This window comes from Abrus precatorius, unplaced genomic scaffold (assembly GCF_003935025.1).
Source record: "Abrus precatorius isolate BTA unplaced genomic scaffold, Abrus_2018 Scaffold10, whole genome shotgun sequence".
NCBI lineage: Eukaryota > Viridiplantae > Streptophyta > Magnoliopsida > Fabales > Fabaceae > Abrus > Abrus precatorius.
In genome coordinates, this window is record NW_020874292.1 from 22,732,459 (window position 1) to 22,788,595 (window position 56,137).

The 56,137-nt window shown below is 31.8% G+C and overlaps 5 protein-coding genes across 11 annotated transcripts; 1 reads left to right on the plus strand and 4 right to left on the minus strand.

Annotated features, from left to right (window-relative positions):
• Positions 1-2,134: 2,134 nt before the first annotated feature.
• Positions 2,135-13,529, minus strand: LOC113852842 (katanin p80 WD40 repeat-containing subunit B1 homolog). 7 transcript variants are annotated; one of them, XM_027483227.1, is made up of 19 exons: positions 13,280-13,528; positions 13,156-13,214; positions 12,397-12,527; positions 11,699-11,816; positions 11,183-11,409; positions 10,969-11,071; positions 9,467-9,537; positions 8,825-8,899; positions 8,588-8,731; positions 8,009-8,183; positions 6,902-7,423; positions 6,196-6,252; positions 5,848-6,107; positions 4,346-4,471; positions 4,035-4,109; positions 3,786-3,898; positions 3,476-3,592; positions 3,318-3,386; positions 2,137-2,811 (listed from the first exon to the last, which is right to left on the minus strand). In XM_027483227.1, exons 2-19 carry the CDS (start codon positions 13,178-13,180, stop codon positions 2,751-2,753), a joined length of 2,469 nt encoding a protein of 822 aa, XP_027339028.1. In that variant the 5' UTR covers positions 13,181-13,214; positions 13,280-13,528; the 3' UTR covers positions 2,137-2,750. The 7 variants fall into 7 exon arrangements, 4 of the variants coding, with proteins under 4 accessions (XP_027339026.1, XP_027339028.1, XP_027339027.1 ...); XM_027483226.1 differs by having other exon boundaries at positions 13,156-13,231; XM_027483225.1 differs by having other exon boundaries at positions 2,135-2,811; positions 13,156-13,528.
• A 4,574-nt stretch (positions 13,530-18,103) lies between these two features.
• On the minus strand, positions 18,104-24,378 carry LOC113852390 (protein STRUBBELIG-RECEPTOR FAMILY 3-like). Its single transcript, XM_027482612.1, has 14 exons — positions 24,279-24,378; positions 23,813-23,942; positions 23,549-23,617; positions 23,161-23,226; positions 22,964-23,035; positions 22,615-22,686; positions 22,460-22,525; positions 22,292-22,357; positions 21,202-21,946; positions 20,100-20,371; positions 19,708-19,846; positions 18,972-19,108; positions 18,685-18,841; positions 18,104-18,216 (listed from the first exon to the last, which is right to left on the minus strand). The coding sequence occupies exons 1-14, from the start codon at positions 24,376-24,378 to the stop codon at positions 18,154-18,156; spliced, it is 2,154 nt and encodes a 717-aa protein (XP_027338413.1). The 3' UTR covers positions 18,104-18,153.
• A 7,033-nt stretch (positions 24,379-31,411) lies between these two features.
• On the plus strand, positions 31,412-32,709 carry LOC113852064. Its single transcript, XM_027482321.1, has one exon. The coding sequence runs from the start codon at positions 31,412-31,414 to the stop codon at positions 32,219-32,221; it is 810 nt and encodes a 269-aa protein (XP_027338122.1). The 3' UTR covers positions 32,222-32,709.
• A 6,262-nt stretch (positions 32,710-38,971) lies between these two features.
• On the minus strand, positions 38,972-43,237 carry LOC113853048. The gene is made up of 2 exons (XM_027483493.1): positions 42,734-43,237; positions 38,972-39,223 (listed from the first exon to the last, which is right to left on the minus strand). The coding sequence occupies exons 1-2, from the start codon at positions 43,022-43,024 to the stop codon at positions 39,044-39,046; spliced, it is 471 nt and encodes a 156-aa protein (XP_027339294.1). The 5' UTR covers positions 43,025-43,237; the 3' UTR covers positions 38,972-39,043.
• A 7,593-nt stretch (positions 43,238-50,830) lies between these two features.
• LOC113853274 (influenza virus NS1A-binding protein homolog A-like) lies at positions 50,831-51,949 on the minus strand. Its single transcript, XM_027483825.1, has one exon. It carries the CDS (start codon positions 51,947-51,949, stop codon positions 50,831-50,833), a length of 1,119 nt encoding a protein of 372 aa, XP_027339626.1.
• Positions 51,950-56,137: the final 4,188 nt, after the last annotated feature.

The following is a 56,137-nucleotide window of genomic DNA, read 5'->3' on the forward strand; positions in this document are numbered from 1 at the left end:
TGAAATATATATATATATATATATATATATATATATAGTTTTACTTGTCGCATAAATATAATTTTTTAAAAGTTATTTGGAGAGAGAGATTTTAAAGTGAAAGAATAAAAAAAATAAATTTTATATTTCAAATATATTTAAAATTAATATTTATTAAATAAATTATATAAATTAATATATTAACATAAATTTAATATTTTAATCATATATTTACTATTATAAGTAATATATAATTATTTTAATTAAAAATTAAAAATATTTTTTTTCTTTCAAAACTATTGTTCTAAGACATTTTTAAAATCTCTAACACATCCATAATTTTTGTGAGTTTCGTACAAAAATTATTAAAATATTTTAAAAAATAAGGTACACCCTTATAACATGCAAAATTCTTTGCCCCATTCAAAAAAGTTATTTAAAAATATTATTATTTTAATAATTAATTTTTTAAAAATATTATAAAAACCTAAAAGTATAGTTAAAAATATATAATGTAAAATATAATTAGTAATAGAAAAAATATAATTAGTTATTTTTATCTTTATATTAATGTTACATATAATTTTTTAATTTTGTGAGTAATAACATTATTTATTTTTTATTTTTTATTTTGCTATTACAACATTTTTAATTTTTATCTTGTAGTTTAATCCCTTCTTTATAATGTTCCATGGTCATTTTTAAAATCAAACAATAAACAATAATTTTTGTTGCATCTTTCAATAAAATCTATTTCTTTTTCATACATTGTAAAAAATTGAATCCTTTATAATACATTGAAAGAATTCAGTTATCTGCCAACTACATCAGGGTTTAGTTGGTCATATTTGTTCGTGATTTTATTAGTTTCAGCTTGACCTTAACGCGATCTACTAGCTTGGAATACATCTGGCTAACAAAAAAAAAATTGCAATTGTTTTAAAACACAAAATTTGTCAAAAAAATTAATTAAAAACATATAGGAATTATATTCACTCGTGGTAATGATTTTACTTTTTATTTACATATTTATTAATTTTATTCTAAATTTTAAACATTAAAATTATTATTAATTTTTTTATTAATATTAAATTTTTCATAAATTTATTTTTACTTTTATAAAAATATTTTAATTTTTTCTACCTTTTTAAATTTAAAATTTACTTTAAGAATCTGATCTCCTAAACTTATGATTATTAATATATATTGATCATTGACATTATTTATTTTTTACACTACATAATAAAATATTTTTTTAAATAAATTATATTTTAAATTATTTAATTGTATAAAATATTTATCATTTTAATATATATTATTTATAATTATAGAGTTAAGTCAAAATAATTTTTTAAAATGATTATTGTTTAAAATAAGTTGATTATATATATAATCATTTAGAAAATATAAAATTTAATTTTTAATTATTAAATGATATATTTACTCTAGAATAAAATAGCATCACGTTTCACGAACTACTAAGCTAATAATAATAATAAATTAATTAATTAAACATGACTAAACAGTGGACACATTAAACACATTGCGGCATTGAAAATGTTAGGAGTTCTAGTTATTCCACGTGGCACCTCCCATGCCACACGTCACATGTATGTGACCCCACAAATTAAGCTGTCCACATTCTGAGTTCACCCTAAATACCTGGTTCATTTTTCTAGTGACCACAACCTTATAAGTTATCTTGAGCAAGATATAAAATAAAATTAATTGCAAATCGCTATCAGGTGTAAAATGAGGCTCATTTGTTTACTCTTGCACCATCCACAATAACATAGGGAACTGCATGGTCATACTTATCCACGAAGTTGCATGCAATAGGTACAAAATATATGATCATAGCAAAATATACAAGACCCACTGTAGTAACGTGAGACCCATGTTTGATCCGTCGTAGGAGTGCCCTTAATTAACATTGGGACTTTCACCATCGTCAAAAAATGGAAGTAATTGGTTAGAGGTGTGTAGTTTTAGTGAATTCAGTTAACAAAATAATAGCAAGTGATCTTCTGAATTTTGAACTGCGGTGTAAAAGACATAATACACTAACATACTGTGTATATTCGTTTAATATGCACAGTGGACATGAAATGTGTATCATTTGACAGCCAACTCCAGTTTTAACATGATAATGCTTGAGGAGGAACAGATAGTAGCCATTATTAGCAATATAATTTGGAGCAGTTTGAACAAAAAATTGAAGATCCATTTCATTGAACATAGAATATGAGATATACAGAGAAATATGCATGACGACTATAACTACGACTACTACTACTACATACATCTTACTTATACTTTTGCTGATAGGCACTCCAAGCAGTGGCCAAGGTGCACCAAACCCCACTTTGGGTCAGTAACACTACCAGTAAAAACCAGAAGGAACAAATTTAAAAAAAGCAAAAATTACATACAAGCAATAGCCAAGATCAGTGAACTGAAGTTATGAACACAAGCCTTCAGAAATGTTGAAGACAAGATCCTCACATGGTTGCTTCCACCTTCAAGTGTCTAAGCATGAGGTAAAAGAACTCATTCAACTTTCTCACACATCTCACAAGCTATAATGCTCTTCCATCAACAAAGCCGATGATGACAGCTAATAGAGCATATCATCAAGACAAAATTGTAGGCTATGATCACAATAATCCAACATGAAAAACCTTCATGTTTTGAGCACATTCCTGCCTACGAGCATATCAAGCCAAGTTACTCATTCACAGTTTGGCTTAAAGTTCGTACAACATCTTCTTTTAGGACTGTTGAAGAACAAGGTTTAACTCTAAGGCAGACTTGGCCAATAAACCACCTCTCCTGCAGCAAAATAAATAAATAAATAACTGTGATTCTCGACATTCACAGTGGGGGTTGTATGGTATTTAAAGAATTACTGAGCATAGCATCATTTTAGTACATTCAATAAAACCCTCCCCATTTCCCTCACCAGTGAAAAAGGCCAAAATATAATGAGAGATCCTTGCTGGAAAATAAAGTGTTCATAAGTTAACAACACTTATGCAAACTGAGAGATTGGTACTTGATGAAAATCATAGGGAAATTATACCAGAAACATGAATAATCAGCCAAAAAGGGAAACACATTAACACATTCTTAATATATCTTTTACTATTTTAGCATATAGTTGCATACACTACTTGCCGTTGCCCAATACAAGAATGCTATTTTCAAAGTCAGTTGAATGCTCAAAATTAAGAAATAGAAACTGGCAAAAGACTTTCCTTATTTCTATACTAAAAGCAAGTCTAAAATTTTTTCCTTTTCAAATTATGTATTTGTCAGCAACTTTGAAGACTGCTTACCGTATTAGTATTGGAAGATTCATTTGGATCTTTTGCAGCTCCATAAAGCACTGGTTACAGCATTCCCTCCTGTCCTCAAGATTTCATACAATTTAGCTTCATTCACGTGTAAACTACATGAGATAGTGAAAGAAATATTAAGTGAAAATGGAGTGTACCTTTCCTCTTGATGTAGATCAACACCAACAGAGGGAGGTGCTGAAACAGTTGCACGTATTGTTGGACCAAAAACTGCTACAAGCTTCAACAGCATATCCAGTGATACCTTTACATGTCTGCATAGTAAGAACAGAGTAAATGTCTCTCACAAGTCACTCTTTCACAGAGGATGCCAATAATGGAAACAAAATTATATTTAAAGCTCCTGTTGTGAGATAATGACCAACGTTAATAGACCAGGTAAAAGAAATTGGTAATCATTAAAATCCCATCACAATTTGTCGAGCCAATATATTAATAAATAATTACCTTTCTATCTTGCTATCTAGCAAGCCTGTGAGCACAGGAAGTAAGCAAGAAAATAAATCTAAGTTCAGAATCTCCATCTTTTCCAAAAGGACACTGATAACATCTGCTTGAACCTAAAACAGGATGAAACTATTTTAAGGACAATACATTCAACAAGAAAACCATAAATTTCTAGTTAGAAAACATTTAAGTGCAGAACCAAAAATCAAGCCAATAAGGTGGCATACAACCACTTCCAAAGATACGCACAGATTGATCTGGCAGCTTTCTCACAGCATTAATAGCACCTTTAATATCATTGCGCTCCCAAAAATGTCGCACCACCTACAAAAATACACAATACCACTGACCAGTCAGTGACATATATTTCAACGTGTCCAGTATTACATCAATTTCTTTTTTTAGCCCTGTTCAGCATAAAAAATAAAGTTAACATGCCAACATATAGCCAAAACTGTTTTAAGTTCCATGGCTAAGAATAGCACGTACTTGAAATGAGTAAAGTAATTAATAAAAACCAATCGTACAAACAAATAATATTAATAACTAGTAAAAATTACCTGTAGCTTTGTCAAGCGTGAGCGAAGATTACTTAATGTTACATCATGAGTTTGCATCAGACCTTCAATAATTTCCTCTTCATTTGCAGTGTTCAAATCCCCTTTAGAAATTTGAGGCTCAATTTTCTGACAGAATTATATAACAAAATAAACACAACTTAGTTGAACTACCCGAAAGCAACAAATGTGAAAATGATACAGCACGATTAAGTTAGAACTTTCACATTCTTTCAGGGCATATGATATTTCATTTATTTTGTACATTATAGAAAAAAAGAGACTGAAATTTAGAGACATGAAAACAGAAAGAAGAGCAAAAGTACTGAAGCAATGATCCAAATTCAGACAAGGACATGTTCATTTAGAGGATCAAGAGAAAATGATCAGAGAAGCTAATTCCTAAACCCAAGATACCATGTACTATTTTAGAGCCTGTTTAATAGGTATTAATTTTTTTATAAGATATTTATTTCCTCTAGACCAACTTAAGCAATTACATTGAATCTAGCTATTTCTGATCAATAATTATGGAATGCTCCAAGTAGATACAGGCGACACGTTGCATTTATACTGCAGTTCAATCTGGATGGTAAAAAGAGCTTGTTTGCTGCCAAAGCTAATGTGTTTGATGGGTCTAGTTTTGTATTCTTTTTATTTTGTTGGGTTTGGGTTTCCTATCATAACAAGCTTAAAGCATGGTATTTTTCCAGCTTGAGAAAAGTATATAGTATATACTATATAGTACTGAGGAAAGTCTCCAGTGATACAAGGTGACTCTGTGTAGCATACTCTAAAAACAAAAGACATTGTATATATGCTTGAAATACTAGTACACATAAAGGTTTTGAGATCGTATATTTAATCCAATTATTTTGAGTAAAGAGAGTTTATTTATTCTTTTTTAACATTCGCTTCACTTTGATTTTAACCATCCCATGCTTCTTACCTTCCCAACATAGTATCGGAGCAGTACTACCATCCACCTAAAACCTTAGGCTCCAACCCAACAGGAAAATAATTGGGAAAAAAAACCTATCAACCTTAGAGGAGGCTAATCTCACCATTCCATTCTTCTCTCTCCTTTTTTTACACCTAAGATAACATCGATCATAGTTCTGTTATGTTGTTACAAGAAACTACCCTCTTAAACATTAAGAATTTCCCAAGTACTTTGTACTCCTTAACAGAACTAAGCAAGAAGAGAAATCTGATAACATATTCACAAGAAAAAATGAGAAACCAAGACCTAGAAGAATATAAGCAGATTTTCCTGATATCATGTTCAATTACAGATTTTAAAAAATCTGACAAGAAACCGCACAAATATGTTATATCAAATTATAAAGCCTAGCAAAATCTCAATCTGATAGATGCAGATGCTGGCTTATAAGCTATAAACTGGGACCAACAACCAACCAAAATTTTCATTAAAAATATTGGAAGCTGAAGCAGAGATGCTATGCTAGTATCAAAATTTCTCTAAAATTAAGCTAGAATTTTACCAGAATGTTGGGAGATTTATCTGTCTCAGATATTGTCTTGGGAATGGAGGGCATACTGTTTTGATCTTCATGGCGGGGAAGTCTTTCCTTCCTCTCAAATACCATGGGACACGGATTAATTTGATCTTCATTGTGAACTTTTGATCTCATTTCGTTTATTGTGGGCAGGTACACATTGGTTTGATCTTCCTTGATTTGAATTCTTTCCCTTCTCTCAAACCTCTCAACTAATGACCGGGTCCTTCCTCGTACAACAGCAACTGCCAGAATAGAACATAAAAATATTAAATTTTCAGAGGCTTTTAGATTATATAAATCTGCATATATATGGGATAGCCGATAGCAGACCTCCATTGATATATTTAACTGGACTAATCTCTTCATTGCAAGGTGAAGGCTCATCACCTGAAATATAATGAGAAAAACATTTGTAAATTCAAAAGCCTCTAACTTTAATTATAAATAATAATCCAAAGTATGCATAACACCTCTGCTTGAACAACCTTATACATGGCAGTTCAGCTCTTTTACTAAAGCAGAACCCAAATCTCAAAATGCTACTTGTCAGAATATTTGCTTGTTCACATCACTAAAAAGAGCTTATCTGTCAAGAGTCTAGGAAAATAGTTTATTCACTATTTTTCAAAAGGAAATATAAGTTGGAAATCAGAGCTAAACTTAATTGCAGAGAATTTCACAACATCTTGACAGATTTAACAAGGACCAAATGTAAATATTTGTGATTATGATGAATGAGCAAGAAACAAAGTATGATTATAAATTAGCTTTTCTTAAGAGGGCAAAAGGTAGCATGTGGTCATCTACTAAAAATATAGGCTGGGATCAAAGGGGAAAACAGTAATTCAACTGATGTGTAGTCAAATAATCAAGGATCATGAAGCTAACAATCTAACAATGCTATAACTGAGAGAGAACACGTTTAATAGAAGTGGAAACATAAACTAGATAAAGGAGATTATGAAAATAGGATAGAAAAATATAATCAGTAATAACTAGCATTTGATCTACTGAGTAGTAACTACAAAAAACTTACGTTTTGCTTGGTCAGAAAATCTGCTTGGAGATACAGTCCTGTCAAATTTGTCTGTAACACTCTTGATAGGATGTTTATCTTCACAAGATTCTTTGACTTCATTCTGAGGTCCTAGATTCATTTGGAACATAGGATCTTTTGTGCTGTCTAATTTACTTGCACTATCGCAATAATTTCCAGAATTCACATTTTCTGAAAACCTATCAACATCAAATCTGCCAGTGGATGCTCTCCGTACATGAGCTGGTTTAAGTAACATTCCAGGCTTTGTCTTTGAAAAGGTGATGGTCTCTTTTTCAGATTTTGCTGAGACCTTACTGTCAGGAGTGTCCCGAGGTACAATATTTGGCACAACAAAAGATTTTCTAATTGCTTGTTCATTTGATTTTACATGAACTCCTGCTGCAGGATTCTGCTTCAGCATTCCCAAGTTACAAATTTCCTTGGATTCCTCTCGGAGATCCACTTTTGAGGAACTCAAAGACCCTGATCTTTGTAAAGTAACAGGCTTCCCACCAGAAGCTTTATATAAAAGAAAATAATATTTTATTAGATATACAATTGGCAAGTGATCAGAATTATAATACATTGACACCAGAATAATTCAGTATGTAAATGAATCCTATTGGTTTGCATCCATCATATCAAAAACTTCACAAGATGCTTGCATGTAAAATTAAATTTCCAAATTGAGTTACTTCAAGAAAATTGTCAACCCATTTTTTGCCAAAACAACCAATTGATACAAATGGTAGCATACTAAATCACCTAGGTGCACTATATGACCCAGACTCTAATTTGCAAGCTCAATTGTTGCAGAGCTTTGACACATCCAAACATAAACCAAACTTAAATCAACATTATCAAGAGTGCTGATACATACAGCTTCCAGCTAGACCGGTCAAAGATCAGCACAAGTTGGGTTTATCAAGTTAACCAATGCCAATTGAGAGAATCACTTGACACTTTACAAAAGCTAGACTTATGAATGCTAGCAAAACAATAAATGCAGCAAAACTTTGCCATTAAATGTGGCAATAAAAGTAAAACTTATAATACAGAATTTTAAATTTCAGAGTAACTAATGAATATATAGCACTGGCTTACAATCAATGTAAATATTCTTTATCTCTTTTGACTCATCAGGAGACACGCTGCGAAACCCAGATGTTGGTCCTACATTAACCTCTACTTTCTCCAGTTTACTTCCCTTAAGACTAAGTTTCTGCTCAGTGCCTTCTTTTTTCTTAGGATCCAAGCCATCACCATATGGCTCAATAAGCTGACATGTTAAAATTACCAGTCAGAATAATGATTAACAGAGAATAAAGAACATTCATCTCAAAATATACTTTATTCACAGAGTAATATGGATGCCAAGTCTTGTTGAAGCTAACAACCATTTAACAACCATTTTATTTTGAATATTATATCACATCTATTTACTATAAAAAATGAGTATATATATGCGGAGTATTATCCCACTATATAAGTAATTATATATGCTGAAATTCTTTTCTCAATCCTATTATTTTTCCCCAACTTCAGTATTAGCAATTTGGCATGTGCAGGGTAGAAGTGATGGCATCACACTGAGCTAAATCTATAATTATAACAGATAAATCACATTTTATATTAAGAATAAAAACAACAATTAATCTCTTAATAAATAATAGCAGATTCTACCGATATATCTGCTACCCAGACTCCAACAGAATTTCGGTAGAATGAGCACCCCAAAAGTTTCCCATCATGAATACAGAGATCACCAAGTGTTGTCCATCCCATATCAACAGTATCATGACATATAACAGGTTCCCATGAATACACCTGCAATATATCAGCAAAGCATATGACATCTTTCACCTGTTCCAGATGCTGCATTATTAAGTTATATAATCTAAAAATTGCATTAAAGTTTACCTTCAAACCATCTTCATGTCCAGTAAATAGGGTCCTTCCATCAGGATGAAAAGCTATTGAGCGTACCCCAGTAGCCTTATAAAAGTAATATGACGCAATTCAGATAATTAATATAAAGTAAAAGTAACACAATTTATATTTATCATAAAATTTTGTTTTATATAAATTTTAGTGTGCCATACACATGCTTGTATTTGGCAGAATAATGTATAAGTTTCCATTAGAAGAAAGGCCAAATAAGGCAGTTCATGCACAACATAATTTTTTTGGACAGTTGGCATGCTTCAAAGGCAATAACTTTGGTACATCTATGGTAAAAATATAAAACAAATCATTTTTGGCATCTATTAGCTTTAAGACAAGATACGCTAGTATTAGCAGGTTAAAACAACTTTCAACCCTGGCAAATGCAAAAAAGGACAGATGTTCTTGTCCATAACTACATCAATAAATTTTCACCAAAAACTCATCCACAATTAAAAACAATGTGATGACAAACTGGAAAGAAGTGTCAAGCACAGTTATTTGGAGATGTTGGGAGAGAAAGAGAGAAACAGACAGATGCAAGCACAAATTATGGCATAAATGAAAACAATTGTTTCCTTTGTATCAGAAGAAGAAAGATTCAACAAGTTTAGATACCTCACGTCTGGCAGATCCAATAAGTTCAAAGGTTTCTAAATCCCAAAATTTCACTGTTCTATCTGCAGAACCTGCAAAACAGTTTGCAAATTTCAATAACTTATATGTTAAAAAAGAATTGAGCTTGTCTCAACCCCAAAAGTTAGCCCAAAGGAGGAAGATTGTCCAATTCTTATAAAGATTACTTTGACTATATTTTTTACTAACGTGAGATATCTTGACATTGTATTTTTACCAAAAAGAAATTTGTAGAAACTTTGGTTATTGTAGAGAAGATACAACTATAAAACAAAATGTGATTGAAAATAGCAAAACCACACGACACATTTCACAGCCCCAAAACAAAAGTGCGATGATATCTGAATAATGCATATTTCTCATATATAAATAGGCTTTATTACATATAAGTTAAATTTGCCTATTTCATGGATATTTTTCATTATTAGATAAGAGAAACTAATCATTAAATATCCATGATAATTAAAGCATTTGATGATATCGACTTATATATAAACAACTTGGACGTAGAAGTTTCATAGTTTGTAATATTATGAGACTTCTATTATTGACATTAATTCCAAGTCTTATTAAAGAAGGAAACAAATATATTTTCCTTGTTCTCTATCTCTAAAGATTGCACATTAAAAGGGATTATAAATAAATAAAAAATACTAGAAGAAAAGCCCATTACCTGATTTTGGACAATAAAATTAGTATAAACATGAAGAATCAGTATAAACTCCAAGCTGGACAGACTGATGTAGATCCATGCACTTGCAAGTTATTTTAAAGCTTATAAAAGTGGCACGACATTTTGCAGCCACTACCAGAGACTAAGTTAAAAGTTTTAGGTTTGGTTAGATTGCGATTTTGGGAATCCACACTCCATGCCATATGTTTCACAGTCCAACAAGTACATATTCAGCAACTTCATTTACCAAAGACTCACATAGCAGCATGTTAAATTGTTATATAAATTCCAACGCTAACCTCAATCTATATTAGAAGACATAAGAATCTACTAAAGAACAAGAAAAAATTTCCCCATGAGTGGATATTTAACAATAATGGTTTTGTTATTATCAGCCTTAACCCCTAAGGGCTTGACAAAACCATTAATATTTTAGTCTCTAAGTTGAGTTTCTTTGATCATCTAAAAATTATTGAGTTTCACAATTTGCGTCTACTGCTCATAACAACCCTAAGCTGAAGATTGGAATAAAAAATGTCCATCCATATCCTCAATTGCGATGTTTTCATCTTCTTAATCCACAGAGCACATCAAGTTTTCCATAAAATTTGACCAATTATACAACCTACTAAACTTTCATTTAGTGCACAAGAAATTATATTAATATTAGAAGATTTTTTTTCTATGTATCAACCCAATAAATGCAGTAGGTATAATGAAACAAAGAATCTTTCTATAGATATTGCCAATACATAAGCATCTACCACTTTCAAGCGCTCCAACTGTTCAAGTTCAAAAGTCATTAAATCACCTGTAGCTAAAAGAAACTCAAGCGGATGGAAATCTAATGACCTAATGTGGCCTTCATGGAACTTGAAGTCATGCAAGAGCTTCCCAGCTGTTAGATCCCACACCTGTACATTGGTAGTAAGGCAGATCCATGGTTTATTAATACAAAAATTGTGTAAGTTAAAATCTATTACAAGTTACAACCACAATGGATCCAAGAATGTCCATATTGTTACCTTCACAACATTATCAAATCCACCAGAAACAACCCATCGGCCATCTGGAGTGAATTTGATAGTACTGATACCCTGGCTATGACCCTTGTATGTATGAATGCATCCCTTTTTTCTGATGTCCCAAATCTTTAGATTAGTGTCCATGGAGCCGGATGCAAAAAATTCACCAAAGGGATGAAACTCAACAGCAGTACAATTGGATCTGTGTCCAGCAACAGTGCGAACCACTATACTTCAAGAACAACACATATATTAGAAGCATAATAATAAATTTTACAAGGAAGGATCCTATATGATAATATGGCAACCAAAGATTGAAAATCTTTTAAAATTTGGAAGTCATAACTAGTAGCAGTACTTATAGATTCCCTTAATTCTTTAATCAAGTATTAATTTGTGAACAGCCAGCCAGTTTTCATTTCTCTAGCTTACAGTCTAATGCTCCATAAATAAACACCAGTTTATGTTGTAATAATAGCCTAAGTTCATCAAAGTGTCGTTGACTAATTGACTTACTCTTTGCTTCTTCTAAATCCCAAAGCTTTATCACACCTGACGATGATCCAGCAAGAACCAACACTTCTCCTGAGTCAAATGCGACAGATTCAACTGGACTAGTATGACCAGAAAGGCTCTGCATATATATTCACATTAAGCCAGCATTAGTAGGTCACAGTTATATACATGCCACCTGGCACTGCAACCATCAAAAGAAAGTTGCATTTGCACGCGAGTCATAATGGGGGATCCAATCAGGAAAAAAAAATTATAGATGATAATCTAACTACGGTAGAAAATCCCAGTTTTGTAGTACTTTCCTGTAGCACCAAGTGCAAAAAGTGTGATGCAGTGAGGAAAACAAAATAAAACTTATCATTTAACAGTTTTTCTATTGTGTACCCTTGGGCACACAATAAAAAAATCATTAAAAATAGTAAGTTTACATTAGAAATTGTAGCATTTAATGATATCAATGCATTAGATCCTGTAACATCATGTAATTTCCAATATAAACTTACCATATAAAGGTTCTTATTGTGTAATTGATCATTTAATATGAACTAGCCAATCCTTCAGTCAAATAGAATATCAATTGAAAAGCAAGAAGGGCTCGTCAGAAATAGACCCTTCATTAAAATGGCCTAGCCAATGATCTAGCAATAACCATATCCTAACCAAAATCCTAGAAAAGCAAATGTAGCAATGGCACTGACCATTAAAGAAGTTGGTTTGCCAATCGTCCATAGATTGACTTTGTGATCGTCCCCGCCTGTAATGAAAAGACGGCACGCCTTCTTTCCAATATTTAAACAATTGACGGTTGCTGAATGAGCGACAAATTCCTCTAAGTTGATTGGCTCAGGAATTCACATTATCAAACACAGTCAACAACACAGAAAATCAGATTGAAGAGAAGAACTAAACAAATAAATCAAGACCACGCAAATTAAAAATCACACTTTTAAGCTAAACCAGCAAAATCGTTATCTCTTCTTCTGATTTCCAAAGATCAGTGAAAAAAATGTTGAATGCTTCCAATAATAGAAAAATATAAAGTAAAACAGAAATAAAAAAAAAAAACTAGACCTTGAAAGCTCCCAATAACTTCTGCAACAAATTCCGGGCAACCCAAAGTAACAAAGATGTAAAAAAATAAAACGTTTTACCATAACTTCCAAAACTTGTATCACTCTTTTACCCAGAAAACAAACAGATTAGACTAAATCCCACCTTGCCCTCTCCCAAAACATAAAACCCAAAAGGGGAAGAAAAGACAACGCACACACACACCACAAAAAAACAAAAATAAAAAGACTTTTGAAGCTGTAGAGAAACACCTGCCTAGATTTCAATAGAAAATCAACTACAATAACCAAATTTATTCTAAAAACAACAACAAGAAGAAGAAAGCAGGTCCAAACAAGCATTTTCTCTAGCAAAACACATTCGTTTAATTTTTTTAAAAAGGATACGAAATTTGTATCCACGCTTTGCCATTTTTTGTGGGCAGCTCCGAAACGAGCTTGTGAAGCTGAAAAAATGAAATCCCTTTCTTAGAGGAAGAAGCAATTGAGGAGTTGGGTTGGGTCTACTAACTCCCAAGATGGCACGCGCTGCTGCTACTGCTGCTACTCCACCACCACGATTCAGAATAAGAAGGAAAAAAGGTTCTTTGGTAGAAACTGGATTAGATGTGTCAGATGAGAAGAAAAGGGAATTGGTCTCAAAACAATAATAAAAGAAGGAGAAGAATTCAGATTCAACACTCAGAACAATGAGAATGAAAATACTTTCCCTTCTTTTCTTATTTATTTTTCCAACAGAAAAATTAAATGAGAAGGGATTTCCGTGTCTTAATAAATACTTTATTTAAATATTTAATTATTTATTTTCTAACTTTTATTTATTATGTGTGGAGCAACCAACAAGGACGCGTTTGCCTTGCAGTGGAAAAATAAGAAAAAAAGAAACTTAAAAACACTTCAATTCTTCATCAGACCTAAATGCCCTCCTATTCTGGCTGTTATCCATGTGAAATTACCTAAAAAACCTGTCAATTTGTTGCTGACGTGTAATCTCTGATGGCATAGTTTTTTTATGAAATGGATTATTCTTTTTCATTATATTTTATTATTCGATGTGAGGTAAGAATTGCTCCGTTGATTGTGGTTGTATTCTATTTTGCTGGGTCTAGACAAAATAATTTTAAAAAGTGCTTGAATGGGTGCATAATAAATGTTCAAATTATATTTATTGTATAAAATTACCCACAAGCCTTAAATATATTTGCAGATACTTTTCATTCTATATCTACCTAATCTATTGAGTGATTTAACTAACAATTGAAGAAGAAGCAATTTGAAGAGAATCAAAGGCACGAAAGTGACTTCTATCGAACGACGAGAGATTCCTTATACCATAATCTTCCTTTCTTCATCTTTAATTTTTCATTATTTGGGAGAAAACTTAGAATGGGAAATCTATGTTTCTTTGTCATTCAATAATATGGATGGCCATATATCAACTGCATTTGAAACAGGTAGAGGACAAACGCTGTAGCTATAATCCATTTTTATAAAATAATATTCGTTTAAAAAAAATGGTTTTTATTATTTTTAAAAACCAAAATGTTCGATGTCTGGGAATCCATGTAATTAATATTTGTGATTTTCAATAACTAGTAAGATTTTTACGTTATCTGAAATTAATGTGCATTGTGCCACCGTTGAACTTTTTGAAAACAAATTTGTCAATTTACTATGACACTTACTTCAAAAGAGCTGTTAACTATTTCATCTATTGTACAAACATTTTTGTTGTTTCGGCCAATTAATTAAATTAAGATACAAAGAGATTGATTAATATATTAAGGCATTGTTTGGATATAAAGTGAAATAGAGAGAGAAAATATAAAATAAGAAATAAATAAAAATATTTTATGTTCAATTGAGTTGAAATAAAAAAATATATGCCAAGACGAGTAAAAGAAAATATAAAAAATAAAATTAATAAAAAATTAGTTTTCATTATGATATTTTTAATAAAAAGTAAGTTTTAATTTTTATAATTTTTTATTATTTTAATATTAAAAAAAAAAAAATACTTCCTTACGTTAACCTCCCTCTTTCCTTCTCTTCATTACTCATTTCTCACTAAAATAGAGTTTTGTTTTTCCTTATAATAAAAAATTCTCCCCCTCCCTAACTTCATTCAAAGCCAAAAAAATATTAAAGTTTCTTTCACTTCTTTTCCTTTTCCTTAATTCTATTTCATCTAAACAGAGTATAAATGAGTCAAAAATTCAATAGAATGTTTAAATAAATATAGATCGATAATTATTTTAATGTTATTAACTACAATTTTTGTAATTAAAACTATTAAACGAATATTTATATTAACTTACTTTTTGAACATTTTCCTAAAAAAAACATTTGATACTTGGATAAACTCACAATACCTAATTTTTATACTTATTTTCCTAAAAATTATACTTATATTCAAACACAATGTCTTGATGCACTATTAAATGAATATTTATATTAACTTATTTTTTTGAACTTTTTTTAACATTTTCCTAAAAAAACATTTGATACTTGGATAAACTCACAATACATAATTTTCAAAAACCAAGTTCAAATTGTTGGGGTCAACTACTGTTGTCCAATTGTAGCAGCTCCCCACCCCACCCTATGGCGTGTGTCAAGAAAATAAAGTAAAAGACTGTCTATGTATGATGCCATCAACTGACAGTTCATAGACTTCGGTCAGATCCTCCTCTCAATAATGGATAGTGTATCCGCCATTGGCACCAATGTTGGTCCTCAAATGCTCATAATTAAGATAACATTAATAGATTTTTCTATACCCTACTCTTAAAAATAGTAATATGCAATCAAAAGCATCTTCACAATAATGCGTGTATTTAGATAGATATTACAATTTTGATTTGAGGTAATATTTGAATTTGTAGAAATCATTTTAGTTAAAAGTGAATTTCTAACATAATTAGTTAGATGTGAAATTACCAAAATATCAATTAAGTACAATATTAAAGCAATATAGTATAAAATCTCAGAAGTAATTTTGTTAATACATATAATCAAGTTTTTCCCATTAAAATCATGATGTTGGAAACAAAGTCAAGTCTCTACAAAATTGTTAAAAATAGTGTTCACAGTCTATTCACATTCATTAGACCTGATCCATCTTGCTTAAATGAATTTCCAAAAACTAACTTGTGTCTTGTTCATTATTGGTATCACTACTTTTTGAACCTGCCGAAAATATTACTTGAAGTTTTAGAGTTAATTATAAAAAGAAGCACCACCCAAAGACAATAAAAGGGTACCACATGACTAATAACTTATGAGATGGTGGGGTTGAATTGGTGATGTGTTTTTCATGTGCAAAACCAAAAAGAATGTTTTGGCAAATACCACATTCACTGAAACATGAATGTCCCTGCATCATGAGAGTCATAGCTGTAACCTATTATATATGTATATGTAAAGAAAAAGGAAATCATTGACTAAGCACTGGCATGGCAATCCAATGTCTGCTGCAATACATGAAAACATTGCTTAGCCACTCCTTTTTCCCCCCATCCAGGCAATGTGGCTTTCATTTTCCCCTGGGCTTTTTGTTTTACAAATTTTAATTTCCTTAAGCTTATAATTCTTATACATCTTATCAAATGTTTTAAAATTGAGAAAAATTAAGCTTAAAAATGTGGTAAAAAACTATATAATTTTGAGTAGACTTTTGGTTTTAAAAATTTATTGATCTCAACATGATTCAATTTATGTTAAATACTTATAAATTTAAATTTATTTTAATATTACTAGTTATAATTTATGCATATCATCAATTGACAAAAAATTAGTTCAATTTAACGTGGGTTCTTGTCTCAGTGTATGCTTTTAAAAGACTATTTTGAACTTGTTTCATGATTCTTGTCATGTGCACCCCGTCAACCCCGCTGTATTAATAAATGAAATGAAATAAAAATCCAAAATTTGAAACCTATTTTCTATTTTGAACATTTGTATTATTTTGTTTTCTTAGAATCCAATCCCAAAAATAAAAATCGAAGGAAGATTTCGTAAAATATGACCCACTTATTATGAGACACAGATTCTTGTAAGTTGAAAATCGGACAGGCAGAACGAATTTCATTTTTTTATTTTTATTTTTTACTTATTCTTGATGTTTTAAATTAGTGAAATTTAATAACATAAGTATTTGACTGACAGTTGGGAGAAACTTGTCGGCCACACGTGGCACCGTCACGGCAAGACAACGTTTGTCGTTTGATTGCTTTTTTAACATTTGTTTGTCGTCGTTTTCGATGTCATCAACTTTCACCTCCACTGTACTCGGCTTTTACTTTACTTTTTCTCTTTTAAACAAGAGCACAAAACGACAAGGAAAATAATGCATCGAGGGGGTTAGAATGTGACACCGACACTGTTTACGACATGACCATCACCATGTGCGCCTGTAGAACACTGATAGATACGTCAAACCAAGGCTCTCACCCTAGGCAAGGTTTTGCACATATTTTTGGCCCATTGGGCTACAGAAGTAGGCTCATTAATGGGGCATGAGCTAGAGTCCAGCATTCAATTTTTGCATTAGTACGGGCCTGGTTATTGATTATTACAGAAATAATAATCAGTGTTTTTTATACTTATTAGAATTGCAAAAACAAAAAACGAGTTTGAGAGAACTGGTTTATTATTTGAATATTAAAATTTTAAAATGTTTGTAATTTTCTATATATTTTTTTACTACAAGTTCAGTCTTTTAGTTTCTAATAAGCAATTATAATTATTATCATTATCTGAAGTACATTTTGTATTTTAGATAAACTAAATTGCTATTTATTATATGCATCTTGTTAATGACATTTACTTAACAATCTGCTACGTATCTAAGTAGAATTTTAAGCCTGTTTATTTTACACAATAAGTTGTTTTTTTAAAATTAAAATGCACTTAAAAGGTATAATAATTAGTTAAGTTAATAAAAAAACATTTAAGTGGGTTTCCAGTGTTACTTAATAAACAAGTAAAAGATCAATAAAAGCTCGGCAGTACATGAGCAAGAGTACTTTTAAAACAATATTTTACAAAAAGTTATCAAAAAAGGGTGTGAAAAGAAAATAAAAAGTTGAAAAAAGTAACCCCCAACGAATGCCGACAAGGATGGATGACATTCTCGAGAATCAAAGTAATAACATATTATCACTAATAAATTTTAAAAAATGAGAAACCGAACAATGAAATATGAACTATGGCACAACATTCCTGCTGATTCATAATTACATGAGTAAGAAGATTCTTCATATAAATAAGGAAATAATCTTTGGCTCAGAAAATTTCATAAAGAAAAAATTAATAAGGAGCCAAAGATACTTTGGCTCCATTTCCTGGTTGAGTTCATCTTCTCACAGATAGTTACATGTCCTTTTACATCATTCGCATGAGATCTTGAACAATTTCAGACATTGCTGGCCGGAATTCGGGTTCACGCTGGAAGAAAAATAATAAAAAAGAAAATAAACTATAGGCAACAAGGTGTTATCATGTATACAGCTTAAATAAAAATGTTATATAGTAAGTAACCTTATAATCCTTATTTTTCTTTATATTTTTTATGGGAGTGTTTGAAAAAGGGAAAAAAATGCACATGGTAACATCAATGACATTGTCTACTATATTTGCCAAGAAGTTACTTATTATGGATTGGCAGCAATGGCTATGTTTTGCAGTCACGGCAATATTCCTTAAAATGTACTGGCAACAATTCACGTCATACTTGCACATTTCCAATTATACTATCTAGCGACAAAGCAATGCATGTCTTGAAGTTATGATCATTAAAGAGTACGTTTGTGCAATGCAACCATAACTTGTAGGAAATTGTAAGTATCTATTATTTAATTACTTTATTGTTTGTTTTTAGGTAACTCATAACTGTGTTGATGCAATTTAGATTACCTGTACACAAGAAGAAACAATATCAGCAAAACGTGACAATGACTTCATAGGATAGGCTCCATTTAAGCAGGGGTCAACCATTTTTGACAATGCATCAATGTCATGTAGTTGAGGAACTGCCCATCTGACCAAAATTTGCTCTCCGCGTGGCCGTGACCTGAAACATGCAGCCTTGCCTTAGCCAAATCCAATATTTAAAACATGGATTCTATTAAGCTGGTATCATTGCTGGAAAAGATAACAAACACAAGTATCTAAGATTCTAAATTAATACTGGAATTGCTCACTTGTCAAAGGATTTTCGTCCAGTGAGGAGTTCTAGCATTACGACACCAAAACTGAAGACATCGCTTTGCTGCGTATAACTTCCAGACTCAAATTCTGGAGCACTGTAACCATAAGCTGTAAGGAGGCGTCCTGATAACTGAGATTAGATGCACCAATGTTAGTCAGAAATGTAACAAAAATAGAAATGCTACACTTAATTCTTAGGTCTAACGGTTCTTTTCACCAATGTTGTACAAGATGTTAACGCAAAATATGGAGTACAATTTTTAGAAATTCTGAATATTGGGAGAAACGGAATCTAATTAAGTTATATAACCTTCAGATAGTTTACAGAACCAGACCAATCACCCATTTGAGTTCTTGGCATTAGCTAGGAACTTTTATAATCAAAATTGCAAAGAAGCCATCATGGTTGTGCTGCATAGTGCAGTAACCTGTAACTTCTTTGATACTAAATGAAATTCCATACCTTATCTTTATTGGTTCTGAAGAGTAAAAAACTAACTTCCTGGTCTAACAAAAAAATAAAAATGAAAATCTGATCATATTGCACTCACTACTTACATATGAATATAATGTTTTCTAGGCCATTTATTACATAACGTTCAGTAGCACTACAAAAATGTCCAAAACATAGTTAAGAAGTCTAAACGCACCAGATGTTTTCTTATAATAAACCCAAACTAAGTATCAACTGAAAATTTATAGCTGAAGAAATTAAAACTCGAGAGGTACCTGACCGGTAGAGCCAGAAGATAGTAAAGGCCCTAATCCACAATCAGAAATGCACACTTCCAAATTGTCATTCAGAAGAACATTTGCAGACCTAAAATTCCGGTGTACAATTGGTGGCTGAAAGTCCTCATGCATATATCTTATCCATGAAAAGAAAAGGTATGAGTGAAGGTTGTGAAGAAAACAATCCATAACTTAGCCTATAGCTGATAGTCTAGAACATAATTGTTTATACTGACAGAGACTCAATTTTGTGGCACATGCTAGGATAATAGTGACTGATACACGAAAGCTATGTTCCCAACCACCAAAAGTAATTACATACTGACCAAGATTTAGTTTATCTAGCTAGACAAAATGGAATTGGATTTTGAGTTGGTCACTAGACTCACTCTAAAGCTCTTGCAGCTCCAAGTGCCACTTGAACGCGTGCATTCCATGGAAGTTTGATACAGTGATCATAATCTGCATGCAGTGCATCATGTAGGGTCCCATTACTGCAATACTCATATACAAGTAGTCGTTGGCTATACTCAGCACAGTAGCCCACAAGCCTTGCAATATTTGTGTGCTGAATTTTCGAGATGCTGGACACCAACTGAAGAAATTGTTCATGATTCTGCCCCATGGAAGCAGTAGCATCCAGTTTCCTGACTGCCAATAGCTACAAGGAACATTCAAAAGATATAAGCATGCAATCCACCGGTTAACTGAAGTAAAATCAGGAACATTAGATAATAACAGGTCATCTCAAGCAAGAAAAACAAAAAGGTTATGCAGAGAGCTTCAAAAATCACAAAGCAATATATTTTAATAATGTATGAATCAACGCAAAGTCTATGGTGCATCTGCCCGGGTTGGGAACATCAATGCAACACTCAATATTAATTGTTGGATTAGAACTAAAATGGATAGCCAGGAATGCATAACTGCGTGTTGTAGTGATTGACTGACTAGTAAGTGTTGATTCTTCCTTTGAAGTATTAAGCTCTTCTATTTTCTGGTTTATTAAAATTTCCCATTTAGCCAATATAAAAACTTGTTTTAAGAGATATTAATGATCAAATCAGCGTACATGAATTGCATTTCTGCTGACGAAGGTGGCTGGACCACAATGGCTTTGAGGACCAAACCACCTAATCAGAACTTGTGCTTAGATAGGTTGGAAGAGTAGTTTTGGAGAGCATTGGTTGGTTCCACATAGAAACAGAATAAAATTGGTCTTGGAAATTATTCAATATCAGAGACACAAAAAAAACTGACACAGAGAAAAAAATCCCAGGAAAGACAAAAGGGCAAGGCGTAAGTAATCCCATAGCTAGAAGAACAAGATTATATACAAACAACAAGCACATTGATAAGGAGCGGTATAATCACATTGCAGACGCAATGAATACAAAAGAAAGTCAAAACACCATCAGATAAGCTGATATATTATTAAACTACAAGAATCCTTTATGTATAAATAAAAACATACAAGGTGGAAAAATTTACCTTTCCATCAGGGAGCTCAGCTCGATAAACAGGCCCGAGTGTGCCTTCCCCAATACAGTTTTCTTGGGAAAAGCTATTCGTATATTGCTGAAGGGATGCAATAGTATACACTTTGATGGAATTTGTCATATCTTGTCTTTCAGTTACTTTGATAGTTATAGCTGGATTAACGATGACCTTTTCACCAGGAATGGTTGGGAGAGAGTGTTGTGGTGGTGGCTGCAGGGATGGAAGTTTGGAACCCCCTCCAGTGTTAATTGATTCACGACCATCGTTGTATTCTGAAGTTGTTGCAGATACTGCTTTCATGTGTATGTCTTGTGCATCCTGAACTTTAGGAATCAAATTTGTTTTTCTATTTGGTACTTCATATTTACCTTTCTCCCCTTGATTAGTTGCTTCATAAACAGAGTCACTGCATGTAGGTTTATTCAGAGGCCCCGCAAACACACCCGCAGCAAGTTTCTTAGTATTTCTCTTCTTCGGCCTTCGCTTAAAGCACCACAACATTAACAGACAAAGCCCCAATGCAATAAATATTAGAAAACCTGCACCAGCAATCAAAATGACCCTCTTAGCTATAAAAGACTTCCTAGTGCTTGCAGGCATTGGCGCTGTCAGGGCAAAAGGACCATTTGCCACTTTCCAAGGTGATTCTTTGGGGGGTGGAGGCATAGCTACAGGTGCAGGGGCAGCAGCAGGAGGTGAAGGAATAATAGTAGTATTAAATGGATTCCCATCTTTTCTGCACAGGACATGCTACTATGTTAACTAGAATAAAAGATCTGGAAATAAGGTAACAAATTGATTTATTCTATAATCATATGCAAAGCAACTATACCAAGAAAAATATGCTTAACACATCCACAATATAAGAATCCTAGTGCAACATTTCAAAATTTATCATTATTACTCCTATTTTAATAAAATGCAGCAGCAAATTTTTCCATGACTTCTGCTGGAAGATCAAAAATATCACACTTGAACCAAGGTTTTGACTTTTGAAAAACACGGAATTTGGATAAATAAGACTACAAAACAATAAGACTACAAAACAGAAAAAAAAATTGAAATTTAAACCATGGCTCACCTGAAATTAGGGATAGTCAATAATTTTGGAGGAATTGGCCCAGAGAATAAATTGTTCTCTATATTCCTACATAATAATAAAATCAAAAGTTTAAGTAAAAAGAAACTACTTCTATACATTTATTTGCAGGATATACATGAAAAAGCATTTGGGTAGTAAGAATTGTACAGGTCTTGAAGAGGCAGGTCCTGCAAAACATAAAGGGTCCCAGAAAGTTGATTGTCTTGCAAGTGTCTGCAAATGAATGAATAAATAAATAATAAATACACCCCGTTGAAGAAACAGGAAAATAGGATCCAATCATAGCAAGAAACTTTACTCACAATGTGGTAAGAGATGATAAACTCCCAGTTGAAGAAGGCAGCTGACCACTCAAGTTGTTATTTGACAAGTCCCTGAAACATAGCACAAGATCTCTGTTATTGTATGGAAATGGAATCAAGATTCAAGAGAATCAAGACATAGAAATGCTGATATGATTTAACACCATTTTCTTACATACTAATCAGACCAGTAAGCTAATGAAATACATCTAGGATTTAACCATTGAATAGGTTATTTGTTAATGATCTTCACAGGCGGCAATTTCTCTTTCAAAATGGAGAAACATATGATGGAAAATAATAACAAGTCAATATGGTATCAAGAGTTGCAGATATCTTATGAACTCACAAGTTTGATAATTGAGTTAGTAAGGACAAGGCATCTGGTATGCTTCCAGTTAATTTGTTTCCTGAGAGAGACCTAAATTAAATATTAAAAAGAAACAAAAAATGGTTAATTATACTTGTATATATGGATTTGTCCACAGACAATTTCCTAAATACAACTACAAAAACATGAATTTAGAGATGATAATGGTAACATACAAGCTCCTCAGAGTAGGGGGCAAAGTAAATGGAATGGACCCTTCAATGTGGTTGTTGCTAAGATCACTGTGCAATGGTGAAACAAAAGCTTCATGAGGCTTCTAGTACAAATACAAATAATTACACAGTTATTGGCCAAAAGCTAAACTTTTCCAATCAAACTAAACAAAACTGACCCCTCTTATCACCAGTGTCCTAGCAAATAGGTGCCTAGTATACATATTCTCAGTATTTCAGTGGTAACTAAGGAAGCAAATGCAATAAAGGTGGTTAACCCAATTTTAAATCACAGTGGACCTATATACAGCTAAATTTAGTGATTCTGAAAGACAAGAAATGCTTGCATTTGTAATCAACATGTACCATAATCCTGAATAATAACACTTACATTTCTATAATGGATGGGAAATTCAAATTGCTGCCCAGCTGCCCACTCAAATTCATGCCTCCAAGTCGTCTGTCAAATATAAACTCCACTGAGCCTTATCCCAGGTGTAAACACATTAAGCTCTATCAATCAAACAACTTAGGCAACACTAAATATATAACAACACTATCCTTTGAAAATTGAAACCAAATATGTAGAATATGAATTGAAAACTAAAACACAATTGTAACAAACAATAATATAAGACAGGGAGGATGGATATACATGGCAGTTATGTTGGAGAAGACACAAGCCACACCTTGCCACAGTTCCAAACATGGATCTCCACCCACGGCTTTCCACCCTTGAAGAGGTGGTGAGCCCAGAGAAACATATAGACTATTGATTGCTGCAACTGTGATCATAACACATCACAAAACAGAATAGTTTACATAACTTGTTTACTTGCAAACAAAACATGCAAGATACTTAACAAGGTGAATTAACCATCAACTTTTGAAAGAAGACAAGCATGGCTAAACATAGAATGCATTCTGTAATTCACTTTGTCGATGTAAAAATCCAAATATTATATAATAATTTAAAAAAAAAAAAAACATCTTTTTTGCTTTTTATTTTGTTTGCTTTCTCACACCTTGCCTAAGAAGGAAACGGAGCATGATATTTATAAAAATGGAAAATGGAAAAAAAAAAAAAAAAGTAGGAAATGAAAAGCGTCAAATGGAAATACCATCAACCATGTCGGTATCTCCAACACAGAAAGTCCCCGTGAGAATCACGAAGGAGGTGACAAAGATTCGCACATGCAACTCCAAATTCGCACTACCCATTTACTCAAAGGGGTCAGTTTCCAACACTGAAGCAAGTGTAGCTCAAAAGTTGAAAACTGAAGAGTGAAAGTCACAGTACAGAACGAGACAAAGATAGAAACTTTCAGTTCACAAGAATCCGAGGTAGTAGTTCTGAGAAAGGAAACAAACCCTCTGCAAACCAAAGGAAAATGAGAATGGCTACCAAAAAAGGCTTTGATATGACTATAGTAAAGAAAGAAAATGGGAGAGAAGTTGAAAAGCCCTAAGGATTGTTGTTCTAGAAAAGCACATTTGTATTAGTACTGTGTGTAGAGATAAATATATATACAGAGTACAAACAGAAGCACAAACACAAGCATTGGATTGTGTCTTTCTTCTGAAAAGCAGAGACAAACAGGGCGTTTTTTGAGCCATAATTCAAAAATATAATATTTGTTTAAATGGAATAGTGTATTAAGGGGTCCACCAGCACCCACGTAGGAAGAGAGACAGAAGATGAAAACGAAAGATGATGAATTGATGATGATGATGTATTTCTGCTTCAGCTGCACACTCAGCCCCTGCTTTACACCCTCAACGGGTCTCTCCTAATGCAACATATTATTATATTATAATGATAAAAATTAAGTGTTTTTTTTTATAAGTACTTTTAGGACTGTATATTAATTAAAATTTAATTTTTATAATTTAATAAAATATTTGTGTTTAATACTATTACAAATTATAATAATAAAATTTTAATTTTAATTAATAAATAATATTAATAACACAAATAATTATACATAAATTTTATCTTATATTTTTTTGTGTCATTTAATTCTCCTGCGTTATTTTTTTAGTATAATTTTTTGAAGCATAATGTAATTCTAACGGAGCGCTATTTTTTTTTTTCGTTATAAAAAGAAATAAAAGACAAACATTAGATACATAAAAACTCTAAACTATCAGCTACAATCACAAGTTGCAGTAGTTAAAAAACTCATATTTGAATAACATTTTGTCGAGCTGATAGAATTGTAAGGCGTAATCAAGTGATTAATACAAAATCTATATAATTTGAATCTCACTGATACATTGTACCTGTGAATTTATAGCTATGATTTTGTACAAGTAGGGATTATTTTCATATTGTAACGGTGAGATAATGCTTTGTGAAAGGAAAGAGTAACATACTAATCCCTTGATTTTATTTTATTATTACATTTTTTTAATCATCTACAATATGTACATAATACACTAAAATGCTGAGAACCCTTCAACCATCGTTTAATTGGAAGATACATTCCTGTGGATTAAAACGTATCAACTCAAATTATTGAATTATAGACATTGATTTCTTTGCAAGGGTTAATCTACATCTCTTTTTAAAATTCAAACAATAGAGTGGTTTTCAATCGTAAGAGTTTCTTACGATTGACATATAACCGGAAGATATTCCATGCATGTTAGCCTATTTCATTTATGGTAATATGTGAAACTATTATCTTGTAATTTTATAATTAGGAAGTGTATTCGTAGCCTTAAAGTGCCCTCATAGGAGCACTATAGGGCACCATTTGTTTTCTCATTGCTTAGAGAAAGGGTTTCATAGCTGTGACATGTGACACGGAATAAGCAACTTTAGTAAGAATTAGGCAATAATTTAGATGGTTGGTGCATGGCTGATTAGCCAAACGAAGATGAAAACAATTTCTCCAATATTTGATAATGTATATGGCGGGTCCATTGTCTTAAGTGGTGCAAAGTACAATTCAAATTTGCTTGAAGATCACATTTCGAACTTGGAGCTACCAGTTATATACTTATATTTATGTAGTCTATCAATGCCGTAAACGAAACCATGTAGTTAACTATGGGAAGCGCCAGAGAGTTCTGATTCTTAACTGCTTGATTTTGAGTTTTCAACAAACGTTTATAACTTTTACTTGGATCAAATGAGAGGATCCTCTTAATCTTGATTCCTTGAGATGCTATAATTAGCTGCACTCTCTTCTAATATAATGAATTGCTTTTGGGTCTCCACGAACCATAAATTATTGATCATCCACTCAGATTCCATCAATTTCATTGTGTTTTTAGGACATTTAAGTTTTTTTTTTCTTTTTTATTTATATTTCTTCTCCTGTGAACTTGGTGAAGTGAACACTAGTGCTGGCCATTTTTTTGTTCAAAAATAGGAGATGTGACACAAGTTTGTATGGACAGCCAAATTTCTCGTGGTTATATTCAACGGAATATTTTTTTTTTCAAATTTGCATTAAGTGTATATGATAGTTGTTTAAGGTACGTGCTTATCAGCAGTTATGATCACTCAGCATTTGTGTTTCTTTCTTGAATTTTTTTCTCCAAAAAAAATAAAAGCCTAAATAATTAAGTCCGGAGGTTCTAAATTACATCCGGATTCCTATAGAAACATATGTTTGGTCGATGTTGCTTAATCAAGACTTATTAAAGTCGTGAATAATATCTTTATATTTATAGATATATGTGTGTTATTTTTTGTAATTGTCATCAATTTAAATTTTTATTATACTATTTGTTTGTTGATAATCATACAAAGATTCAGATTTCTTTCTGTTGTGGTGGAAAATATACATTCAGTTTTATTTTCTTAAATGAAAATAGATTCGCTTAAACGATAAAATAACAAAAAAAAAATTTACACAAAATTTACTTAAGCAAATTTTACTTTTTTTTTTCAATCTTCTTCTCTCATTCTCTTCAATACTTAATATTTTCTTCTCAACATCAGTATTCAACTTTTTTTCTCCTCTCGTACACAATTCTTTTCTTCTCTCCACCCTATACCCAAATCATCTCTCCATCTTCTCACCTTCACCTCACTCCACCCTCATACCTACCTTTTCTTCTCTTTTTTCATACACAACTACTACACTTTTCTTTCTTTTTACCATTACTTTTATAACGCTTACTCTTCCCATCCTTATCTCATCTCTAGTCCCCTCTTCCCCCACACTTAATCTCTATCTTCTCAAGTGCATAAAATTTGCTTAAGTTAACAAAATTCATCTACAAAATTAGCTTAAATTCATTTAAGTTAATTTTGCAGTAATTTTTTTTTATTTTTTTTATTTTTACTTAAGCTAGTGTTCACTTATTGGATGCTCAGTTCCCACGTAACAGGAGAGAATTTGGATCCATCACACAATGGTAGCGCATCTTTTGATAAAATATCTATTTTAGAGTTTTTTACTCTAACATGTTTTACTTTGAAATAATGCAAATCTTTAATTAGGATGTGTTTTTTATTTTCTCAACTTACTCCTTTCAACTAAGCATCTCTTCATGTTAATATAACAATATTGAATAAAATTTCTTTTATAAGTTAAAATTTTAGAAAAGTTAAAGAAAGCATTAAAAAATAAATTAATTTTAATTTATGAGAAAAATTTAATTTATTTTACTACTTAATTTTTTTACTCTTATAAATACTTGTTGAAAAGTTTGGATGAGCTTGTGAATAAGTTAAAATAATACAAAAAATAAATAAGATCATGTTTATGTGAGTTTATAGATAAGTCATTGTAAGAAAAGAAAAATAATATAAAAATAAATAAAAAATTTATAAATTAAAATTAACTTGTATTTCTCTGTTTTTTAGAAGTTACTGTAATTTAACTTCTTTAAAACTTGAAGAAATAATTTATTTTTAATTTATAGAAAAATATTTATTTATTTTTTATATTACTTTTTTTCTTTACGATGACTTATTTATAAATTTACCTAAACATGATCTAAAAATTCTCTTTATCAGTTAAAATAACTTATTTGTTTAAATTTTAAAAAATTTTAAAAATTAATCTAAAAAAATAAAAATATTAATTAATTTCAATTTATAAGGAAACTTTAACTCATTTTACTACTTAATTTTTTAATTTTTATTTGGGTCTATCTCCTTTACGAGCGTTTTCTATTTCTTAATCATGACTAACATCAACCTCACTTATCTATTGAACCATTAATCATGACTATCATGATTTTCTTTAGTTTTCTATTTCATGAATTTTTCTTCAGATAAAAAAAATAAGACTTCTCTGGTAAAATTCAATGTCGAAATTTGGATCTGGGAAGGTCTAAGGTCCAGTGGATGGTGGACCAAAGGTTGGGGCAACTTGTTATGGATCAAGGGTCGTTTTGATTGGATCTGTTTTGTCGTCTTAAATATCACCCAACCCGATCGAGAAGCCCAGTGGTTTTTCAGTTATTTTTCTATTTGTCTGAAATTTTATTGAGTAAATAGTTTAATGTAGTTCCCAAAAAGTATATAACATTGATCATATTAGCGTCTAATCATAAAATGATTCTTAATGTCCCTAAATATGCACTTCGTTGAATTGCATACTCAATAATTTGATTTATTGAATGCATACTCAGGGACAACATTTATAGTTTCATTCATTCATAAACTAATATCTCCCAGGTTGTACTTTTTAACGACCAATCACTCTAATTTTATTCCTCTCTTGATAGTTACACTTTAGTGTATGCACTCAATTTTCATTAGCTCCAAAAATCCTGTATCTATTTTTAGGGGGGAAAGTTTACTGCTAGATCAGCCCGAAGCTTTTAACAAACGTCTAATTTCATCTTAATTTTGGATTGCTGTAGAGAAATTTTGGATTTTTAATAGTACTTCGATTAAATTAGTGCACCTTGCAACCAATTTTGAATTAAAATGTCGCTTTCACCGTTGTCTGAATCTCATAATCGCGTAAAATGGTTGCTTTTGCCAAATTGAGTTAAGAATTGTCTTTGGAATTTATCAAGCTTATGGCTTGTGTTCAATAAAAATATGAAATCAAACTTCTTCTCAAGTCTTCAAGACTTACTCTTTCGTCCTTTTCTTCCCCATCAATGAACAAGTGGAGAAAATTGATCTTAAAATGAAATATCTACACTCTACAACCTGCTTCCTGAAATTTCTGGTTCAACCACTGCTACTGATAGCAACATTCTAACATTCACAACATGATGATTGCTTTTTTATACAATATGTAGATTTCTATATTTTAAGAGAATGAGAGGGGGTGAAGGGGTTTATCCTTGTTCAGACTTCAACTGGATTATAACCATAAAATGTTTTAAATGAATTATGAATCCTTACATTTGTGTTTATAACACTCAATTGGTGAAATAAGGTAGCACTACTGGCAGCTAATCATGTTTCTTCGTATTCTTTAATTTGAATTAATAAACAATACAAACAACAAGACAAGTTATTGGGGTAAATTGCAATAATTTATCTTTGTCAGTATCGTGGGGTTCATAATTCACAAGGCAGTGTGCTGTCACGCTGCTTATACATGAACGTAGGGTGGACCAACAAAGGCGTGTTGTTACATACAAGTGACAAGACCCATATCCGCCTTATTTCCCGTTCATTTTACCTTGATTACCAATCCAATTAAGCTTTGAAGAGTCATGCATGCACCTTCTTTTTGTTCTCTTTAACTCATATTTTATGGTAATTTCTCTTGCCATCTTCACGGGCTAGCAAATTATTAATTTTTCCAAGACTAGTTAATTTGTTTCTTCGTGTGGCTTATCATACCAAGTCATGGACTAATGGTCCAACTGTCGAACTCATTATGATGATGAGGCACCCTTGTAACAATTGTCATATCTTACGTAATTTAATGTATTGAAACTGGTAAGTGCCCATGAGGCTGTGGGATCCACCAAGTGTTTTTATCTAGGGACATGCAGCATCAGAGTTTACACAACCTAGTTATTACACCTTCCATTTGCAGTATACCCCATCGTCCTCATTTCCCTAATTACATATTTGTCCACTCTAGCCACGTTGTGCCATTCGACATCAGTTGACCCCCTTAGAATATTCATAGGTTTCAAATCTCTACCACAGGGCTTACGTATCTAAAGATAAAAATTTTATGCTCTCTTTTTCACTCAAAATAACGAGAGTAGGAATGGTAAATGATTTTTAGCTTCTTTAGTTTTGCATTATAACCATATAAATATGTGTTTACTTTAAATGTTACTCATGATAATTTCTGCATTATATTTACGTTTATAGCTCTTCTAATGTAAATCTAAACACATACTCTGCATCAAATACTTATCCATATCTTAAACTCTACAAGGGCAATGATGCTGTTTTCTAGGTAAATTCATAACAATGATTGATTGTTCATTTTATCATTAAATATTTGAAAAATCATTGAACACAAATTAAAAATAAAACAATTGACAACTCACTTGAAATAATTGTACTTGTAAAAAAACAGAAATCTTGGAACACAATGGATTGAATGAGGAATGAGTATACGAGCGTGAGAGGCCCTCGTGTTGGACGTTGTTAAATTTGGTAGCCCATACAATTTGACTGGATTAGGCAAGGTCACGAAATGGTGGGCCATACCAATCTCCCCTATTAGATCCTACACTGCCCCACTTAACCAATGATTACTGTGCCTCTCCCATTCTCATTGGACATCTCTTATGTTTATTGTTAACTCACGTGGGTCGGTTTCTGTGATTAGTATCTCCCAGCTTAGCATCCGCCGCAGTTATGATAAAAACTCTCACATACCACATTTCATTATACTCTATAGATTCTTTTTCAACTTTACTTATATCTTATATACTACTACTATTGTTATTTTATAAAATAAAATGTAAATTAAAATATTTAATAAATGATAAAAAAGATTTATAAACATAATACTCATAGTACTAATTATTAACATGTTTTAGAAAGAAAAAAAAAAACTCCCTCAATATTAGTCTACACGTTCACGCGGCAAAGCTAAATGCCATGCACAATAAATGCCTCACATTGACCTCTGCAATTTCACTCTTTCCTTTCCAACTACCATTGGCTCTTTCATGCCTCTTCTCTTGTGTGTTCTGCTAGTTCGAGTAGTAGTTATTATGACAACTAGAGTGTAACCTTTGTAATGGAAACCTACCTCTTTTGTGACAACCCAGCAACACATTAGCAACGATTCGTGTTTGTATCTTTGTTGGAAGAATTATAGTTTCTATCACAGGAAAGAAACTAACCACAATGGGTTGTTGCGTGAGTAGTAACAGATCTTCACTCTCAACATCGTCACCAACGAGAAGCAAAGCATGTCAAGCACCAAGATCTAGCACGAAAGGCTTAGAAAACAGAGCACCCCCTCTTGAGGAAGAGACAGTGAAGGAGGTGTTGTTGGAAACACCCAAATGGCAACCGAGCGTGGCGAAATTTGAAGCAGAGAAGCCAAAGAGTTTTGAAAAATTCGAAGGAGGAGATAGCAAATTGGTTGAGAAGTCATTGAACAAAGCCGATGAGATCTCTGAAGTCTCAGAAGTTTGCAGCTTGAGCGAGAGCGTGTCCACAACTACATTCACTGAGGAAGAAACGCGCCACCAAAGGGTCAGTAGATCTCCGGCGAAGGTGCGAAATAACCGCTCTCTCTCCGGTGACTTCGGCGCCCGGAGAGATAGGACGGCTGGGAAATCTCCGGCGAGGAGGTCGGAGCAATCCCCGGGGAAAAGGAATGTTGGGTCTGTCAGAATTGTTCAGAGCAGAGATCAAATGGGCAATGGGGGAATCGGTAACCAGCATCGCCGGCGAGACGCCGGCGAGAATTCCGGTCGCCGATCCAGGTCGCCGGCTACCCGCACCGACAATGGAGCAACTAGATCCGTGGTGGGTCGGAGTCCTTCTGCGAGGAGAACGAATCAATCCCCGGGTCGGGTCAGAACCGCCGCGCCGGGAAGTGTTGGCCGGAAAATGGAGAATTCGAGCATGGAGGGTAAATGGCCATCATCATCTAACGAGTCTCTAGAAAATCCTCTTGTGTCATTGGAATGCTTCATATTTCTCTAGGCAAAGCAATTATGGCGGTGGTGGCGGCACCATAGAGTAGGTGAGATTGGTGCTAGAGTCCTAGTTATTTAGTCATTATTAGTAACTCATTAATTTGTGTACTTTCTTTAATTAATATCGGAAGGTAAGCAATTTGGGTGTAAATATTTGAAGTCAATGGTCAAATTAGGGACTTTATGGGAGGGAAAGAGAGACAGTGGATGATTTGTCCCAAGTCCCAACATGACCTTTTGGATAGTTGAATACGTAAATTCTAATGCTAGTGGTAAAAAATTGACCTCTGTTTTACTTCTATTGCACCACTGCTCTGTTCATTTTTCTCCTCTGGCAAGTTAGGAAAGATTGCGTTTCTGCCATATTGATTTAGTCTGCACCAAAATATTCACCTACGCTTCTGTGACAACGAAAGATTCAACCTTACGGTGAACTACAGAGTTGAATGAGAAGACAAATCATAAAATGTATTCAACTTTTTTTACTATAAAATTAAAATTTGTATAAAATCGGTTGTGTGTGAGTAATTTGCAAGGGTTATTTTAAGTTCCATTAGCTATTTTATGATATTGGTAGAGCTGCAGGACATTCCACTAAATCAAAAACCACTGCATAAATGCGGTAATCATGAAGCGAGGACTCCAACATAGTCCCGACAATAGAATTCTTTCTATTTGGTTGGCCTTAGCATCATGATCCCCAAAATAGGATTCTTTTTTAACCTTGATAGAAAGCATGCCATGGTTTTTATTTGCAGGGAGCAATACAAGAGAACCAAACATCATTATAATTTATTTTATATATATGTTTTCACTTGTATTGTTGAAAAATATGCTAGTAGATGTGAATATTATGTTATGCTTCAACTTAAACTTTTAAGCCTTAAGGTCATAAGTCATCAAACTTTATAAATGGTGCCTTTTTTCTTGCACATGTTATTCTATTTAATAATTTTTCACTTGAGGTACAATACATTTATGTTTAAATTTTGCAGCACTGTTTATAAAGAATTTTATCATAATGACACAAGCTTTTGTATTATGACTCAAGAGTTTGCAAGAAAGTATCGCCAATCTGAGTGATTTATTTGTTTAAAATGTTTTAAGTAATTTAAATTATATTCATTTTATTTATATATTTTAATTTATTATTAAATTAGTAATGCGAAATTTGGTTATCTCTAAAAGTTTGAAGAGTTTGAGATGCCCATGCGATTTCTAAAATTATTGTTCTATTTGTTTTTCATATATATAATTAATTTGGTACATTTGTGTTAATATTAAGAGAATTATAAATAAAATGTTTTAGAAGATATAACTACCCCCTCCCCCAACGTGAGCCATGTCCCACAACATTTTGTTATAAATAAACTCACAACATTTAATATTTGAACTCTAATATATATTTTTTATATTAAAACAAACAGTTTTTCTCACGAGAAACTTGTGTTTGTAGCCGATGAGACAGGGAAAATTTAATAGTAAACCGTTAACGGTGGTTTCTTTTGGTGAATAAAATGTTTGGCAGCATATAAAGCATTTTGGACTGTTTCTTTGAAGTCGTCCCTTTCGAGCACAGAGACAAACAGTTGATTAGCATCAGTGATGTGGAGAAAGAGGGAATGTGGAAGCCTCACAAGTTTTAAAAATCAACCCAAAAGAGGAGCACTGCAAATCCTACCTATTGTCCACACCTTTGGGTTTTTACTTCGCTAGAAACCAAAAACAATACCAATCGTATTATAAATCTAAGCTACGCATCAGAAAAGAGCATGGAATATCGATCGGGTTTTGACAGTCCTCGTCAGCCGGGATCAATAAATTTTTTACCTTTGAAATAATAAATATAACTAATTTAAATACAACATGTTAATTAAAAATAAAATTAATATTTTTAAATAGGATTAGTAAAAATATATAAAAATATTTTTAAAATAAAAAAGTAAACATTACAATAAAATATTAAAATAATATATATGTATATAAAATAAAATTAGAAATAAAAATCTCTTTATTTTAACAAAAATCCATTAGTAACAATTTATCACTTCTTAACAAACTGAAAAAAACAAAACAAAATTCTAACGAAAAAGAATAAAGAAAAAAAAGTGGAGAAACTAACAAAATTGTAGAATATATAAATAAATAGATGAATTGTTATTAAAAGAGGGGGTCACTCGCAGAGGCACTTAGGCAAAAGAATCATTCTGGTCAACAATAAAGAAGGAGAAAAAGAGAAAACAAGGTTTTTCATATCTCTTTTCCTAAAAAAATGGCACCAATCTCTGCATGCAAGAATTGGGTTGATATCCTTCGTTTCTTCTATTTTACCAAGCGTGCCTTTTACTCCATGACTGTATTTTTGGGATCCAAAATCTTGTTTCATCATTTTTATATTACTTTCTTTCTTTTTCGATTCAAGTATGCAAACCATTTATGTTAAGAACTGAAAAACTAAATCAGGATAAGGAGAAGATGAGCATTTACTTCTTGTATCTTGGTCATCCTAACGTCATAAATGTTAGTATCATGTTTTTTATTTGAGTCTCCAAAATGTATATTTGTTATAATATCATCATTATACACATCTCTTTCTTCTCCACCAACCTCTATTCTATCTTTTTTTTAAAATTTTATCTACCATCATTACTTACATTCATACTACATCCTACCTCATCATCATATCATTTAATTAAAACCTGGCAAATAAATTTGGTTTTGATATAGGATACTCTACATGCATTTCAATATTTTCTAAATATTTTATTGCTCTTTCCATTTTCAAAGCATCTTTATCATCAATGAATTTTTTTAAATCTCCTTAAGTTTTTTTCACTTATTTTATATCAATTTCTCTCTATGATTGCATAATCCATGTTTTTATTTTATTCAAACACTTCCAATAATCTTTCAAAAGTCCATATTTTGATATGTTCTATGATCTATATCTATACACTTGGAGCCTATTTTATTTTGTAGGTGTTTCACATTAATTTTATCATTAATTTTTACAGTTAAGCACGAAAGAACTACCAATACATTATGAGTATATTTCAAACAAAAATCGAATAATTGTAATTGACCTTGCAAGAAAGTACAATGGTGCATCACTCTCGTCATAGGCATGCTTCATTATCTAGCACGACAGTGCTGGATGATAATGCATGACCATACTGCTTTAATCTGTTATCTAAATTTGAAATTTAATTTTAAAAATTTGAGAATTTGAATCTAGATAGAATTCAGAAAAGTCAAAAGAGGTTTTAGTCTAAATTTGGAAAAGTTGGCAAAATTGATTTCCATTCAAAAAGATAAAGCCCAACAGGTGAAGATCGAGTGACGATCGGAAACTCAATGCACACCCTATATAAAGAGGTTTTATGTTACTAAAGAAAAACACTTTCTACACACCATCTTCTTTCCCTAAATTCTAACTTAATCAACCATTGAGAATTATTAAAGATTATTGACAAAGACAATGAGTGAGCCTTCAGAGTTTAAACAAGTGTTTGAGCGTCCCTTGAAGAACAAGAGCTACTTCCATCAATTTTCCTTTTAGGCCTTTTTAGTTTAAATTTTCCTTTGAGTTTATGGATTTGTTTATCATACTTTTCGTTGTTTGTTTTGTTATGGGTAACTAAATCTATAACTAGGGTTATGGCTGGTTTTATTGCATACTCTATGTGATTTTTATGTTTAATAACGATATTGATTTCTTTTTTAATGTTTAATTTTTATCCTATTGAATTGAATTTTGCATGTTAAAAATCGATCACCCTTAGCATTTCATAGTTAGTTGCATTATAGGCGACCATATCACATGTAATTAATAGAACTATAAGATAAAACGAGATAAGAGGTTAGGTGGATCAAACTTAATTCTTCTCTTCCAACTGTTATTAAATTAATAAACTTATAGAGTTTTTATATTTTCTCTATCCTTTACCTTGCATTATTGTTGGGAATAATTACTTAGAAAAAAGAATACTAACATTGCATGATCATTGAGTTTAAATAGAATAAGTATGGGTATTGGTAAACATTAAAGAAAGTAATATTGAAATTAAAATAAAAAAAACATAGAAAGGTGTAATAGGTGAAACCATATGCCCTAGGTCTTCTCATCTAATTTATGTCAAAAACTAGTTTTGTGTTTTTTCAATTGCTCTTTGAATTTAAATTCTACTTATTTTTAATTAACTACACATTCTTTTAGTTTAAGCAATTAAATCAATGTATTATTAATACTTGAAAATAATATTTATAGAACGATAACTTAGGAACTTAATTTAAAAATTCTTTGTTACTTTTTGACATAACAATCTTTATCTATTTTTAAAAGCACTACTTTGTCACTTTCATAGGTAGTTTTCTTTTCCTTCACAGAATTACTTCCATAGTGAACTTTAATGACAAACCTAGTCATATCCTAATACAAAAGGTATTCAAGTAAATAATCAATAACAAATAAAACGTACAAAGGCAAAATTCAAAACAAAAATATAATGTGACAACTATCCATGTAGAACTACAACCTTTTTTTCCAAAACTTTCTATGAACACTCAAAACTATAATATAACAAAGAAATATCTCCAAAACTAACAACAAACATAAAATAAACTCAATAATTTTGCATATGAACAATGCCAAGATTCTTAGATGAATGTTGTTTAAAAATTTCACAAGATTTTCTTAACAATTTTGCCAACATACAATGATAAACTTTGCAATTTTTTCTTCTTTTAATATGTGCTTTTTCTAAGAGTTTATGTTGTATGAACAAAAAAACTATCACTTTTAGAAAAATCATATAATATTATCTTATTCCACGTCTATTTTCATGTCAGTAAAATTAGTGATACTGGTAATTAAGTTTAATAAAAAAGATTAATTTAAACAAACTTACAACATATGAGACCTATATGAGGGAAAAGTCAAAACAATTATAAGAGTTAAGAGATCAATCTACTAATTTAGCATATTATTTATTTTAAAAATTAATGATTATGGTTGATGTAATAATTCATAATTAAATGATAATTTAAAATCTTTTTACACTGTTATTATATAAATTAAATTCTTATATATACCATATATTATTTTAAAATTAATTAATATAAAAATCAATATTAAAAACCTTAAATTATTAATTTTAATTAAACTCTAAATTATATATAATCTTATTTAAATATAGACAGTCTGAAAAAATAAACACTTAATTCTTATAATTGAATTCCATACCATCAATCCTAATAAAAGGATACTGTTATCCCCAAGTTCCAACTCAAAAAACGTCACCTCCCCGACATACTATACTTTCGTTTTTTTTCCTCCAACAAGCAAAGGATGCACATTGCACATGGATGAGGGAGAATATCATGTTTATACTACCAAAAGGTACTCGTTTTGCTCCTGAATAAAATTAAAGAGAAAAAAAAATTGTCAAAACTACACGTCCCATTCAACCCAAATATGATATGTTATTTCTATACGAAAACAACTTCTAAGAAACTTTGTTGTGGAATCTTATAGAACATGCAATGATAGACTAGAGTTTTTTGATGGGCCAGAGAAAATGTCCATGCTGGCCCAAGAAAAAGAGCATCTTCATAGGCCTAAAACTCGTAAAGGGATTGGTAAGCCTGATAAGCCCAGTCTTAGAGGTGGTGGACACCCATAAAGCCCACTATGTAGCTCAACCATGCGGTAAATGAATGATTTCTGCTGGCACATAATATACGAGTAAATGCAAGGTTGAAGGAAGCATATACACTTTAATGCACTCCACATAGTACATATGAGTAAATAAATGGTCGAGAGAAATATGTATACATTGATGCCCTCTACAAGACAAGAGTAAATAAATAACTGAAGGACAACGTCAAGTTATGGTCGTTTGCCACTCACCCTGTCAACTCACAATGGACCAATTTCTAGAGCAGAGTTCTAATACCGTCATTGACCATGGGTATGTTTGAACAAATATAATTTTATAGAACTAAGTTTTTATCAAAATTTTTAAATAAGGTAATTTATGTCAGAAATTTTATTTTAAAAATGAGTTTACAGTAAATTTTAAAATATTTTCTTAATTTAATGCAAGAATTATAATTTATCACTTTAACTCAAACATAAATTTAAAAATATATTTAAATAAAACAGCAAGCAAATATAATATTTTGTAAAATCACATTCAGTAAGAGAAACACAAATCCGAAGTCAAAATTGATTTTGATTTCATTTTTGTCCAAGCATGAGAATTTAATGCTGAAGTTGGAGTGCTGCTTTACCGCATTAGCTTTTAATTAAAAATTCATTGCTGCAATCACAATCGAGGAAAATGGACAAAATGATTGTTGCTATACACGAGTATAGCATATTAATGTAGGTCCAAGACCAAACAAAATAATTATGGTAAAGATTATTCACGTGTTATTACCAGCCTCACAACATTATTTTGAGTATGCGCGTGGGTTTTTATCATGGTATGTCTAAAGTATGGTCCTTGCTTGAGTGCAACATAAAGAGGTTTTGATGATTTGTTGTTCATCTTAAACTTTACTTGAAGAGCACAACACTCCATGCATTGAGAACCACTGATTTTAGATTTACACTGAAACCCCAGAGCTTCAATCAGGGAGGAACATTTGCACTAAACTAAATCCTATTTACATGGTATATTATAAACTATAAAGAGAGCTTCTCTGGGTAAAAATGAAAGGAAAGTAAAGAGTAAAAACCTACATAAGAGTCTATTCTTTTCACATAAAATTTATCAACTCCTTGATGCAATATGCAGATTGCAAAACCTTGTCCTATTGAATTGTGTCATACTTGGTTGATACTCGGCAGGGTGTTGGAAGTGGAACAATTTATTGTGTTATGTTGCTGATGGGAAGGCCATGAAATGCGTTCAGGGCAACATGGTGCAGGGGCAGGGTGGGCTATGAAAGTAGGAATCTCATCTCCAGGCATCAAAACTGAAACCCAGCTGGCATATAAACTCATCTGCACAAATTACACAACCTGGTGAATTCACTTTTTTGCAGATTCATCAATTTCAGAGTAAACATAATTGGTAATTTTGGAATACAAATATCTTTTCGCTCTAGATATGCAAGCAAATATAAATACGAACACGATATTTTTCTAAATTATAATATTGCACATGATAAGAAGTTATGTATTAGTTTTTATTTCTTATTTTAAAGTTAAAAGCAATTTAATACAATGATATTATTCAATGATAATTTTTATAAAATTTTACTATATATAACTTTTATTATGTGTAATATTGCACAGGTTAGAAAATAAATAAAAAACTCACATTATAATAGATGAATCAAATTCTGCTATCCAGCATAGCTGGAATGAAAGAGTTATTTCACACCAAGGGTGGACCAGAAATCAAACTAGAAAGGGCTTGACAAATCATTGTCCACTGAAAACTTCAGAGGAAAGCAACAAATGCTTTTTTATTTTATCAAAGTTTAAAAAGACATTACTTTCAACATCACATGACACGTTCATGCTAGTAGCATTAAATGTCTGGTTGATAACCACAAGACTTGTTTTAGGGCCAAGCAATTCAAAGCCTGCAAAGATCTATCTATTCATACATATTTGTACATAAATATGGTAAGGCAACAAGTGCATGATTGTTCCTAGTTTAATTTCAACACAATAAGCAAATTCATTAAGACTTGAAGAGAACCCGTTAATCAAAAGGAAGAAAAAAAACTAATTTGTCTATCATGGATTTTCAGCAAGATTCAATCAATCAGATCGGTACTTTCACTACTTTGTGACAGTATTATGATGGTGAGGAGGAACAACACTATTTGCTAAAAACATTTTGAAGTGTAATACTCAATCACACATGTATGCATCAAATATGTAAGCAAGCACATAGGAAAAGTAAAGTAAATTGTGTCTTCTGCAATAAGTTAATAATATAAATTGTAAAGCTAAAGCATTAATGAGCCCCTACAACAATTATCATTAAAAGAAACAATGATTAAGCAGAATTGAGCGTAAATTGTTTGCATGAGATACTATACTAAGCTGACAATCGAAGGCTCGGCTAGTGATTTGCATCCCATCACAATGTGCACAGAATCTTCTCCAGGTGGCTTACTTGTGTATAAAATGAAATAAAATAAACAACACATTCATTGAACCCAACACTGCTATTTCTCATTTCTTTCAATCTGGACATGTTATATAAGGCACAGACATCATCCAACATCGTATCATACATTTGACTTTTAACACATACACACACAATATTACATAAAGGAGATTAAATGTGTCCACCTAGATATTAACAGACAGATTGAGACATGGATCCATAGAAAATAAAGTAATAAAAGTATGATAGTTGCCTTTGGATTAAAAAAATCTATGTTTGCATATATAGAACATGTTGAGTTTCCTAATTAATAATTATTAATGAAATCTTTGCTTCACATCTTAAACATTTGAGAATTGAAATTGGTGAGTTTAAAATCACTTCCTTCTCAAGATACCGACAAAGGCAAATACTTCTCATCATAGGTGAGTTTCTGATCACTTGGTATTACAATTAGCTGTTCAGAAATCAAAATATATATTTATACCCTTCCGTATGATCTGCTACTGTGATTTTAAACTGACTTTTAAATTAAATAACTTGATTAGTAAGATAAAAATTACTCACATGGTCTGAGCGCCTAAGTGGCATCATTACCATAAACAATAAAAAGAATCCCTGACACAAGCCTAAGTGCAGAAGCATGTTCTCTAAAATCCCATATTCTGTATTCCATTAACACCATAGTGAAATCCACAATGTGATCCAAATGCCAAACAAATAAATAATTAAATTCTATATTATTTGTAGACTTTTGCATTCAAAACCTCATTGGCTAATAGTAGGGAATCATTAATAATTTTGTTAAAGTTGAGAGAAACAACTCCACGGGCAATGTCCCAATCAAGTTGGTGCCCTCCAACAGAACAACGAGGTTGGATAAATAAGTGGGCCTAGTGTGTTCCTCCAAAGTAATGGCACAGGGTAGACAACACAATTGTTGCATGGTACTGGCTCATCATATGAAAATACATTTGAAACCAAATCTAAAATATTGAAAAAAAGTATTGGCCAGGAAAAATGTAGAACAAAACCGAATATATATCGTGGGGTTACCTTCTGAATTAGTAGTTAGTAGGATAGACAATCAATGCTAAAGATAAGAAGAACATAAAATAATATTAAGTTGGGTTGACCATCTGTCTCAAACCACAAGCACCAGCCATGTACGGTATCAATAAAGATTGGAGGTGATGGTGCAGGTGAAAATCAAGGACAACGATGTGGGTCTCAACTTCCACGCAAAGATGGATAAGTAAGTCCAAAGACTCATGGCTAGGGACCAATGATTCAACAGAAAACTTCTACTGAAGGACCATGTCCATATAAAAAGCAGAAGACAACACAATCCACTCATAATTAAGGTACTTGACAGAACGTGTAAATGCAAGGGGAATGAAATGAAAAATTTGGTGGGGTTATGATAGGCTTCTTAAGTTCAAATAGAAAAAAAAATTAAAGAGAAAAAAAAAGGCTTTGTCAGATACTGAATTCATATTTGACAAGATTTACCCCTTTTTTCCAAAGAGAAACTGGAGATTAACGACAAAGAGGACCGAAAGGGCTAAAACACAGTAACCTACCAGAGTATCTCTTTACCAACGCTAAGAAAAGCACAAGCATTTGAAAGTTTGATCTATTTGAGGATGAAAGAAAGAGCAACACCCTTTAGTGTTAGGCCAACAGGAAAATCTCTAATGGAGGACCATAGTGTTTGAAAAGAATATAAGAGGCAATGGAACAGGAAAATGCACAGAACATCTCCATAAAAGAGATCAAGAATGCATATTGCATAATATTAATGAAGGATAACAGTGGAATAGATGATGAGAAACAAACAGGAAAGGAAGATTTTGAATTGGTCACTTGGACATGGCAGAGAGATTCATAAGAAAAAAAAAAGGCAAGCAATTAATTCTCATTAAAAAAACAAGATCCAATATTCGTAATCAGAAAGAAGCAATTTTATGGGAGTGAAATTCAACAGCCAAAGATGCAAGTAAAAGGCAACCTAGAAATAACCAAAAATTACATAGAATAACAAAAGCTTTTTGTCAGATAAATAATCATCACTCATCCAGAAACTAAAATAACTGCCCATATTGAAACCAAAATAACTACCCCAACTTGAAAAAAAAAAAAAAGGCATCCAGAGGTGGAAGAAGAAAGAGAAAACTCTGCATTTTGGTTGACGGGAAACGTGAAAGAAACCAAAGAGAGAGAGAAAGCCAACGAACACTTAACAACAGAGAAGTGGAAGAAGCAAACCAAAAGCAAAAAAGTTGCAGTCTTTCACATTGAACAATGAATGCTTACACTCACACAACACACCCCAAGAGAGAGAGAGAGAGAGAGGATGAGTTATTGTCTAAACTTTGACGACTTACTTTGGGAGAGGGGTGAGCGAGCTTGGCACAGTCGAGACGGCGACGGGTCCGGCGACCGGACGGCGAGAGTAGTGGCGAAGTGGGTCTGAGGAACCTCTCAAAGATAGCCATGACTAAGAACATGGAAATGAGAATGGCAGTGGCAACAAAGCCAAAAGAGACAGCATTGACAGAGGTATCAAAGTTGCTCCAACGTTGATCATCTCTCTGAAGGTTGAGTGGGGCCCCAATTGGTGGCCATCCATTGTCATGATCTTGTACTACCATTACCATTATTCTCCGTTTTACCATTTCAGTTTCACTCACTTCCTACACTAGCATATTCAGAACACAACACAACTCAAATATGAGTTCAGTTTAGTTGAGGCTTGGCTTCATACTTCTCACAGTCACACCACTCGTATTAATTTAGTACTTCAAGAGATAGAAAGGGAGAGAAGCATGTGGGGTGGCCGAATGGTGAAAAAAGGAGAAACCTTGGAATTTGGATAGGACCCTGTTGCCTGTGCTGTGTCCTTTGTTTTTCTGTTCGAGAAAAACGATAAAAAGCTCTTTCACTCTTTAAATTCGTCCTTTATGCCCTGTTTACTCCAAAAACACTCAAACGGGGAAACAAAAGAAAAATCAAACAACATAAATATAAATACAAAAATTAATTAGAAAAGGTCGTAAATTTTTTTTAACGAGTATAAAATAAAAAAAGTGTTTCCTACGGTGTTTATAAATTATGCTATTTTTAAATTAATAATTATGATTATTTTAATATTTTAAAAATTAATAATATTTATATTTTATAAAATGAATCACTTAATTTTATTATACTTTCTCATGTAAAATAAATATTATTATTAAAAAATATATAATAGACAATAAAAATTAATAATCTATTTTAAAAAATATAAATATCTTTGAAATATTAAAAATTATCATAAAATATATAATATTTTCTTAAATTTACAGATATAGTAACGAGTATTATATATTTAATATAATATTAACAGTAATAATTATAATATTAAATATTTTTTTAATCTCTGAAGTATAGTAAAAATTACTAATAAAAATTATATTAATTTAATTTAATTTAAAAACTTTAAATTTTTATTATAATAATTTCAAATATAAATTTATTTATTATATTGTTAAAAATTAGTTTTAAGTTTTCCTTCATTTAATTTTGCGTCAGTTTAGAGAATTTCTTAAATTATATTGTGAAGGCTCGTTTATTTTATAATTAAAGAAATAATTATTACGTTCTTAATATAAAACACATATTTGAAGTATACTATTAAATTTAATTTATACACGTTTCAAAACATTTAGTAGTTTAAAATTAATTTTATTTAACTTTAATATAAATAAACACTTATTAATGCAATTATCTTATTTTTTCATTTTTACTCTTATTTTCTTCCATCCAAACGCAGTGTTTGCTTTTGCACTATTTTTGCTTTAAAAATTGGATTACCTCGCTTTAGAAAAAAAAAAAAAAAAACACTTGATTTTATACCCTCTCAAGGTCCGGTTACGTAAAGTAAATTTTTAAAAAAAATGCTGTTTGAACGTATATATAATTTTTAAGAAAAAGTCATAAAAAAATATGATAAGATAAAGAAATTAAATGTGAAAATTGCAACTTAAAAAAATTTAATGATTAAATAAGTGACACATTTATAAGACGAAAACAGTTCAGAGAAAAAAAACAAAGGAAGGGTGACTTTGAGTTTCGAGTATTTTGACGTTATGCATGTGTATACATTTTTTAAATCTCATCCTAGATACCACTGTCCAGTGATCTGCGGCACTGATGATGAACAATATTTTTGTTTTTTTGGCTCACATGAAAAAATGAAGTTTTCTTACGAGTTTTACTTCATTTTTTCAAGAACGCCCATGTTCGAATTTTATATCAACTATTATAATATTTTAAGCTAAATTAAATAAGTCATTATAGAGTTATTTTATAAATTTAAGGCCTTATATGATGATTAGAATTATTGTCGATTTTAAGTTTTAAAATTAAAAAAATTAATTTATATTTATCCTGTAATTTTTATTTTTTTATTTTTAATATTTAATGTTAAATTCTATATTTAAAATACGTAAATTATTTATTACTTCTTTTTTTAAATTTTGAGTGATACTTAATAACAATGTAACAATTTTTTAACTTTTAAAATTTGTGATACAAGTATTTTAAAATTAAGTTAAAAATTAATTCAAGTTCATTTTAAATAATTTTTTTAATATTTAAAAATTAAAACTATAATTCGCGACAATCTCAAGTAGACTTTGGAATAGTTGTCAAGTTAACATGATTTGGACTTGGGTGTTTCATCAGCTTCACTAACAAAAGCTTATTTATTTTTTCTTATTTAAATCACAAATAAAAATGTAAACTCAACCCGAATTCTCATTTTCATGTGTTAAGCAGATCATGCAACTTAAAAGTCGATTTAAAACAATTAAAATAAATCAAAATTTAAAAAAATAAATTTATTTAGACTTATAATTTAAAACTCAATTCTTATATTTTACAAAACTTGATTGGATTGACCCAATTAAATTAATCTATTTTACTACTTGTATTTTTTTAACGCTCAAACTTAAATTTATGCATTCCAGAGGAGTTCTAATTCTTTTAGCACTGATAAGTCAGTTATTCACTTTTTTACAAAACAAAATATTTAAAAAGTCTATATGATAAGTAATAAAGTTATTTAACATTTTGAATTAAAATATGTAAAATTTCATTTTGAGGATACAAAATAAACAAATATTAATAAACATTATTAAGACACCCATTAAATTTTTAATAATATGATATTTTTAACAAATAATTGTTATTAATTTTGTACGGCTGTTCAGTAAACTAACAACATAGTCATTTAGATACACTTGGAGAAAGTCAAGTCTATATTAAGTCAAGGAAGATAAGTTGAAGGATAAATGCCTCTTTCAAAAGGTTCTAGTCATTCCAATGTGTGAATTATTATATCAATTGATTTGTTCTTAGGGTTGTCGACATTTTTCTCTGATAAAATTACATTTTTGTGATGCAATACTGTGCGCATGTTTGGTGACATATATTCTGTGAGAAAGAATTGTATATCTTTTTAAATTTTTATCTCAAAATCGATTAGAAAAAAAGTGCTTATCTTCTTTAAAACATATTCAACTAGACACATTATATTCTTGCATAAATGCATCATAGAGTGCAACTCAAATAAATACTATGTGACAAAACTACATATTTTATCCACTACTTTTGTTCAAATGTTTGGTTTTCTCTCCTACCCTAAAGTTCAAAAGTTAGGTTGAGCTTCTTCGACAGTCTCATCTGTGTTGTAATGCTTATTGGCAATTTCTCTTTCAAAGATACGTCAGCTAGCTTTTTAGTTGCATATTTTTCAGAAAAAAGAAAAGAAAAGAATAAATAAATCTTCTTGTTTATGTCTTTACCTGGCTTTTGGTCATCGATATGAGAAGCTCTTCACTTTTAATCGTGATTCTGGATCTTTTTTCCACTTTGTTACTGATGAATAATATTTCCCCATGTCTAATCCTTTTATATATGATTGAAATTGCAAGCAAGGGATGACCGAAATTTCTTCCATGAAAAAAATGCTTCCTTCAAAGTTTCAATCATGCAAACTTTGTGTCTAATCAAAATACGACAAACTTTACTTAAACTTTGTGACTAATTTCTCAATCATATCCAACACATGATATCACTAACATCTTTCATTCTCCCTTAAAAGAGGAAAGAGGGACAGATAACATCCTAGTTATGACTTCCCAGCCATAAAATCCACCGCTTAATTAATGCCCATAAAAATATAAGCGTTTTATTTAGTTGTTGTTTTTCATTATTAAAAAGAAATAACTTTGAAAGTACCTACGTTTTTAAGACTTTCTTAAGTAATTACCCAGTTACGAAATATATCGGTTATCCTTAAAAAAATTAAATTATTAATAAGGTACAAAACTTAAAAATATAAACTTTATTATACACACACACATATATATTATCATGTATATCCGTATTTACATAATTTGAATATTTATAAATATATTATTTAATAAGAATTTCAAACTAAGCTAAGGTAGATTTTATATTTTATAAAAAATTATTAAGTAATATGTATTAAACTAGAATTGTTGTTGACTTGACACTTATAATTAATAATGTTTTGAGTAACTGTTGCTTAAAAGAAAAAAATAAAAACATCAAACTTATTGCTGAAAAACAAGTTCCACGTACAATTAATGAAATGTATATTAGTTTGTGAATTTTGTTTAGTAATTTTTTTAATGTAATTGGACCCGTAGGACGAAGAGTTATTCAAGTTTTATAAAGTGGGGAAAAAATGTGTCATTTAAGGCCCATATAAAAATTGTAAAAGGTAAGGATAAACCTTCCAAAGGATTGCATAATTAGGAATGCTCTAACAATCTCAAAAAGAAGAATGAGATTCACTTACATTGGAATTTACATAAAGAAGACTTTATGGGAAAAAAGAAAGAAAAAAAGGGAAGCAAATGCTTATTTTTCTTTTAGCAGTTCTAACAGATGAATAATGTTTTAATTAAAAATTATGTGAAACCACTGTATTACCGCACATCTTAATGTGTTAAGTTAATTGCAAGGTTAGTATGGTCACTGTGTAATTTGTGGTCCTGACATTTTCATTATTCTTTTCTCTTTTAAAAAACAGTAACATGGACCATACACCACTTTCACACTGCAACTACCAGTCCTGCTGGTCGTAATTTTTTATATTTTAAATAACATATGCTTGAGTAAAATAGGCCTGAATTAGCTTAACTTAATTTCAAAATAATTTTAGCTTATTTTTAAAAATAATTTATGATTATTATTATTAACCATAAAAATGATCGAATCTCTCTCAAAAGACCTAAATACTACGACCATGAATGTTGTCAGGTTACTGGTCATTTAATGTTGTCATTAACTATATTATTATCATTGTTAACACTATATCTTTACTTTAGACATTGTTACTATGATTAATAACGCTACAAACATTGTTATTATGTAATTAACATTGTTAGTCACTTTTATTACTAAAAAGTCTCAAATGAGGCTAGGATAAGAAAGTGACATGCAATTTCTGTGGTTTTGATTAAAAAATAATATCAAAATTTAAAAGTTAAATATTAAAAAAATTGAACGCCATTATTGGTTTTTATAAATGTTTAATATCCTTTATCTTTGAAAACACGATCATTTTTAATTTTAATATTTATATATATTTTTGTTTACATCATTGTGTTCAACAAAAATATTTATTTCAGTGGTTCTCCAAAGATATAAATAATCTCTTTGAACACGTCTCTAACTTTTCTAATTCCTAAGCACACTCTAAATGAGCCTCCTGCGGCGGTAATATATGTTGGATTCATTTGGTCCAGACAATGATAAAGATAATGATTAGGTTCACTTAATTCTCTTAAGAGTAAATATTGAATTTTCTTCTCGAGTATGGAAACATTGAACTCGGATCTTCTGCAGTCATTTTTTTCTGCAATTATTGTAGTCACTATATATATATAGTAATGTATTCATTTTTGAGAACAGTAGACTTGATAATTCTCTTGAAAAAGACGTAGGTGTGGATATAAAAATTGAAATAAATTATAAATATAGAAATATATAAAATTCTTTATATAATTGCAAGAATGTTGTTGAAAGAGAATAATTTAATATTATAATTTTTCTCCATCTTTATGGTTTATGGAAAGAATTGGGGTGCTTTTTGCATGCCTCCAACTCCAAGGATGCGCTGCCATTGTTTAAAATTATTGTTGATATCAATTCATAAACATTGTAGCTCTGCACCATTTCCTTCATTCGCTACCTCTTCACCCATTTCATAAGGCCTCCACGAATTTTAATGTAATTTAATTTATAGCATGATGCATCATAATTCAAAGAATTATTTAACAAGCCAAGTTCCTCTAATGCAAATCTAATTGAGTTTAACCAATACGCAGTAAACAAGAAACAGAGCACATGCTGTATGCACTCTCTCTCCCTTCCCATGCTCCACGCCTATAATATCCTTCCATCCTTTCCATCCACGCTTTGCCATGTGCTTCCGCTGAAACGATAGGTCGTTTTGGAGCGAGACCATTGATCCTACTCAGAAAACATCTAATGCACCCTCACGTCATACTATATTTTTCGGGCACTGCTGTGATTTTTTACGTGATATTTTTCAAATTATAATTTTACTGTTAAATCAATCTTATGTGTGTCTATTAAATAAAAACAAATGTCACATTAGATCTAGACTACAATCATTTTTTATTGAAGCGAGTTAAGAGAATAAATGAATAACAATTTTTAAAAAAAGTATTTATGTGAAACTTGAATTCGAAATCATTAGATTAGTTAAGTTAATGTGTTTGGTTTACATAATTTGACTGTTTTACTTTACTAAAAAAATATATGTTAAAGAAAGAATGGATAGTATTTCCATTTTTTGTGATGCACAAGAATACGAAACTATAATATTGTCGACCTTTTAAGGCCCAAACCCAACATGTGGACCTCGAGATTGTCTCCAAAATCAACGGTTCAGATGAGAAAAGGAACAAATCATGTTCGTCAAGGCCAAAGTCGAGAGAGAGAGAGATAGATAAAAAGGAAAAGAAAATAGCACTACAATCGACTAATGTTGTACCAAAAAAGGAAATCATTTTACAGTGATGTGAACCTTTCACGCGTGCATGGTACGCTGACACGTGGGAAGTGTTTGCGTGACCAACAGGGTGGTCAGAAGAGTCAGAACAAGTGAGGTCAGGGTCAAGCTGAGGCGGAGGTTGAAGCAGGAGTGTGGAATATGGCTCGCGCAAGGGACTGAGCCCATGGCTCACGTGAATGATGGACCCTAACTTTCTCTTCTTTTCATGCTACAGCTTTTGAATTGTTGACCACTCTCCTTTGAATGTGGTTGGGCCTTTTCTAGGTTTCATCTACGTAGAGGGCTTCTAGGTGGGCTTAAGAAGTTCATATTTGAGCATACAATGGAAAGTGGGTAGGGCCCGCTGAAGTTTTATCAGGCCCACCTTAGTCATGGACCAGATGCTGGGCTTGCCCTTTAAAGGGGTTTCTATCGTTGTTGTGTTTGCTGAATGCTTTAAATTAAATAAAAAGATAATGGGAACCTTTCCCCTTTTGGCAATGTTTTAGTGGGGCGGTCAACAGTCACACCCATGTCATCTTCAGTACGTAACAGTTTATACTCACATCAACCACACCTTAAATAATGTTTAAACAGTGATTATGCTGAGTACTGACTCTAATAAAGCAAACAAAAGCTTTAGCCTATATCTAAGCTAAGAAACAGCTTTAATTCCTTTCACATTTGGCTATGTTCAACCCCCTTTCTAGAAAGTTACCAACCGACAATACGAATATTAAAAGGTTAATATTTGTGCAGTTAAAAGTTAATCTCTGAAGATCTTAATCACAATACATAGCCATTGAAGGACATCAATTTGTGATGACACCTTTTGGATGCTTATAAACAAAATTTTGCAATGTAAAGAATTAAAGGGTAATAATTGTTTTCCCTTCACTGCTTTATGTTATTCGAGATAGTACTATTTTTAAATTATAGCTTAACAAACGGTAATCATGATTTGGAACACCTGTTTGTTGCTAATTTGGACGAAACATTAAAAAAATTGTCAATTCCTTACTCCCAAAACTTTCCGCAAAGCAGATAGACAGTGGCGGTGCTAATGTAAATCAAGAGAACTAGTTATTACAAATGATAATCATCATAACCTATTAAGAGACTCAAGTCACTGAATCCAATTACATACAAATGCAAAATTCTTTACTATCTAAAACATTGAATTTAATCACATATAGAAAACTACAACACTAGACTTTCTTTTTATTTGATCTGTGACGATCAACCCAACCAAAAAGACAGCTGATTTTCAAATGCATAATGAATTAGCCAAAAAGTAATGCACTGATTAGAACATATAGTCTATGAATTAATAAAAAAAACCATACTATATGTTCCTATTTTTGTTTTTGCTAACTCTCAGTTAAGGTTAAGAGAGTTGCACAACACAGCAATGGCTACAAAGCTCTTTCTCACTCTCCAATTCCATTGGTTCAAGGCTCCTCCAAGCATCTCTGGTGGCTGAAGTGTCAAACATGTGAACAACAGACATTGTTCTTGCTACTTCCCCACCTATCTTATAACCTGCCAAGAAAAACAAGAGAGTCCCAATTGGTGCCATAGTTAGGTACAATCGTTGATCATTAGGACGCCAATTCTCATAGTTGTCCTCAAATGTGGAAAGACATTGCTTATGTGACCCATCAACTTCATTCCAAAGTTTGCCATCATAAGCCTCAATGTGTCCCTTCCATGCATTCAAACAATCACCTGAGCTAAAAAGAGTGCCATTCACTGCCACTATTTGATTAGGTGGCACATCTAATTGCCACATCCCAGCTATGAGATCCCACTTCCCTGCTTGCGTGTCATACATCTCAGCTGAGCTACGTTCCACTATGCTTGGCATTGTTTTATCCGAATCTTCTCTTTCAGCAAAACCCCCCACAATGTATACTTTTCCTTGCCACGTCACGCCTATGCATTTGTACCTTAAAATATGCAAATTTGGCAAAGGGGTCCACGTGTCAAGATCAGGGTCATACAACTCAGCGGATGAGATCCCACGTGCACTTGCCAGCGTGGACTTCCCCCCTGCCACGTATATTTTGTTGTCACAAACGGTGCAAGCAAAATCATATCTTGCCACACCTAGTGGTGCACAATTGAACCATTGGTTGGTTCTTATGTTGTAACGGAGAACCGTTGGTACAACTTGGATACCCTTATCAAGGTAGTCAGCAGATTCATCAGATACATGAACCATTTCTTTGTGGCAAATTTGGCCACCAATTATATAAATAAAGTCTCCTAGTGAGACCATAGAAAACCCCTTTAGGACTTGGTCATCAATTAGGCCAGGAATAGGGCCAATATAGGTCCATGTGTTGATGGATGGGTTATAGAGCTCAATTGAATTAGGGAGCCTCACACCTGGGCTTGGTTCTCTAGGACAAAACACAGCAACCACTACAAAATTGGATAGAAAATTTTCTGGGGATGGTGATGATGAAGCTGTTGGTCTGGTTGGAGAAGGGAGTGAACCCATTGGATTTTTTGGGTGATTATGCTAGTTAGTACTATTTCTAAGTTTTGTGTCAATGGGAAATGTAATAATATAAAGGAGAGTCAGTGATATAGAGAAAGGTGACGGAGAAAACTAGATTGGGTTGGCTTTGGTGCTTCCACTAGGAAGAACACGTGGAGCTGAAATCAAAGGATTTTCTTGTGATAACAGACCGAATTTTTGGTGGTTATTGCATTGTTATGTCCTTTTTTTTTCTTTTTTGGTTAGAAAATGGGATAAAGTTGGTTATTTTCCGGATTTTCCAAGGTCTAATTAGGTAGTAAACAAAGGGTGCGAACAAAATTTTATTAGATTAATCTCTCTATCTGGCGTGGTTTTTTAGGTTAAAGACTTATTTGGATAGAATGTGTTTTCTCTTTTGGTAGCAGCACGGCAAAATGTGGAAGAGACTTTGTCAAATTTAGCTAAACAATGTTGTGTAGTTTCAATTACACTCTACTTTTTCTTAATCGAACTAACATATCACTTTGATTTTTCCAACAGTGCTGGGGTTTCTCTAATTAGAAATGTGAATTAAATGATGATCATGAGTATATCAAATGTTTTATATGCGCAAGGTTTTATAGCTTTTTGTTTTATAATGATATAGGAATATTACTTTTTAAATCTAAAGTTGTTATTTATTGGGAAAAAAGAGTGATGAAAAAAGGTATAGGTTGAACACTTGAATTAAAAGGAACACAAAAGGATACTGAAATAATAACCTCTTGCTTCAACCAAAAAAGGGATAAGAAAATAAAAAACAATGGCATCTTGTTGGCTATGTGCCAAACATAAAGAAACAAAAAAGAGATAGATAAATCCAAGGGAAACACGCAGGGAAAGCATCTAAAAAGATTGTAACATGGAAGCAAATCTAAACGAGATACTAGTGTAGTACTGAATGATACATGAAATGTGGGATCCGTGATGCTTTTTATCTCATTAAGCAACACTAGTTCGGCTATAAGCATAGGTGTGCTTATCAAAAAATGGCCCTTTGTTTTTTATATGATATGTTTGGGATTAATAATACTGCATGCTATTGCAATCTCGCACCTTTATCTGCTTTTCACCTTTGAAGATTTGGCGTACCATGATTGATATTAGTTTAATGTCATCCACAACAAACAAAGCAACAACCATGTCATGTGATTATAAACTAAACAAAATAAAGCATGGCACCTTATGAATGAAATATGAATTGCCCATGAGGCCATTAATAGCACTACACTCCAACATGTGTTGCCCATTACACATCTAACGTATTGCCCACATGACTCGCCGCTTGACATTTATGACTGTTCAATGTGCAATGCAATATTTTTTTGAATAATGTTAACTAATGTCTTAAATATATCCATTAAAAGTTAAAATTTATTGTAAAAGAGTAATGTTTAATACGATTGATACAATTTTTAATAAAAAATGGTCCATTAATTTTTAATCAGTGTTCTTAAAATAACATGTACTGTGTTTCACGTTTACATGTCATGTTCTGTAAATTTTGGGTATTCATGATGGCTTATTGGATTTTTGCCTGTCTAAAACTTTCAAGTCCAGGGCCCATTTGGATAGAATCAATTGGACTATGATGACAGAGAAGCGTGGCGATTGTAACTACATGAAGCTGCACTCTGAAATTAACTATTTGACCAAAAGAGGCAATAAGGAAAGCAACAATACCCACATTGTAATGTTAATATCAATACGGAGGAAACCCCTCGTTTGTTCAATTTTTGGGAACTTGCTCCAAAAATGCACGATGATGACTAATTGCTGGTTCAGAATACTGTCAAAGATTCAAAAATCATTCAAAGCAACAAGGATGACAAAGACATAGTGACAGCAAGCACTTTGTTGGCTAGTCAAAGATTGTCAAAACGAATGGCCATAAAAAGGAATTAACATTTTAAAAGGGCATGCATAAGAAGAAGCCGTTGTTGTGTGGGTTTGGTTCAATTTTAAGGCTTGTGAGTGGGCACTTGATCACCTAGCACTATCTCAACTCAAACTGGGGAATCAAACCTAACATAAAGTCCAGCTATGACTGATAGGGATGGGAAGCATAATGAATGAGAATCACTGAGTTGACAGTTGTGAGTGTTTTCTATTTTATGAAGGTAACTAATTGGTCCAGCATGTGGATTCAATGTGGATACTAACACTAGTTCTCTATTTGCAGCCTGTGATCATAGGAAGAATGGTACAAAGTGTGGGGACACATTTGAAGGACCATACCAAATGGTTAATGAAAGTCTTACTTAGTGGAAAAATTTGATAAAAAAATTGAATTTTGACATATTTGAAGTTGTAAGAGACAGGGACTTTGCATAGGGTGCCAAGGGTTGGTGTGTTGGCTAGAATGACAAGTCACCAAAAGGGTATACCCTTAACCCCTCAGTGGGGACAGAAGAAGCAGAGACACGAGGATAAGAGGTGCAGAATGAGACAAGAGGGAATTTAATCAGGATATGTGGTGTGGTGAGTATAAAGTGAAAGTCAAAAAAGACTTTAGAGAAGAAGACAAAAAGTGAGAGAATCAGATGTGGTGGCAGAAGGTATTCAGAGAAAGCCACATGGTTTCTGGTTTGGCTTGTGCGGGAGACAAAGCAGTTAGGAGCAAAAAGGCAACTTTGATTTGATTGATCACCATTTAGTTTCATCACCCACTTGGTAGTTTTTCCTCTTGCCAAGTCCCTTTCTTTTTATCTTCCTCCCTTTTTCTCTAATACAAACACCCAATCAATGGATTCTGCTTTGACTAGTGTAAGTGTAGTTAATTAGTTTTGTTGCCATGGGAATTAGACTATAAGGGGTAAGTAAATGATTTGCTTCCGCTGTGATTAACTTCCAGGATTAACTCTAATCACAAGTGACATGCCACACTTCCTTGCTAAATATTTTTTATACCTTCATCCAATTTTTTTGTTTTGTTTAAAACAATCAACAGAGAAATACACACACACACACACATATATATATATATATATAAATTAATTTTAAATAATCTTACAATTAAAACTTAAATATTATAAGTTAAGCTGAAATAACTTCAACGAATTGGTCCATATGCTTGGTAATTTATACTTAATTTTAAACTATCATTTGTTTTTAATATTCAATCATTATAAATTTTACATGTATTTAAAAATTACTTAAAACTAAAAGAAATTATTGTTTTAGAAGTTTAATTATAAATTTACGGTTTTTTACATTTAATATGTAGCACGTTCTTGTCTATCTTTACATTGACAAATATTTGATCTTTTATAAATTTGGTATAAAATACAAAATAAATTTATTCGTGTTATTTTTATTTTAAAATACATAAATTTTTGGTGTTATAAATTTAAAATTTAAAAACATATTATTATTAATCATAAAGATATAAATAAATAAAATGAAAAATCATAAAACACCTTACCAACCCTTCCAGCACAACCTAGAAAGCTGACTTTGCATTTTTGGTGGACCTGACTGCTTGTGGCAGTTATAATTTATTGTTTGGCCTGAGGGTGGATAAAAATTATTTTGTTTTTCAATTTATGGACCTTAAATTTTAATTATTATAGTTATTTACGCTCGGTTTGAATTTTATTGCACAAGATTTCAATGGTGAAGTTCCTAATTATATTTATGAAAAAATTGATCCTATAATTGAGTAAAGACGCAAAAGAGAAAATGGGAAATATTTGGGGCATGGATGCAGCTCTTATTCCCCAGATTTTGAACGTTTAAGACATTAATCGAACAAAAAAGAAGATAATGTAATCCGCTAGGATAGGTCCTGGAATGAAGGAAGGTGAGAGAATGATTTAGTTAAGAAAAAAGTGGAAGAAAGAATAGAGAGAGAGAGAGATTGAAGGGATAAACTCAAATTCGTTATACTATCAAAACAACATTCTGAAGTGCGATAGAGAAAGGACCTTATTAGACTTTGAGGCGCTCTGCCCACTGCAACTGCAACCCCTACTATACCCCACCATTCTGTAATCTACACAAGATGGAATTTTAGCATCCCTAAGTCACTACTATTCCTATTCCTATTCATATAGATAACTGTGTGCACATTGCACCCGAGTAAGTCTGCGCAGCTTCTTTGGAACACCAAAAAGATTACCTTTTGTCATCTGCTTTTCCATTCCGGTGTTTCTTCTTCTCCAACCC

What these genes read in the sequence shown, in the direction of transcription:
- LOC113852064 (XM_027482321.1), top strand. Translation starts at nt 31,412, where the DNA reads ATGGGTTGTTGCGTGAGTAGTAACAGATCTTCACTCTCAACATCGTCA.
- LOC113853048 (XM_027483493.1), bottom strand. Translation starts at nt 43,024, where the DNA reads ATGGTAAAACGGAGAATAATGGTAATGGTAGTACAAGATCATGACAAT. An exon ending in TCGCTCACCCCTCTCCCAAA is followed by an intron (nt 39,224 to 42,733) that starts GTAAGTCGTCAA and finishes TAATTTGTGCAG; the next exon opens with ATGAGTTTATATGCCAGCTG.
- LOC113852842 (XM_027483225.1), bottom strand. Translation starts at nt 13,180, where the DNA reads ATGGCAAAGCGTGGATACAAATTTC. An exon ending in GCAAACCAACTTCTTTAATG is followed by an intron (nt 11,817 to 12,396) that starts GTCAGTGCCATT and finishes ATATATATGCAG; the next exon opens with AGCCTTTCTGGTCATACTAG. An exon ending in CTAGATAGCAAGATAGAAAG is followed by an intron (nt 3,593 to 3,785) that starts GTAATTATTTAT and finishes CTTACTATGCAG; the next exon opens with ACATGTAAAGGTATCACTGG.
- LOC113853274 (XM_027483825.1), bottom strand. Translation starts at nt 51,949, where the DNA reads ATGGGTTCACTCCCTTCTCCAACCAGACCAACAGCTTCATCATCACCA.
- LOC113852390 (XM_027482612.1), bottom strand. Translation starts at nt 24,378, where the DNA reads ATGGGTAGTGCGAATTTGGAGTTGCATGTGCGAATCTTTGTCACCTCC. An exon ending in CCCCCTACTCTGAGGAGCTT is followed by an intron (nt 23,036 to 23,160) that starts GTATGTTACCAT and finishes TATTTAATTTAG; the next exon opens with GTCTCTCTCAGGAAACAAAT. An exon ending in GACCTGCCTCTTCAAGACCT is followed by an intron (nt 22,358 to 22,459) that starts GTACAATTCTTA and finishes ATTATTATGTAG; the next exon opens with GAATATAGAGAACAATTTAT.